This window comes from Oryx dammah, unplaced genomic scaffold (genome assembly GCF_014754425.2).
Source record: "Oryx dammah isolate SB20612 unplaced genomic scaffold, SCBI_Odam_1.1 HiC_scaffold_26, whole genome shotgun sequence".
Lineage (NCBI taxonomy): Eukaryota > Metazoa > Chordata > Mammalia > Artiodactyla > Bovidae > Oryx > Oryx dammah.
In genome coordinates, this window is record NW_024070210.1 from 95,243,741 (window position 1) to 95,314,819 (window position 71,079).

Genomic DNA, 71,079 nt, shown 5'->3' on the forward strand with positions numbered 1-71,079 from the left:
TGGGTTCTGTCCCTCCAAGCAAGCCATAAGACAGGCCCAGACTAGGAGAAGGAACATAGACTCCACTCTAAATGGGAAGAGCTGTCACACTGCAAAGGAGCAGAGGGCCATATGGTGGCCGACTCTGGAAATCTGTCACAGATAGTAAGTGCTGGAACCAGCTTGACTGAACCTCTAACTCAGCAAGGAAAACCAAGGACCAAGTTGTTATCTGTGACTCCAGAAATCTAAATGGCCTAAATCACATTTATCTCTCAATGACATTATGTGTCTACCACATGGCTTCTGAGACCTCACTCTGGACTCAAAGTAAGGGAGCAACCTCTCCATGGCATATCTCCTGAACAGTCTCACGACAGACAGAAAAGGGAAATGACAAGGACTCACCGGCCCAGAGCCTCTGCATAGAAGTGACACAAATCCCATCCACAGTTCCATCAGTGGCAGTCAGGTCACAGACAGTTCCTCCTCTCCTGGGAGGGACACCGAATGTGAATGGACAATAATCTCATCCACGTGGAGCCCATTTTCCTCTTTGAGTCCTTTAAAAAAAAAAAAATCCTTCAACAGAGCCAAAATCTGTCTCATTTTAATTCTACTGTTGGTCCAAGTGCTGCTGTCTCATCTGCTTCCTCTGCCCACAGAGCAGAGAGACAAAGGTCGTTGGAACCGTCTCTTCTCTGGGAGCCACCCAGTGTGAAAACCTGCCACAGCCCCTCCATGGCTCACAGGATCGAGTCTAAGATCCCGCGGGCATCCTCTTAAGCGCCCCCACATTTTGATTCCTGCCGGCCTGAATGCTCCAGGCTGTTTGACGGCTTGTGCCGTTTCCTCCGCCTCTGTGGCCCTTCTGCTGTTCTCCACCTTGTGAAGCGTTGTTTTCCTTTTAAGATGTGCCTTAAAAACCGTGCCTCTCTATAGACAATTTTTGTTTTCTTTGGCGGGGTCAACCAACTTTTCCATTTTCTAAACCTCTCCATTACGGCATCTGCTCATTCACTCATTCAACCTATACTTTTAAAGTGGGATGATTTGGGAGAATGGCATTGAAACATGTATACTATCATGTAAGAAACGAATCGCCAGTCTATGTCCGATGCAGGATACAGCATGCTTGGGGCTGGTGCACAGGGATGACCCAGAGAGAGGTTATGGAGAGGGAGGTGGGAGAGGGGTTCATGTTTGGGAACGCATGTACACCCGTGGTGGATTCATGTCAATGTATGACAAAACCAATACAGTATTGTAAAGTAAAATAAAGTAAAAGTAAAAATTTAAAAAAATTAAAATTAAAATTAAATAAATAAATAAAGCATTTATCACTGCTCCAGGCTCTGGGGAGGCACAGGGAATGATACAAACAAGTTTCCAGCTCCTTCCCTGGTTACATTCTGGCACGCTAGAGCAGGCAGTAAGCACATAAACAAATGAATAAACAAAATAATTTGACACAGTGATAAATGTTTTCATTACAATAAGAAAGGGGTGATAGAGAAAACTGGTAGCAAGGAAGTGACTGTTCTAAGTAGGATGATCAGGCTTTGTGGTCTCACTGACTTTGGGGCAGCTGCAAAAAATTGTAGGGGAAGTAGAGAGAACAGCCAGTTCAAATGGTCTGTGGTGTGATCCAGCTGGGTTGCTGTGGGCAGAAGGAGGAAGGTGCTGTGGCTGAGGAATAGAGAGAGAGGCAGAGAATGGTGAGACATACGCTCAGAGAGGTGGGTCATGGCCAGATCATGGGGATGGCGATAAGGAGCCTGGATTTTATTCTAACTGCAACACAAAGCCCTGAAAGAGTTTTCTTCAGGGAAGTAGAAAGGCATGATCTGATTTATACTTTTTTTGAGATAACCTATGTTGCTTTGTGAGGCTTCCCAGGAGGTGCCAGTGGTAAAGAACCTGACTGCCACTGCAGGAACCATAAGAGATGTGGGTTCAACCCCTGGGTCGGGAAGATCCCCTGGAGGAGGGCATGGCAACCCACTCCAGTATTCTCGCCTGGAGAATCCCATGGACAGAGGAGCCTGGTGGGCTACGGTCCAGAGTTGCAAAAGAGTCACACATGACTGAAGAGAGTTATCACACACACACACACACACACACACACACACACACGTTACTTTGTGAATTGTTGGTGAGCAGGACTAAAGTCTGTGAGACCAGCTTGGTGGCTTTCGCTGTCATTCCAAGACACTGGTGACAACTGCCTCCCCCAGAAGCTGTGACCTCTGAGCTCCAGGAACTATAACCTTAGTCTCTGCATCTCAGCACACACGTAGCCCTGGGGCGGGGGTGGGGGGTCCACAGTGACAGAATGACTTGGGGTGGTGTGTCAGTCAGCAGCAGCACATACCTGAAACTTAGACGCAGCAGAACCAGCTTTCTTTCCTCCTGCTTTGTCAAGCTTCTGCAGAAACTCCCCTCTACGCATCAGATGGGGCAGCCCATCTGACTGCCTGCCTCGCTTACACTGGGTTAGCAACCCAGGCCTGGCACAACCCTCACCATCCTGCCCACCCAGGCTCCGCTCCACCAAGGTCTGCTGGGTTAGCATAGCAGCTGTGAGACCTGGAGCTGTAAGAGAGGCTTTTCCCCACTGGGCCTCTATGTTTTCATCTGAAAGGTGGGTGTTATTTTCCCTACTCCAAGGGCCCTTTTTCCCCAAGACCCTCCTTCCTACCTTTTCTCTCTCCATCTCTCCCTTCAACTAGAACAAGTCCATTCTGGGGATTTCTGAAACTCCACTGATTTTTTTTTTTTTAATTAATAACCCCTTAACTGATTTCTCTGTGCTCTTAAGCCTCAGGCCCTCTTTGTTTCCAGTCTAGATCGCAGAATTATCCAGACTTTCCCCTTGAAACTAGTTCTTCCTCTCTCTTCTAGTTTGATTCCAGGTGGCTGAGAGCTGGACACCCAAGGGTAGCGGGTGCCACCTGATCCCATGGGTCTAGCCTTCCCAGGGCAGGCCCTCCAGCTGTGGTCAGGAGTCCCCCTCCTCTAAGCCAGGGAAGGCACAGCTGGAGGCTGGGTCCCAGGCCAGACAGTGGGGGGAGCGGGCGGGAGGGAGGGGGGAAAGCGAGGGAAAGAGGGGGGAGCGTGACCAAAAAAAAGACAAAAGGGAAAGTGTCAGAGGCAGAGAGAGAAGGAAAGCAGGTGCAGAAGAAAGCACAAGTCAGTGTGGGAGACCGTGGGAGAGGCAGAAAAGCCAAGGAGGAGAGGACGTGAGTGTGTGCGTGCGCCGTGGGGGAAAGAGACGACAGAGGCAGAGAAGGGGACTGGAGAGGGAAGGAAGGCAAGGAGCGAGCGGGAGCCAGGAGCGGCGAGCTGGGGGCGGAGACGAGGAAGTGGGTGCGAGGCGCAGGGCGCGGGCGGGCGGGGAGCGCCGCCCGCTCCATCCCTGCCCGGAGCGCAGCCGGCGCGGGCGCAGGACGGAGGCGAGCCCGAGCGGAGCCACCTCGGCGGCAGCAGCTCCAGGTAACGCGGCCGCCGTCCCCCCCGCCGGGCCTGGGCGCGGGGTGGGGTCCCCGGGCAGGCCTGGTGAAGAGGAGGGGCGCCCCTGGCGGCTGCTCCCGGTTCCCCGTCGCCGGCTGGACCCTGACCCCGGGTTCGAACCCCGGCCCGTCCGCGTGCGGGCTGTGCCTGACCTTGGACCAGTCCCTTTGCCGGCGAGACTCAGTTTCCTTTTGTGACTCGCGGGGGGTGGCGCCCTGGGAACGTGGCAAGCGCGGGATGCAGCCCCGGTGGGTCTGCGGTGGTGCTCTGGGCGCGGGATCGCGCGGAAGTCCCCGCTGCCCCCGTGGGGATGGATTTGGAAAACCCACTTTCGCAGAAACAGCCCATGTTTTGTCCCTATGTCTGGGCGCTGGCGTTTTCTCAGAGCGTTGTCTGTGGGCGCAAGGCACGACTTTCTGCTTAAGGAAAGCCGATAGAGGGCAGAGGGTGGGCCGGGAGGAGGCTCCCAGCTCCTTAGAGAGCCTTCGCCCTCCTGGACTGTCACCTGAATGCCTCGGAGCGAGGACCTGGAACCAGGAGCTTCTGGAGAGCAAGCCTCTAGGATGGAGCCGGGCAGGTGGCCTCGGCTTGGAGGCTTGGAAACGCAGTTCTGCCGCCTAAGGCGTGCAGCTGACCTTGAGCATGGGAGCCTCAGTTTCCTCCCCCATGAACAGGGCCAGACTCAAGGATAAGAAGGTGGGGCAGGCAGGTACCTGCGGGTCGTGGTATTCCCCAGTGGCAGCTGTCATATCCTAACTCGGGCGCCCAGAGTCCTGGCTCCGGTTGCCTCCTGGAAACTCATTTGTATGTGCCAGATCTGTCCTGGTCTCCTTTGCCAGAGCTGGTTAGTGGTCCAGCTGGGCATGAAGCAGTGCCCAGGGAATGAGGAGGGGGGGTGTTGGGAGCCCAACCCAGATACAACATCCTGGTGGTTATTTTAGACGTGCAGCCTTTGAGATGACAGCTTATATCCAGTAAAGACTCCTGAGGGAAGCTCTCAGAGCCTCAGTTTCCTTATTTGCAATAGAAAGTCATGAATTCCTCCCTGTTTGTGAGATTCCTGTTGCTGGAGGTTATGAAAGGTAATTAGTAAATGATATTTATTGACACCTCTGACCCTGAGTTATGAGAAGAATTGAATAGAATGAAAAAGGAACATTTCTTTGGCACCCGCCAGGCCTGGTAACTCAGCGCATGATAGATACGGTATTGGCTATAGTTATTGCAATAATCAGGGGAGCCAGTGCCGTTAAATCCCAGTTTGCAGAAAACCAGGGCTCACGGGGTCTGTGATTTTCACAGGGTCACACTGGTGGGAAGTGCCTGCTCTGGGGTTGGCCCCAGTCCTGCCTGACTGTAGAGTGCTTCTCAGAGCACCAAACTGCCCCCCAAAGCTGGTGGTGGATGGCATTCCTGGCACCGGGTTCGTTGCGTGCTTGTTGCCCGGTTTCTTGTGACGCCTGTGTTAGGAAGAGGTGCTCATAATCACTGGAGCAAGTGAGCCTGAACTCTGGCTGTGGTGTGTGGTGGGGCTGCCTTTCCAAGGTGGTTTCTCCAGGAGTCTGGAAGGAAGGCAGGTCACGACCCAACTCCACACAGAAAGCAGACACCAGGCTGACTCACTCTATCCCGCCAGCTTCTTTTCCTACTCCTGCCACCTCACCTCCGTTCACCTCAACCTAAGCTGCCTCTCCAGGTCGCAAGAGCAATCTTCCTTCTGCATCCTCTCATGATGACTAGTGGAACTGACCGTCCCGGCTGAGATGTCTGAGGGGAAAACAAATCCAGCTGTGGTCCATCTCCGCGAGGGCCCCAGAGAAGCAGAAACAGGATTGGGTCCCAGTCTCAAGGATTTAGCTCAGCTTAGGGAGAATGTCTGTGAGGATGGGAAAGTGAACACCCTGCTCTGGGAAAATGGGTGTTCCAGCAGGCTGGAGAGGTTCCTTTGCCAAAAATGTTCTAAGAGAAGAGGAGAACATCCAAACAAGATGATGGGAATATAAGCCAAGGCTCAGCTGGAAAGAGATCCAACAGAGAAGACCTAAATGTTCGAAAGTGGGGAAACTATGGAACAGTCAGGGGGCTAATAAAAATGGACAGGCTTTTTTTTATGATAAATTTTATGTTATATGTATTTTACCACTGTACAAAAACACTTGAAACTGAAGTATAGTTGATTTACAACATAGTATTAATTTCTGCTGTTATAGCAAAGTAATCCAGTTATATGTTGGAGAAGACTCGAGAGTCCCTTGGACTGCAAGAGCCAACCAGTCCATTCTGAAGGAGATCAGCCCTGGGATTTCTTTGGAAGGAATGATGCTAAAGCTGAAACTCCAGTACTTTGGCCACCTCATGCAAAGAGTTGACTCGTTGGAAAAGAGTCCGATGCTGGGAGGGATTGGGGGCAGGAGGAGAAGGGGAAGACAGAGGATGAGATGGCTGGATGGCATCACTGACTCGATGGACGTGAGTCTGAGTGAGCTCCAGGAGTTGGTGATGGACAGGGAGGCCTGGGGTGCTGCGATTCATGGGGTCACAAAGAGCTGGACACGACTGAGCAACTGAACTAAACCGAACTGAACTGATATATATATTTAGAGAGAGAGAGACATTCTTTTTTCAAATATTCTTTTCCATTATGGTTTATCATAGCCTGCTGAATACGGTTCCCTGTGCTGTGCAGTAGGACCTTGTTTACCCATTCTACATGTAACAGCTTATACCCGCTAATCCCATCCTCTCACTGCTCCCCGCCTCAGCCCCCTTCCTCTGGGCAACCACCAGCCTGTCCTCTATGAAAAATGGACAGCTCTTCATGGATGGGGACATGCATATGTGTATATGTGGCATCACAAATTGATGGCAAGTACTTAGAAAAAAGACTGGAAGGATATAAGTCAAACGGCATTAACAGTGTTTGCCCGTGGGAGATTTATTCCACCTTTATAATTTATGAACTTTCCAGATTTTATTCAGGGAACATATACTATAATAATTAGTGGACATAGAACTGTCTGACTTTTACGGACCATCTACTTCACCCGCTCCCACCTCTTCCTGGCCAGCACCCAGGACACAGCTGGGGTATGGAGGCCTGTCGGCAATAGGGACATCTCTGTGTTGAGGCCTGGCAGGCACCTTAGAAGGAAAAAGGAACACTAAATTTTTAATACCGCCAACATCTGGCATTAGTTACATTTTTACTGTGTGCTCATGGTAAGTCTGTGAGGCAGGTGTTAGCGATAGCCCCATTTTTCAGAGAAGACACCACACCTTCTGCCACTTCCCCAGTCACACGGGATCTAAACCCAGGCTACCCAAATTCAGAGTCTGCACTCCTAGCTGCAGTCAGGAAGGGTCAACAGATGCCATCGGTTGGCATTTTAGTACTTATCACAGAAACCCTGGGGGAGGCAGTGCTCCTCTGCACTTTCCAGGGGAAGAAATGGCTCAAGAAATTCCCTGGCGGTTCGGTGGTTACGACTCAGCCTCTCACTGTGGGGGCCCAGTCAGTCCCTCTTCGGAGAACAAAGATCCTGCAAGCCGTGGGGCATGACCCCCCAAGTTAAATCAAATTCCTTTTTAAAAGAAAAGAAATGGCTCAGCAGTGACCTCTGAGGTGCCAGGCCTTGTGCTATGGACCCAAAGGTGCATAAGGCGCCATCCCTGCACAGACGTGGGGAGAGTGGGGCGTAAACTGTGTCCGCGAGGCTTTCCTGGCCGGGGTGTGGGATTGTTTTAGGGACTGTGGGGCCTCAGAGGAGGGAGAACGGAGGCTCCCAGACAAGATGGTATATGAAATGGTTCTGGAAGGATAAGCAAGAACCCACCAGGTGAGCAAGAGTTAGAACAGTGGTTCTCACCTGGGCACAGTTTGGCTGCCCAGAGACATTTATCAACATATGGAGATAGTTTTATTATCACAGCTGGGGGTGAGGAGGTGTACTGGCATCTAGTGGATAGGGGGCAAGGATGCTGCCAAACATCCCACAACGCACAGGACGGCCCCCACAACAGAGAATTTATCATAGGCTGCCAAATGTCAGCGGTGCCGAGTTGAGAAACCCTGGAATGGAGGAGAAGGGCCTTCCTGAACAGGGTTGGCCCGTGCAGCGCGTCCACGGACATTCAGCGAGTACCACTTTGGAACCCGTGATGGCCCTCCTGGCCTCCCTGCTGCCACTCTGCCTCCACCACCAGCCAGAATGGTCTCTTTTTTTAAAAAAAAAAAAACATGAAAGCTTTATAGAGATATAATTCACCTGCCATAAAATTCAAAATACAAGCCAGTTGCTTTGAGTATATTCACAGAGCTGTACAACCATGACTGCTATCTGATTCCGGAACATTTTCATCACCCCAAAGAGAAACTTTGTACACATTGGCTGTGACTCCCTATCCCCGCCCCCACCCCCACAAATCACTGATCTACTTCATGTCTCTGTAGATGTGCTGATTCTGGAGACTGTGTGTCAGTGGCATCATGCAACATATGACCTTTTGTGTCTGTCGTATTTCTATGAGCATAGTGTCCTCAAGGCCCATCTATGTTGTAGCGTGTCAGTACTTCACCGCTTTTCATGGCCCAAATAATATTCCATTGCATGGATGGACCAAACTGTGTTTATCCATTCATCAGTTGATGGTTGATGGGTAATTGGGTCGTTTCTACCTTTTTGTCTATTACGAGTAACACTGCTCTGAAGAGTTGTGTACAGGTTTTGTCAGGACATAAATTTTCATTTCTTTGAGGTATATACCTAGAAGTAGAATTATCAGGTTGTACGATAACACTAGGTTTACTCCTTTGAAGAAGCACCAGAATGTTTTCCGAAGCAGTGGCACCATCTTCCCTTCCCACCAGCCCTGTTTGGGGTTTCCAGTTTCTTCCCATGCTCACCAGTGCTTATGATCTGACTTTTGGATCCTAGCCATGCTAGTGGGTGTGAAGTGATATCACTGTGAGTTTGATTTGCATTCCCCTGATGGCTAATGATTTTGAACATCTTTTTGGGTGCTTCTTGGCCATTTGTATATCTTGCTTGCAGCACTGTCTTTTCAAATCAGCTTTAAAAGTTGGTTGCATGCTTCCCTTACTTAGACCGAACCTCAAACCCCACAGCGCAGGACCAGGCCTGCACGACAGGGCCTTGCACCCATCTTTGAGTGCATCTGCCCTCACTCTGCTATGGCCAAGCCGACCTCAAAGCAGCAAGCTCGTAGCTGTGCAAGTCCTTTGCAGGGGGTTTCCTCTACCCCCGACTGCCACCCCATCCGCCTTTGCATAGCAGGTCTGGGGTCAGCCTCAGAAAGAGCTTCCCTGTTCTCTTGGTCTCAAGGGCCTTCCCTGACACCCCCCACCCCAGGCCTTTTCTATCCTCTCTCAAAGTTTCTTTTGCGTATCCTTTTTAGTATCTCATAAAATCCAGAAGAACTGGCCTCCTGTGTGACCCCGGGCAAGTGGCTGCCCCTCTCTGGGTCCCGGCTGCCTCATCTGAAAACAGACACAGGTATATGAGCTGGCTGACCTCACAGGGCCTTTCTAACTCTGCCCTTCATTGATGCCAGCTTCCCTGTGGTAGCTCTGCCAGGAGGCACCGGCCTGGCGCCATGGCAGCGAGAGAAAGGTGGCTAGAGCCAAGTTGGTCACGGATCGTAGCAGGCAGCGTGGCTGATTATCGCCAGCCCCATAGGGACAGTCTCCAGGAGCATGTGGCAGCCAGGAACAGTAGGAAGAATTGTCAACAGCTCTGCCCAGGTCTCTACCTTGGCCACTTTCAGCTCTAGAGTCACCCACTTTCCCCTGGAGAGTAATCTTCTAACCTCCAAACCCTCTCTGAGCATTAGAGCCATCCGGCCCCCTCACTCAGTCACTTAACAAACACTTCCTGGTGGTCTGCTTGTGCCTCATCCTGGGTGCCACCCCGAAGACATAGAGACAGATGAGTGCCACCCCTGCCCAAAGACTCAGGTGTCGTGGGGAGGCAGGCTTGTAGCCAACAGCAGGCAAAAGCAGCCTTGAAGTTGCGAGCAGACCTCAGAGACTGGAATACCCACTGCCCTGGCGGTGAAGCGGGAGGACTCGCAGAGCTGGTGTGGGGTGAACGGGAGAGCAGCAGGCAGGCAGAGTGTCTGGGTAGTCAAGGCATAGAAAGACGTGTGTAGAGACTCGGCTGCAAAGCCTCCAGGTGTGCTCAGGGCCTTCAGAGCAATTAGGTTTTGCCTGAGGCTCCGGGGACAGTGGAAGGAGGTAACAGAGGATTCAATTTGCCGAGATCCTGATCATGGAAAGCCTGCAGTGCCAAGAAGAAGAGTGTGGACTTAGCCCTGGAGGCTGTAAGAGCCGGGAAGAGATTGGAGGCTGAGGATAGAGGCCATCAGGTTGCACTTTTGCAAAGTGCCCTTTCCCCAGACAGCCCAGAGGCCAGGGTGCTAGGGAACGAAGGGGAAACCAGGCACCCCGTCTGGATGCCCTTGCTCTTTCCAGATGAGAAGAGATGAAGGCTGGAGCACTGCCGCTGGAGGGAAGGGGCAGAGCCTAAAGCCGTTTGGCAGACAGAAGCCCCTGAAGAAAGATCCGGGAGTCTAAATAATGAATGACATGGGAAATGCCAAGGCCAGCCTCCCAGGCTGCTGTGATGGGGAGGCACGGGAGCTGTGCGAGCTGGCCCGTGAGGGTGGTGTTTTCCTGGTGGCTGAGACACTACTGCAGAGGCAGAGGTAGAAGTTGTCCAGACTGAGGGATTGGGTTGTGCAAAAGCACAGAGGTGTGAGACTGTCGAGAGTGAAAGGAAGGGTGAAGCCTTCTGGGTGGTTGAAGCACAGGGCGTGATAAGAGGGGAGGGGAAACTGAGGCTGGGGAGGGCAGAAGGGGCAGAGACTCTGGCCTCTGAAGGCTGCAGGAGTCCCGGCTATGGCACCACTGCCTGTCCCTTCCAGAGGCAGAGCACTCACTACCCTGGAGAAAGTCCACTGCTAGACTCAGTCACCCCTCTTCTGGACTCCGTACCACACTCCCAGGGCAGAGGTGGGTAAATGTCAGATGCCCCACCTCCAACCCTGAAAAACTGACCAATGGACTTGGTCTAGGGCAGAATTCGCAAAGCTGTATGGAAGGCGGGAGGGTGGTTAGAAAAGCAACCAGATCCTGGGGGCCGACCTTGCTCTCCAAGAGCACCAGGAATGTGCCAAGGTCCTAGACGCCTGCTGGTGGAGGACTTGCGCAAAAAACTGTAAGATCTTTTTTTTAAGCCATTATTTTAAAATGAGATTTCATTGAAAAGTTTGGGCTTTTATTTATTTTTTTCAAAGACTGTATATATTTTCAGATCTTCCTTCCTTCCTTCCTTTCTTTTTAAATGTTTATTTATGTATTTGTCTACTCCAGATCTTAGTTGAAGTGCTCGGGATCTTCAGTCTTTGCTTCTAGGCCTGCAGGGTCTAGTTCCCTGGCCAAGGACTGAACCCAGCCCCCCTGCGTTTAGTGGTAAAGAACCCGTCTGCCAATGCAGGAAATGTAAGAAGCACAGGTTCAACCCCAGGGTGGGGAAGATCCCCGGGAGGAGGGCATGGCAACCCACTCCAGTATTCTCGCCTGAAGATCCCCATGGACAGAGGAGCCTGGTGGGCTACAGTCCACGGGGCTGCAAAGAGTTGGACGCTGAAGCGACTTAGCATGCACACACGCTTGCCTTAGGAGCACGGAGTCTTAGCATTGACCCACCAGGGAAGTCCCCTAGATGTTTTATTTTAGAGCCGGAAGTACTCACATAAGGGCTTCCCTGGTAGCTCAGCTGGTAAAGAATCCACCTGCAATGGGGGAGACCTGGGTTTGATCCCTGGGTTGGGAAGGTCCCCTGGAGAAGGGAAAGGCTACCCACTCCAGTATTCTGGCCCGGAGAATTGCATGGACTCTATAGTCCATGGGGTCACAGTCGGACACGACTGAGCGGCTCTCACTCACTCACTTAAACATCATATTTCCCGTTTCTCCTGAAGACTGTGGTGATCCCGTGGCACGGGGCCCTTACTGACCACGGTGTCCCTCCCTCTGGCCCAAGTCCCAGTCCCCTCTCTGGGTCACCATGCTTGCACCCCTCACAGTCCCGGAGGATGTACACTGTTCACACACAGCCTGCCTGGGTCAGGAGGCCCTCGGACCTAGGAGGTCTGACCAGCCTCCTGGTTTTCTCTGCCCTAGTACCTTTCCCTTGCCCTGCATTCCCTGAGACATCCTGGGAGCATCATTGGCAGGGGAGGCTCCATGGTAAAAGTAGGGCTGGCGGAAAGAGGGTGGGTCTGGGATCTGATTTGGCTTTTTGGAAAGCCCTGCAATCCACAGGGCCTGTCAGTCACAGCACATGCTGGTGGACTCGTTCCAGTAAGACCCCAGCTGACTTAATTCACCCCCGAGTCATGTCCAGTACAGATTCCTTTGTTTAAGCAGTACCCTGCCCCTATTTGGGGAAATACCGCCTTTTTCTAAAGGTTTATTAGATAGCTAAAGGTTTATTACATAGCTAGGAGAAGGAAATGCAACCCACTCCAGTGTTCTTGCCTGGGGAATCCCAGGGATGGGGGAGCCTGGAGGGCTGCCGTCTATGGGGTTGCACAGAGTCGGACACGACTGAAGTGACTTAGCAGCAGCAGCAGCATTAGATAGCTAAGACTTTTTCTTCTCACTTTTTCATTAAATAAAACACTGATATGGCTCAGAAGTACAATATACAAAGGTGTGTGCGTGCTTAGTCACTCAGTCATGTGCAGCTCTTTGCAACCCCATGGACTGCAGCCTGCCAGGCTCCTCTGTCCACGGGGATTCTCCAGGCAAGAATACTGGAGTGGGTTGCCATGCTCTCCCCTGGGGATGTTCCCAACCCAGGGATTGAACCCAGGTCTCCTGCATTGCAGGCAGATTCTTTACCACCTGAGACACCAGGGAAACCCATACAAAGGTACATGATAATAATATACAAAGGCCCCATCTACCTTGCCCAAAAGAGGGGGTCAATTTTATTTTGTTGCAATGTATCTTTTCAGATTTGCTTCATGCAGAAACATACACACTTCATATATAAACACATGCATGCGTACTAAGTCACCTCAGTCGTGTCTGACTCTTTGCGACGCTATGGACTATAGCCTGCCAGGCTCTTCTGTCCATGGAATTCTCCAGGCAAGAATACTGGAGTGGGTTGTCATGCCCTCCTCCAGGGGATCTTCCCGACCCAGGGGTTGAACCCATGTCTCTTCCATCTCTTGCATTGGCTGGTGGGTTCTTTACCGCTATTACCACCTGGGAAGCACCATATATAAACACATGTTTACATATATATGGTGTATTCTCACCTTTGATATAAGGAGAATATATTAGACACACTTCTGCATCTTCTTGTTGCTTTTTAGTCCCAGTACGATTAATTCTCAAATGTAGAAGATTTTGAATAAGGAGATACAGAAGAAAACAGTAACAAATCATTGTATCACCATCCAAAGAAAGCCACTATTACCATCCAGCCTGCCCGTCTAGATATGAACTTTATTTGTTGTGTTTCTCCCCAGCCGGTTAACAGGGTAGTTCACAGTTACAGTCATCCTCTGTATACAATCTGAATCCTGCTGTTTTACTGCTTAAATATAAGCATTTCCCCTTATTTCATAGTTTCCAAAATGTGATAGCAACAGCTCTAGTAATTCCATTAGGACATAATTTACGCCACTGTTCTTCCAGTTTTGAACATATAAAAGTCATTTGCAGCATCACCTGTCATAAATAATACAGTTAAGCCTACAGTTTTGTGTGTATTTGGAATTGTGTTGAGTGAGCAACTTCAGAAAGCCTGCATCTGGAGTAGAAGCCAGGCAGCAGTGATTTGGTCCCCCAGGGCTGGGGACTGGGCGCGTGTAGCTGAGGGAGGGGGTGTGGGCGGCGCCTCGGGGGTTGAAGGGACCTGGAGGCCAGCGGGCTCTGGTCCCCGGATTGTGCCGAGTGTTTGGGCATCTGTAGACCACTCACTTGAGCTCAGCACTTAGTGGTCTCTGGAGCTTCACACACATTTGCCCAGCTACTCCTCGCAACAGTCAGATAACGGGAAGATTCCTGTTATTTCCATTGGGCCAGGTGAGGAATCTGAGGTGGGAGAATCCAAGTCCCTGCTCCCTATGGCCGCATAAAGAAGCGGTGGGGCCAGAACGTAGCCCAGGTCACAGGTCCTGGAGGCACCTTGCTCTTAACCCCCCACCAGCCACTCTACACCCTTGTGTGTTTGGGACTAGTATCCCCATTTTGAAGAAAGGGAAACTGAGGCTCAAGGCAGAGCTGCCTGGCTAACAGTGCCTCCCTGGCAAGTAGCAGAGCTGGGATTCGAACCTGTGGCAGCTGCTGGGAAAGACCTTATTTTCATCAGGGCTGAGCTGGGGAGAGGTGAGAGGCAGGCTGGGAGGAGAAGCCCTCTGACCCGCACACGGTCCCAGCCAGCTGTGGAGACTGTGCAAGGCTGCCCAGGAGCTGCCCCTGTGCCCAGACCTTCCAGACGAAGACGTGTTTACCTGGGTACCTTCTCTTGCAGGAGGGCGGGCAAGAAGACCAGAGAATGGCCAGGGGCAGGGAGAGACATTTACCAAGGGGCCAGCACGTCTCTAGCATCCCGTTGCCTTCACATTTCATCTTGCCAGCATCGCATGCTGTGGTTTTATGCTCATTTACAGATGGGAAAACTGAGCCTCCAACAGGTTCCTGGTTCCTCTCCACTACACAGTGTTAGCTTCCTGGGTTGAGCGAAATACTCCAGTGTGGCAGGTGGCCCTGAGTATCCTGGGGTGGACCTGGATGGTCAGTTGTCTCAGATAACAACAACCATACCATCACACGGTGAATAGATTGGCTCTTTAGTTCTCCTTCAGACTTTCTTCTTTATGCAAAGAAAGTCATCAGTTAGGTGCTAATGTGTCTTTAACACCTTTGCAGCACAGCCTTTCTAACTAGGAGAGCGTTAGGCTGGCTTTTCAGGCAGCAGCAGCTACATGGAATTTAATAACATCAGCTCTGTTTCCACTGCCTTTGTTTTCAGGGTAGCTTATTTGAGGGAAAGTGATCCTGGTGGTTATTGTAATAATAAGACAAAATTCTTTTTGCAAATCATTCCATCACTTTAAAGAAAAATGTTAAGTACAAAATAGAACTGGTATATTTTCTGGGTTTGGCAAAATCATGGAGTTGGTCCATGAATGCATGAGGTTTGGAAACACAGGAGGCTTCAGACAGGGTATGCTGTTTGCAACTGGAAACCGAGAGGGCTCTTCCCTCCTCTGGCCAGCTGTGTGACCTCAGCCCAGGCATTCAGCATGTCCGAGCCATCTTTGCAAAGTGTAGTAATAGTGACTGCCCTGGTAATTCCACAGGGAGTTCTCCTGCAGGACTGGAGGGTGTGGAAAGTGGGGTAGGGCAGAGAGGATTACCTAAGATAACCAGTGTATGAATTTTCCTGGCAAGCCTTCGCTGTTTGCTGTGGATATCTTTAAGGTGACCCAGTGAGCTGCAGGACTTTTGCCTTGTAAGAGCAAGCTACATGCCCGGCTGGGAGGGCAACGCCTCCCTGAAGTGAGGCTGCAGGGAAGAACAGAGAGGAGTGAACATGCGTATTCGGGGGTGGTTCTGGTGCCCAGCTCTACTGCCACCACTGATGGTGGTGCCCGTCATGGTGATATGATGGTGGTGGTGGTGATTCTGGTGAGGGCAATACTGGCAGTGACAAGGGCCATGAGGAGTTCAGTTGGAGGGCCTGAGGACTTTCGTATCACCGAGAAGCAGCAACTCAGGAGCTCTGTGAGGCTGTCCAGAAAAAGGGACTTAGGTTTGTCCTCTGGGGCTTCATAGCCTTTCAGGAGCCTACAAAAATGTCTGCAAACACACACACGCACACACACACATACACACACACACATACACACACACACACACATACCCACACACACAAATACCAGATCTAAAATGCAAAAAAAACCCCACCAAATTACAAATAATATTTGTTTAATTGACAATTTACGACAGCTAGTCAGTGGCAGCTCCTTATACTAAACAGCTAAATATAAATCCTATTTTCTATGGAATGTGTTCTAGGAATATTGTAATGCATTCGGTATGCAATATAGGGATATGCTTCCAAATGAAAGGGTAGGTAGGATTCTATAAGGTTTTTTAAATGGCCACGATTGGCAAATAATTTATAAGCTAGTAAGCCGCCATCACTGGAGGTATGCAAGGCCATCGGGGATGACCGCCTCTCTGGGATGCTATTGAAGGGGTTCCTGAGCACCAGATGACCACTGAGTGTTGTTTCTACCCAGAACCCTCTTATTTTAATTAGTCTGGGAGTTTGTGATTCTTTCTCTCCCACCCCCTCCAGACACGCACACACATCTAATTGCTACAAGAAACTTTTAAGATATTCTAAGCCCATCTTCTCTCTTTTTCTGCTGAGGAAACTGGCAGTATAAAACCTGTGGGAGGTAACAGAGTTAGTCAGAGTCACACCAGGGACTCAAACTCAGGTTCCAAATTCCTTGCCCAGTGCCCTCTCCACCCAGCTTCTGCACCCCACGGAGTTTTGTCCTGGGTGGCAGAGATTTGGATCCCCCTGCAAAAACTGGCAATCCAGGGTATAATCTCCCCCAGAAGAATCAAGGTAGAATTTTCATTTGGCCCCATCCAATGCCTGTCTTGGAAAGTACCCCCACCCAGATCCTCCCCACACTTGTTACCTCAAGTCTGGTCATGGGCTTTGGTCAGGTTACAAGAACCATAAACCTCAAGTTCCTCATCTATAAAGTGGAGATAAATAATGGTGTCCATGTAGGAAGGCTGTTGCAGAGAGATTAAATGGGATAAAGTATGTAAACATCAGTTCTTAGAGCATTGCATACACTTTCAAAGCACCCCATAAATGGGGTATTATCTTGCAATGATGGTTGTTTTCAGTATGCGTCAGTCAACCCAATAAATATTAATGGAGGCCCCATTAAGTGCCTGTTAGGGAACAAAAAATTGATCCTGGCCTTCATGCTGCCTATGTTCTATTTAGGAGAGGGATACAGTGAACAAAGAGGGAAAAGAAGAAAAAAGTGCCTTAAAAAAATTGGCTGCCTCTGTGGATAGCCAAATGGAAGAGATATGGTGAGGTCCAAGGAGCTGCTCCAGGGGTCAAGAAGGATGCCCTCCACAGAACTGATATTTGAGCCAAGATGCCAATGCCCACATCAGCAGCAGGTCAAGGCAGAGGCCCAAGGAGGAGACTGTGCATGTTCAAGGCTCTGGGGCAAGGTCAGAGTGCCGGGTACCCAATGAGTCCTGAGGCTGGGGAAGGAGGTCAGAGAGATGGGGCCCGGATCCCGGGGAGGGATGTCTTGTGAGCCAAGGAGCATGTGTGAGGCACAGTGCGGATGAGACAGGAGCAGGAGGGCAGTGCTGGAGACCAAAGGGAGCAGCAGAGATGCCTGGTGACAAGTGTCATGAAAGTCCACACAAGAGTCCAGACAAGGGATGGCAGCAACCACAGGAAGTAGCCTCATCCAAGAGGCACGTGTTTCAGAGGGAAAAGCCATCAACTTTGTTGATGGGTTGAATGTTGGGGATGAAGGAAAGACAGTGGTCCAAGATGATGCTTGAATATGTAGCCTGAGCCCCGAGGTGGATGAAGGAGAAACAGAGGCTAGAAGAGAGACTCAGAGATCTTCCTTCCCTTTGTGTCCCCAGTGTCCAGAACAGGCAAACTCTATGGAGCCCGAAAGCATGTCGGTGGTTGCCGAGAACCAGAGTCAGGGAGTGATTGTTTAACGGGTATCGGCTTCCTTCAGGGTGATGACCATGTTTGAAAACCAAGTAGAGCTGGTAGTTACACAACATGGGCTGAGTGCCACTGAACTGTGCAGTTTGATCTTATGTGCCCTTCACCTACATGGAAAGAAAGGAAGAAATAGAGATGCTCCTGAACAACAATGACCAGGGGAATTTGTTGTCACCCGATGTGACTTCAGCTGCCCACATCAACCGTTGGCAAGGCCAGGCAGATGGCCTGGGGTCTCTCACTGAAAAGAAAACACCTCAGCAAAAACTGGTCACACAAATAGTCAGCAAATGAACTGAATTATATGTAGGTCTTAGTTGGCGGAGGGCGGCATGGCGGTTGGCTGTGGACACTCAGAGACAGCGGAGTTAGATCTGGTTCAAAGCCCCGCCTGCCTCTTTACCAGCTGTGCACCTTCGGACAAGTGACTTAACATCTGAACCTGAGTTTCACCATCTGTCAAATGGGACTCCGCCTCACAGAGATATTTGGCGCTTCCCAGGTGCTGCAGTGGTAAAGAGTCTGCCTGCCAAGGCAGGAGACGCTAGAGATGCGGGTTCACTCCCTGGGCTGGGGAGGCCCCTGGGAGGAGGAAATGGCAACCCACTCCAGAGTTCTTGCCTGGAGAACCCCATGGACAGAGGAGCCTGGCGGGCTGCAGTCCACAGTCCAGGGAGTTGCAAAGAATCGAACACGACTGAGCACCACAGAGCAGCCTAGAGATACTAAGCCACCTGTGGGTGCTCAGCAGATGGAAGAGGTCAGTGTCCTGGCTTCCAGCCCAGGTCACCTTCCTGGCACTGTGATGCCTGAGTGATGACAGTCATCACAGGAAAAGGTCCGCTTTGCTGCACCCTGCCTTTCTGGGCTGGTAGACACACATGGCGGAGAAGGCGATGGCACCCCACTCCAGTACTCTTGCCTGGAAAATTCCATGGACAGAGGAGCCTAGTGGGCTGCAGCCCATGGGGTCGCTGAGAGTTGGACACGACTCAGTGACTTCCCTTTCACTTTTCACTTTCATGCATTGGAGAAGGAAATGGCAACCCACTCCAGTGTTCTTGCCTGGAGAATCCCAGGGACTGCGGAGCCTGGTGGGCTGCCGTCTATGGGGTCGCACAGAGTCAGACACGACTGAAGCGACTTAGCAGCAGCAGCAGCAGACACACATGTGTGGGGCTCTTCTTTTGGTTGTGCCAACAGCAGCGGTTACAGAACCTGCCCCAAATTCCAGACAATATTTGGGTCCATTCACCTCTCAGCCTGTGCAGAGGGGGACACTCTCCCCCATCAAGTAGGCTGCAGTGTTTGGGACAACTTGGACTTGAAAGCAGAAGTGAAAACAATCCCAGCTTCAGATCCCTGTCAGCTCAGAAGACATGGAAGGGTGGAAGAAAAACTCAGACCACCAGGAGCCCAAGGCCTTTCTCTCTAATGAACAACCAGAAATTGTATACTGCCATAAGAGGCTTTTACCGAACATCAAGCCCATTGTGGGGAAGGAGTTAGAAATCTACAACCACAAAGATCAAAGACAGCAAAAGAGGAAGCATCTTCAGCTGCGGATGCCCAGGGAACTCACACCATGTCTTTGGAAAGCCTGAGGGCGTAGTTTTTTTCTCTGTAGGAAAGCTGAAATAACAGCAACTGAGAACCAGGATTATGGAGTCAGACAGACGGGGGTTCAAATTCTGATTTTCGACTTGGTGATATTGAGACTTTGGGCAACCTCACTTTCCTGAACCTGGGTTTCTGCATTTTTAAAATGAGGAAAGACCTCTTGCCACAGGATGTTGTGGTAAAGTGTGAGTGAGAGGATGTTCAGAGAGCAGATAGCCCTAGGCGTGTTGTGAAGCAAGCATCTGATGTATGTTCGTCGGTCAGAAGTGCCTCATTGATTGACAGCTGACTGGGATCAAGAGGGTGGTGTCCCACATGCCACCAGTTTCCTAGGCAATCTCGGACCTGTTGATGGAAACTCCAGGGCTGGCCTGCTGCCCTTAGAACTAAATGCAAACTCCTCAGCACTGCCCCCACAGCTACATTTCCCTCTCCACCCTGAGAATTGGCTGAAAAGGTTGGCAGAGGCCAGATCATGCAGGGCTAGGGCTTGGCAGCCATTGTCATCTTTATGCAAAGGACAGGAGAAGCAACTGGGGGTCCGGGCCTGACCAGTCCTATGCAGTGACTGCGGGAAGACGGGTCCCTCAGGGTGAGCTTGGAGCAGAGGCTCTTGACTGAGTAGTCAGTTCAGTCGCTCAGTCATGTCTGACTCTTTGTGACCCCATGGACTGCAGCACACCAGGCTTCCCTGTCCATCACCAACTCCCAGAGCTTACTCAAACTCATGTCCATAGAGTCGGTGATGCCATCCAACCATCTCATCCTCTGTCATCCCCTTCTCCTCCTGCCTTCAATCTTTCCCAGCATCAGGGTCTTTTCTAATGAGTCAGTTCTTTGCATTAGGTGGCCAAAGTATTGGAGTTTCAGCTTCAGTATCAGTCCTTTCGATGAATATTCAGGAGTGGTTTCCTTTAGGATGGGCTTGTTGGATCTCCTTGCTGTCCAAGGGGCTCTCAAGAGTCTTCTCCAGCACCACAGATCAGAAGCATCGATTCTTCTACTCTTGACTGAGTAGGCTGAGTGCCAGCCCTGGCCTGGAGCCCCGACGCACCAGGTCCGGCTCTTAAGCAGCACCTGAGCACACAGCCGCCTTTCCTTTGCTGTTGTTCCTTCCACCTGTGTGCCCTCCGTCTGCCCTTCTCTGCTGGTCGAGCCCTGTGGCCTGGCTGTTACTTTGGCCATAGGTGATGTCTACCCATGGCTGTCATTGTTCAGTCTCTCAGTTGTGTCCAACTCTTTACAACACCATGGACTGCAGCATGCCAGGCTTCCCTGTCCTTCACAATCTCCCAGAGTTTGCTCAAACTCATGTCCATTGAGTCAGCGATGCCATCCAACCATCTCATTCTCTGTCACCCCCTTCTTGTCCTTCCCTTGATCCTTCCCAGCATCAGAGTCTTGTCCAGTGAGCTGGCTCTTTGTATTAGGTGGCCAAAGTATTGGAGCTTCAGCTTCAGCATGAATACCCATGAATATCCCAGGTTGATTTCCTTTAAGATTGACTGGTTTGATTTTCTTGCTGTCCAAGGGATTCTCAAGAATCTTCTTCAGCACCACAATTTGAAATCATCAGTTCTTCGGTGCTCAGCCTTCTTCATGGTCCAACTCTCACATCTGTACATAACTCCTGGAAAAACCGTGGCATTGGCTATAGGTAAAAAGATTCCCAAGGTCCCAAGGGACGTGCCTTGGCTCAGCCCTCATCAACCTCCACGGAAGCAGTCAGTCCCTTTTCACATGTGCCCTCCTGGACCAGCTGCATGTCAGTGCAAGAACACGGAAACACACACACGTTCCCCCTTTAGTACGTCACACCCCCCACATGCAGAAAACATTCCACATCAGCCCCAAAGCCTGAGACAGCCCTTTATTTAATTTTTTTATTGAAGTACAGCTGATACATGGTATTATGTAAGTTACAGGCAAACAATATAGTGAATCACTACATTTACAATATATCCTTGTAGCTTATTTCTCCATAGTAGTTTGTACTTCTTAGTCTACCACCTTTATATTGCCCCTCCCTCCCATCCTTCTCCCTACTAGTAACCACTGGTTTGTTCTCTGTATCTGTGAGTCTGCTTCTTTTTTGGAAAACAGCAAGGAAGTTTCTCAAAAAACTAAAATTAGAGCTACCATATGACCTAGCAATTTCACTCTTGAATATATATCTGGAAAAAAACCCACTAATTTGAAAGAAACATGCACCCCAATGTTTGTAGCAGCGTAATTTACAGTCTCCAAGGTATGGAAGCAAGCTAAGTGTCCATCAACAGATGAATGGAGAAGGAAGCTGTGGTACATATATACCATGGAATAGTGTTCAACCATAACAAAGAAGGAAATATTGCCATTTATAGCAACATGGATGAACTTGGAGGATATTATGCTTACGTGAAATAAATCAGACACTGACAAACAAATACTCTATGATATCACGTATATGTGGAATCTAAGAAATATGAGAAGCTGGTGCAGTTGTCCTTTTGATGATTGCATTGCATGCTGTTACAGGGACTTGAACAACATTTCCAGGTCATATGATGAATTCCTCAAAATGCAACTGCTGGGTCAGTTTGTTTTTTTAGCATTCATGGGGTTTTCCAGGCCCCGTAAGATGTTGCCTTCTGCACACACACACAGCTGTCACCTGCCACCACCCACAGCATCACCACAGCATCCTCCCAGTTCCCATAGCCCCTTGCTACTCCCCACACCCTCCATGGCCCCCGCCCCCATTGCTAGGCGATGCCTGAACTGCTGGGGGCTGGACCCACCTCACCCTTTGGGTGCACCCCCGGGCCCTGCCCCGCATCCCGGGCTCCCGGTGATGGAGTCCCAGAGCGCCGCCAGCCTTTCTGAAGTGGCGTGGCCCCCGCCACCTGGCCACCAGTCACGCTGCTCAGCACCTTTGTCTGCAGCCGCAGCAGGGCTTAGAAGGCCCGTCTTCCCTCCTTCAAGTATAAGAGTCATCCTGCTGACATAGCTTCCACTTCTCAGGCCCCTCTGGGACTCCAGAGCGGGCAGCGCTCCTGGGGGAGCTGACCCTGGGGCCACCCTCTGATGCCCGCAGCACCCGGTACCCAGAACATGCGAACGACGAAGTGACGGGGCGATGTTCTGGGACATTATGACTTATAAAGACGAGGAACTGCCCGTCAGGGACCCAGGGACCCCTGCATCTCATTACTGGCAGTGATAGCTGGGAGCAGCCAGCAGGGCCAAGTGAGGCCCCCTGCCACCCTGCAGCCACCCCCGCCCACCGCCCCCTGAAGTCCCCGCAGGACTGCTGGACGTAAAGCCACCTCTGGCCTTCCAGTTGCGTCAGTCTCCACTCAGCCCCCTACCCCCAAGGGTTCCTATGGGTCTGCGGACATCCCCAACTCTCTGCCTCCCAGAGTTTGGAGCAGCTGTCCTCTATTTGGAGCCCGCCCATCCCCTGTTTTCACTGAGTGACCCTTTTCCTTTCTGCTCAGATCTCAGATCACATACCCTCCAGACCAGGACGGGTCCCCCCACGGTATATCACTGTGGCTCCTGTGCCTAGTCACTCAGTCATGTCCAACTCTCTGCGACCCCATGGGCTGGAGCCACCAGACTCCACTGTCCATGGAGATTCTCCAGGCAAGAATACTGGAGTGGGTTGCCATGCCCTCCTCCAGGGGATCTTCCCAACCCAGGAATCGAACCCAGGTCTCCTGCATTGCAGGTGTCTAAGCCACCAGGGAAGCCCAAGAATACTGGAGTGGGTAGCCTATTCCTTCTCCGGCAGATCTTCCCAACCCAGGAATCGAACCAGGGTCTCCTGCACTGCAGGCGGATTTTTTACCAGCTGAGCTACCAGAGAAGCCAGTGGCTCCTTACACTCCCCCTTTATAGAACTGTCAACATACTGCAGTTGAATCAGCAGCTCTGCTGTGAGTTACTTCATGTTTGCCGCCCCACCCCCACCACGCTGTCATAGAAGCTCCAAGATTTGTCTTCCATGCTCACCGCTGTCCCCGGGCACCCAGCACAGGGTCTGCCCTCGGATCCACTCCCTACACATATACAGCATGTGTGAATACAAGTTTCCTGGCCGTGGGGCTTTGGACAATAATAAAAGGTAACATTTCTGTTATTATGAAATATTATTCTTATACTATTATTATATTTAATGTAACATGCCATATGCCAGGCACAAAGTGTTTTACACACCTTTGCTCTCTGCATTTTCACAACCACCAAGTGAGGAAGGACATATAACCCCTGTTTTACAAAAGAGAAAACTAAGGCGCAGAGAGGTTGCAGTCATATGCCCAGGGTCACCAAGCTCTTAAATGACAGTTCTGAGATTAAAATCCAGATTCCTCCAATGTCAAAGTCCTTGTCTTTCAGACCCTGGATGTCCTTTCACTTGTAGGCATGTCAATTTTTGCACAATAAGGGTCAGATGACCTACTCCACAGACTTGCCCACTGGCTCCCCCAGAAGCCATTGTGTGTTCCCCTAGCACACAATGGTTGCCTGCTGAATATCGTTTTCTTTTCCTATTGTAAATGATTGCTTGGAGAATTGGATTCATCTTCCAGGTTGAGTGAGAAACCCAGAGGAGCTTTAACTGATTCCCCCAAATTGCTAGTTACTCCCCCAGTGGCTTTGCCTGGGGGTTTAGGTACTTAAACTGCAAAAGGGGAGCCTCATTTCACCTCTCAGTGAAAAGGGAAAGAAAAGTGTTGGGCTCAGCTTGATAAAATTTGATGGGAGAAGACCCCAACCCCCAGACTAGTTAATCTTCTAAATGGCTTCTCTCCTCTGTTGGCAAATAGAATAGACTGTCAGTGGCATCTCTTGCAGGATTTTGTGGGTGGGCAGCAGTGAGAGGGGAGTTGAGGCATTAGGCAGACCTGGTGGGCCTTTGGGCTGTACCTCTGCTGGGGGGTGACCTTCAACACTTCAAGGCCCTGTTTTCTTTGCAGTCACAGGAGAGGATTGAGCAGGGTCATGGTGTTCCAGATTCCACCCACCACAGCGCATTCCACACACACACTTTGATGAGGAGACACACTTTGATGAGGAATCACCAAGGACCACATCCAGGAGGAGAATTTTCCAAGGGCCCTGGAAACTCAGATTTCTACCCAGTGGAAAGTTAAAGAACCTCTCTCTCCTGTGCACCCCAGAAATCACAAGCCTCTACCAGAGGTGGGTATAAGTGGGAAGCAGAAGTGAGAGAAGATGAAGCAAGTGCCGCTGGAAGACTATGAAAGACTTCCTGGAGGAGGTGACAGAGACAGCCAGGTCTTCAGGGAAGAGTGCGAGTTCCCCAGGCATGGAAGGGAAGAAGGGCATTCCAGGCAGTGGGAATAGCATGTGCAAAGGCACAGAGTCATAATGGGCCTAGGACTCTTAAAATCAGGAGGAATCAAATGCCACCAGAGCTATTTCTCCAAGTGTTGTCCAACTAAAGGGCACCAGGCAGGCAGGAGCTGAAGCTAAAGAGAAAAGACAAAACCAGGACACACAGAACCTTGAAAGTCACGTCAAATCTGTACTTAGAGATGACCGAGGCTGGTCATCAGAGGTGATCCAAGCAGACTTCCCCATGCAGAGCCCAGCACAGTGGGTTTAATACACATCTGTGAGCTCACTGAGTGCCTCTAACACACTCAGCTGTGGCGGCTCTTGAGGCTGCTTGACCACCATGGCCTCCCAGAGGTTCTTGAAGTGATGAATCAGACTCTGAGCAGGCCACTGCTTTTTGTTATGGCTGAATTTGCCAGGTGAGGACTGTAGATGAAGGTCAGAAACCTCCCCGGGGGCAGTAAGGGGCACAGCAACCCATGAGCAAATTCTTCAGAAAGTGCTTTTCTCAGAGGCTCTTAGGGCGAAAACGGAGACGACATCAGAGGAGGCGGGGTGAGACACACAACTGCAATGTCTGTGGTCAGCCTGCAAGACCGGGACAGGAAGTGGCTGAAGCTGGTTTCAGTGAAAATTCCATATCATTTTCACACTCACTCTGTGTACCCTGGGCCTCTCCCTTAGACAACAAGAAATGCTTGCTTGCTGGCTGGCTGGCTGGCTGGCTGGCTGGCTGGATGGATGGATGGATGGATGGATGGAAGGACAGACGGATAGGTGGATGGAAGCTGGAGACAGGTGGTCTAGATCCAGGCCCTGCTTGCAGACAGACACTGAGCCGTATTAACAAAGCCAGGTGCCAACGGTATGAAGTGAAAGTAAAAGTGTTAGTTGCTCAGTTGAGTCCAACACTTTGCAACCCCATGGACTCTAGCCCTCCAGGCTCTGTCTGTGGAATTCTCCAGGCAAGAATCCTGGAGTGGGGTGCCAGTCCCTTCTCCAAGAAATCTTCCCCACCCAGGGATCAAACTGGGTCTCCTGCATTGCAGGCAGATTCTTTACGGTCTGAACCACTATAACTCAGCACAAAGTACAGGAGAGGGTGCCCCCGCCTGCAGGCTTCAGGAAGACAGAGGTACAGGGATCCCTCTGCTTTTTGAAAGTTTGCTTTACCTCACTTCTCTTTCACAAAAGACCTACATTAGTACCTGTTTTGTACCAAAAGAAATCTAAGGAGGATTTTTGCTTTTACGAAAAAAAAAAAAAAGATGAAAAGCAAAAATAGTGTTCAGGTTTGTTTGGCGGTGAGCTGTTATAGAGGCAGCCTGCATGCACGCCCCCCCAAGCTCCTTTCCTGGGAGCCACTTTCAGCATCTCAGCATCAAGCTGTGAACTGTATCTGAGCATCTGTGCTTTATCTTGATTTATTTTGTGCGTCCGTTAGCAAGATGGGTCCTAAGATAATGTCTTCTTCACTTTATACCATGTTGGCTTTCAAAAGGTTTCAAAACAACACCATGCTTTCAGATGGTGGGGGAGGGTGTGGGGACCCGTGTTTGAGCTAGGCCTTGAAAAGGGCATCATTGACTGAAGATAAGGAAGGACAGGACTCCAAGTGAAGAAGACAGCAAAGGCAAAATCAGGAGGGAAGAGACTGGGTGCATTGGGGCCAAAGTCAGGGTGCCTGAATGGCAGAGTGAGGGAGACAACTACAGGACTATCTGCTGAGATCCACTTAGAAGGACAAGTTGAAGTCTGTGCAAGACTGGGCCTGAAGGCAGCTGAAGGGACGTGAGCTGAGTCTGAATCCAGGCTCTCCGGCCACTTACTAGGGATGTGACTTCACTGGGCCTCTCTGAGCCTTGCTCTCCTCAACTGTTAAATAGCAACAGATTCCCCTTATGAGCAGTCATTGTGAGGCCGAGATCTTTCATTTAATATGTGTGAAATCGCCTTGCCCAGGACTCTGCTGTAGTGCAGATGCTTCATCTTGGGGCAAACCATTCCCCTGCTGATGGACACTCATATCATCTCCCATCGTTTGCCACTTGCAAGCCTGCTAACGCAGACCTCCTTGCTCATGGCTCTTCTCATGATGGTGGTGGTTTATTGCCACAGCCTAGGTTCCCAACAGAAGGCATTAGATCTAAGTGATCGAGAAGGGTGTCCACTATATAGGAGAGATTTTGAAAGAAATGAGGAAAGGAAGTGTCAGAACAGTGTCCTACATGTGTCTGGTGTGGGCAAAGCCTCGGAGAAAGAATGGATGGTCCCCGTAACACCAAACGGTCAGCAAAGGTCACCTTCCCAGTGTGAGGGCTTGGGTATGCAATGATCCAAACAGTTGGCCCCTTCTGTATACCTCAGCGCCCTTGGTTTACTGCAATAAGCAATGTCATTGCTTTTAAAGTTTGAAAGGAAGGTTCAAGAAAGTGTTTTTTATATTAGCTGTGATGGTAACAACGATGGTGATCGTGAAGACAGTGATCTTGGGGTTGTGACCCCAAGGGCCATGACCCTCTAGGGCCATCATTCTACCCACAAAGCTCCACACGAAAGCTCCTGCCTTCACAAAGGTCACTGGAAACGTCTGGGACTTGGACTGTAAAATAGAAACACAACCGAGGTGGTTGTTCTTTGAAACTCCAGGAACTCCATGAAGAAAGGAACCAGCGCTTTCTTTGTGGTGGTTGTGGCCGTGGCCCCAGCACCTCAAACAACACTGGGCACGTGGTCAGTTCTGAAAGAAATATTTGCTGAAAAGAGCAGGGAGAGGGAGGTGACAGAAGGAAGGAGGGAGGGAGCGAAAGAAGAATTAATTTTTAATTATATGAGAGGTCGGTTTATTCAGATTTGAAAGTCTTCAAATGTTAACTAAAACATCTGTTCAAAATAACTAAACCTGGCTATTAAGGAAACTCAGAGGAAATTTTGATCAGAAATAGGGGTTCTCAAAAAAAAAAAAAAATCCAAACCAAACAGTCTTGCTACCCCCTCCAAAGTTAGTTAAGTGTGGCAGTAACAGCCGTACTGTTTGGGCTATTTATGTAATGAAAAATCTTCTAAAAATAATACTTGGAGGCCCAGCCTGCTAGGCTAGGTGGCTGAGCCAGCTGGAGTGGCAGAAGGTGACCAGGAGCCGTGATCCCTGTGCCGACATAGCGGTTGCGATTAAACGATGCCTCTCTTATTCAGACTGCAAAACCACTCCCGGCCAAGAGCCAGAGAGAGACTTCGTCTGTGTCAAATGGCGTTGAGCTCCTTCCTGAGAGGAGGTCCTCTGTCAGCTTGATTTTCTGCACACTCCCAGACCCCAGGAGACTGCTGCTGGCTGTTCTCTGGAAAACCAGGGTCCGCTTGAAAGAAAGCATCCAGGAATCAAGCAGGGCCTCAGCTTGTTTTGCATGGATCAGAATCATAGAATATCACCACTAAGAAGGAATTTAACCAGATACTTAACCAAAAGAAGCATGGCATCTGCAGGTATTCCATTGGAGTGATGTTTGATGTGGGACCAGAGGCAGAAAGGAAGAAGGGATGGAGGGAGGAAGGAAGAAACTAGAAACCACCAAAATACCTATGTTAGAGTGGTGATAAACCACAGCCAGCCACCCCACAGACTGTTACGCAGCCGTTTGAAAGACTGACTGAGGTCTGCACCCACCCACTGACCTGGAAAGTGAGGTTTAGAGAGATGTCCAGAGCCGGGCTGGGGCTGCAGTTGGCAGACTGGGACAGCAGGCTAGATCTGGTCCTCTCTGGTTTTGTGCATCATGTGAACTAAGAATAACAATTTTACGTTTTTTGCCCAGAAATTGCTTTAAAGAGTTTGAGAAAAATTCAAGAGAAGAAGATGTTGCCACCCATGAAACCGATGTGACATTCACACTTCAGTGTCCATAGTAACGTCCAGGGTCACTCATCTGCACATTGTCTGTGGAGGTGCCTTCACACGAAACAGAGTTAAGTGAATTGCAGCAGAGAGCTTGCAGGATACAAAACAGAACATGTTCACTAGCTGGCCCTCTCCTGAAAAAGCTGGTTGGCTTCTTGTGCAGAATATGTTGACGTCTGATAAAGCGAGAGTGTAGAACACTGTTCTCAGCACTTGGCAGAGTCAGTGCATTAATGTTGGCTATTTTTTTCATTCATTTTATCATTTATCCATCATAGGCGTAATGCCTACCGGTGGAGCCAGGCCCTGGGAACCAGCAGTGGCCAAGCAGATGCAGCGCCCGTTTTCTCCGAGCGTAGCGTCTGTGTCTAGAATCTCTAATATAAACAGTATAAACATGAGCCCGTCCTGCTGTACCTCCTGTGATGACTTGGTGGCCAGCCCCTCGCATCCCGTCTCCCTTCCTCCTCTCACTGTGCATCCCGATTGCCCTGGTCCCTTCTAAGGAGAGATGCCGGACTGGCCTCCTGGCGTCTTGAAGTGAGGTCAAGGTCTAGAAGTGTTTATTTTGAATTCTCTCGGTCTGGTTTCAACATGCTGAAAACCCCATCTTTGTGTTTCTAGCTCACGCTCTCCAGTGGACCCTAGAGGGCAAGGCGGCCGTGCCGGAACCCCATCACGTGGATGGGGGCAGCTATCCGTCATGGAGAAGGCTGCAGCCATAGCTCCACATGAAACCTCCCCGATAAAACCAAAGCCACCTCCAGACTCACGCCCCAGTGCCTCAGTTTCCATGCAAAAGCTGGCGAGTGGAGATGCGTTCAGTCCTGGGAGGAAGCCTGCTCTGTTGGAGGCGATTTGAAGACTGCGGTTTGAACCAGGAAACTCGCTTCGAGAACTAGATGTCCTTCATCTTCCTTCCTACTCATGCCCCCCACCTTCTTGGAGATCATTTTATTTATTCTAGAAAAAACAGCACTAGCTCGGTCCCTGGAGCCTCCCCACATTTGGATACTTCTCTCAGCTCTGGTGGACAGCCTGGAGCCCAGCGGTGGACATAACTGATCTGCTGGGGAGCTGAAAGAGGAGCAACCGTGGGCCCGGGGTGGGGGCGGGGGGGGTGGTGCACAGGGGAAGGAGCTGTAGGGACCCAGGATGGCGTCCAATGGCACAGCCTCTTCCTCTTGTCTGGACCCCGCTGCATTCAAGGTCACCGTCACCGTAGTCCTCACCCTCCTCATCCTCATCACCATCGCGGGCAACGTGGTCGTCTGCCTGGCGGTGGGCTTGAACCGCCGGCTCCGCAGCCTGACCAACTGCTTCATTGTGTCCCTGGCCATCACTGACCTGCTCCTCGGCCTCCTGGTGCTGCCCTTCTCTGCCTTCTACCAGCTGTCCTGCCAGTGGAGCTTCGGCAAGGTCTTCTGCAACATCTATACCAGCCTGGATGTCATGCTCTGCACGGCCTCCATCCTCAACCTGTTCATGATCAGCCTTGACAGGTACTGCGCCGTCACAGACCCCCTGCGCTACCCCGTGCTGGTCACCCCGGCCCGGGTCGCCATCTCCCTGGTCTTAATCTGGGTCATTTCCATCACCCTGTCCTTCCTGTCCATCCACCTGGAATGGAACAGCAGGCCTGAGAACCACAGTGACAGCCACACCATCCCCAAGTGCAAAGTCCAGGTAAACCTGGTGTACGGCCTGGTGGATGGGCTGGTCACCTTCTACCTGCCGCTGCTCGTCATGTGCATCACCTACTACCGTATCTTCAGGATCGCCCGGGAACAGGCCAGGAGGATCCACAACGTCGGCCCGTGGAGGGCAGCCACGCTCAGGGAGCACAAAGCCACGGTGACGCTGGCGGCCGTCATGGGGGCCTTCATCGTCTGCTGGCTCCCCTACTTCACCGTGTTCGTCTACCGGGGGCTGCAAGGGGACGGCGCTGTCGACAAGACCGTGGAAGACGTGGTCCTGTGGCTGGGCTATGCCAACTCGGCCCTGAACCCCGTGCTGTACGCCGCGCTCAACAGAGACTTCCGCACGGCCTACCAGCAGCTCTTCCGCTGCAGCCCCGCTGGCCACGACGCCCGCAGGACTTCGCTGGGGTCCAACAGCTCTCAGCTGGTGAGGCATCCGGGCCGGGGACCCAGGTGGCCGGAAGAGAGGCCCCTGAGGCTCCAGGTGTGGAGTGGGACTGAGGTCACGGCCCCCCAGGGAGCCGCAGACAGGTAACTCCCCCGGCAGTTTGCGTGCGGGAAGGAGCGTGGTGGAGGGGAGGGTCTCCTTCAGGGTGACAGCCATATTCCTCAGGTGCTGCCTCGGATACTGCGTGCTGGGAAGCCTTCACGAGCACTTTGCAAACCCTGAGGTACTTCATCCTCCTGAATGCCCCCTCAGGTAGAACTTTTGACCTCCGTTTTCAAACGGAGCGAGTCAGATCTCAGAGAACTTTGCCAGGGCCCCACACACAAAGCTGGCATCTGCACAGAGTGCCCCTGACTCAGAACTGGTGGGCCCTCTCTACTAGCTACCTCGTCCTTACAATCAGGGGGCCTGAGTGTGAGGCTCAACTCTGCCCACTTAGTTAGTGGTCATAGGTGTTCACTTAAATCCGCCAACACCCCTCAAACAGCCATGCACTAGTGCTGCTGCCGGGGGCTTGAATCAGAGACCCCATTCAGCCCACAGTCTTGAGCACCTGTTATGCACCAGCTCTTACTTTGTGGAGTGCTCAAGTGGGAGAAGAAAGAGGTTTGGATGCATCGGGAAGACGCAGCCTTGAAAGCCAGGCTTGGGCTTTGTAATTTAGGTCTTAGGGGAAGATAGAAGGATTAGAAGTTAGGATGGGTGCAACCCAATCACTGGTGTGCTTTGGAGAGAGGATTCTGGTTGTCCCCTCAGACGCGGACCTGAAAAATGAGATGGGGACATCGGTGAAGAGGGATGCGGGACTGCTCCGTAAGAGGGAAGAGAATAGAGCAAGATCTAGGAGGCTAGTAAAAAAGTGGGCTTGGAGACCACTGCATGTCTGAGACACAGGGCATGCAGGAGAGAGGAGGCCCCAAGACTCCACCCTCGAGAGGTACCCTGGCTGGAAAGATAAGGTCAGAATGAGGTTGAGATAAACTCACTTGTGACAAAGCCCCTGAGAGGTATTAAGGGAAACCTCCCCAAAGACTTGAGTGGCTCGAGAAAGCTCGCGCTTGGAGAGAAGTTTCACAGGGCTTAGTGAGCCCCATCTAGCTGTTGAGGGGAGTGAAGGATGCCGGTAGAATCCCTGACACATACAAATGCTCAGAAAAAGTCACCCTCCTTTCTCTTCCCACAGACCATACCTTTGCCCCCCAGAATGCTGGTCTGTGTGAGTGATCCATCCATCCATCCATCCATCCATCCATCCACCACCCACCCATCCATCCATCCATCCATCCATCCATCCACCCACCCACCCATCCATTCATTCATTTGCAAACATGTGTCAACTTCCCATCCCATGCCAGGAACTGTGCTGGGCAGCAGGGATGCAGAAGTGACATTTTGGCATCTGTTTTGACAGACAGATTTGGAAAGTCTGCTGCACAGCCTCGTCTCGGCTCTGTGGCTTGAGCACACCTCTGCCCCTCTTGGGCCTCAGCGTCATCCTCTCATGGATTATGGGGTTTGTCCTCAAGCAGCCTGCCCTGCTCGCCTCCCAGAATCACCCGAAGCACATGGGGGCCGAGGGATGCGAACAAGCTCTGTGAGCGCCCTGGCAGGATACTTGTCTGCTCTCGAGCACTGAGCACTGAGCACTGGACTCGAGAAAAAAGCTTGGATGACCACTGCCCAACAGGCCTCCTTGGCCTTGTGTCCCTCTGGCCCTTGCAGCAGCTGGGTGTGGAGTGTCCCCCCTTCGATGTGGATCCCAGGCCCTGCCCTGTCCCCTGCTCTCCTTCCAGAATGAGCTTCATTGCTCCTGCATCCAGCCTCCTCCAGGCCTCCCAGCCTCTAGATTCTCCCTGTCCAATCCATCCTCCAAGCCACCCAAAGACATCTCTCCAAAGTGCAGATCAAGAGGTCTGACACTGGGTGAAATGACCCTGTCCTGCACACTGCTTCGTTCAGGAAAAGCAGTCTTAAGTACAAAGCTAGTTTAGTTCACAGAGCAAAGGACAAGGCATGGAGTGTACACTCGGGAGAAAGCCGCCGACACAGTTCAGTCTGGCCATCATTCCACTTGCTCTTGCGCTAACCAGTGGGACCCGGGTTAACAGGCTGCCTTTACCCCCAGATCCTCAGGGAGACACCCAGTAAGCACTGCCCTGGCAGTGACCAGCCCTCATCCAACACCCGTTAGGTGCCAGTTTTACCTTGGCTGTTATTTCTGTATATTGATCTTTCTGTGACAGCGTCTTATCCCCACCCCTCCCAGGTGCTGGGGTGCAAAGGGAGATAGAGCCGGTCCCCCACGCATGCTACCACCCTCGCCACCTGTAACTGTTCACGGTCTGGTTGAGGAACAGATGGCATGGTTCAGCGCTGCATGTGCTAAGCCTTGACATCCAGCGTGCAGCACACCCAGAGGAGGCAGTGACGGCCCAGGGAGCCCGGGAGCAGCCCTCCCAGCTGAGCCCTACGTGCAGGTGGGAGCGGCCCTCCAGGCGGGGGTGCCGGGGCCCCGTGAGACTCAGGGCCGCAGCAGTTCCCCGTACCGTCCTGTGAAGTAGGTGTTTAGCTTTCACGTTACAGGTGGGGGGAACGAGGCTCAGAGGAGTGACTTGTTCAAGGAACTCAAGCTAGTGGCGCAGCCAGAGCCAAGATCTGAGCAGAAGCAGAAGTAGCAGCCCCGCCACTGACGGTCCCCCCGGTGCCCGGCACGTGGCGGGCAGTGAGTGTCCACCTCCTCTTCCGATCGTCAGCACCACCCTGGCCACCAAGGCCAACTGGGAGGCTGGGCCTGCCCGGGTCACACGCAGCAGCCTCGGAACACAGGCTTCCGGCGGAGGAGGTGGTGAACCGGCTGGAGGGCCTCGTCTATGGTTCTGGGAATGGGAGCTCAGGAAGCCAGGGAGAGCCAGAGGTTGCGTTTCCAGTGGAGGCTGCCAGGGTGATTGGGGACTTGTGTGACCTTTCGTAAGGTTGGCTCCCAGCTTCCTTGATGACCGATAGTATGTCCTTTCTGCTCCCCATTTGGGCGCAAAACCCAGCATTGACCTGGCAGAAAACCCTTATCACTGCCAAAGGGCTGGGTGCCCTTGGTTGGTGGTGGGGGAGGTTGGAATGGGGGGCGGGGCAGGGGCGTCGCACAGTCAGCCAAGGGGAGACTCCAGGAGAGAGTGGCTGAGCTGGACAGTCCTCTCCTCCCTGAGGCCGACCTGCAGCCTCCTCCCCAGCAGGATGCTCTGTCTGCCCTTTCTTGACCCGAGGTGGTCTTCTTCAGCTCGCCCCTCATCACCTCTCCCCATCTTTGACCCCAGGTCCCCAGCCTCATCCCCTCTGCTCCAATGACCCTGCTCAGTAAAGTCCACTGCTTTTACTGGAAACAGGCCTGGGTTAGCTCCCAAGAGAGGGCTGCTGTAACAAATGACTGTGAACTTGGTGACTGGAAGCAACACAGATTTCTTCTCTGCTAGTTCAGGAGACCAGGAGACTGAGACCAAGGTGCGCGTAGGGCGGGTTTCTTCTGGAGGCTTCAGGGGAGAAGCCCTTTTCTTGCCCTTTTCTGGCTTCTGGGGGCCGCTGAGCTCATTGACTTGTGGCCCCTTCTTCATATCACTCTGACCTCTTGCCTCTGTGGCCAAGTCTCCTCCTCCTCTTCTCCGTCTGCCTCCTTCCTTTATTAACAGAACTTGTGATTACCTTTAGGGCCCACTGCGGTAACCCAGGATAACTAGCCCATCCTAACATCCTTAACTTAATCACATATGCAGTCTTTTTTGCCACATAATGTTCTCAAGTTCCACCATGAGGATGTAGACCTCTGGGGGCCCATGTGCAGCTGTCAGAAGCCCCAGCTCCCTGACTTAGCATGAGGATTAGGGGTCCTTCATGGTTTACCCCTGACCACCTCCTGACCCCATCCCCAGGCCCACAGTCACCCTCCAGCCCCTTCTACCCTCACCAGAACAAACCACCCTATGAGTTCATTCGCGCGCACTTGCTGAGAATTTGCTATATGCCAGCACTGTTTGAGGGTGTCGCGCTGAGCCAGGCAGAGGCCCTTGTCCCAGGGGGATGTTATTCTAGGGCAGTGGTTCTCTGAATGTGGGCCCTCAGCTAGGAGCAATGTAGCTGACATTGGCCGCACTGCCTCATCTGTCCAGAGCTAGGATTCCAGCCCAAACCCATCTGATCTCAAAGCCAGGCTCTTTCCATGATGAAACGCTGAATGGACTTGAGTTCAGCCCAGACTCAGTGCTAGTCCCATAGAGAGCAGATGGGAAGCAAGCAACCTGAGGCCCAGAGCAGCTTAGGGGAGGGGCTAGAAGTAGACCCTGTTTCTCTGAATCCCTGCCCAGGGCTCTTGAGTCCTTCCCCATATACTCAGCCACCCTATGCTGTCTCCCAAGGCAGGGAGATAAGCTTTCTGAGCAACAGAGTATCTGCGTCTCTCTAGAGACGGAGTCTTCCACCTCCTTGCAGGGTCGCTGTGCCCACTGCCCTTCTCCCTGAGGCCCAGAGGTGGGAGTCAGAACTCAGGAAGGAGAAGAGGTGCGGAGGGAGGCAGGAAGCCACAGGTGCCCCCCTGCAGCCAGCCCTCTCCCCTCACGGGCCTCTGCCTCCCATCCGCCCTCCTTCCTTCAGCTGCTGGCGAGAATGTTTCCTCCGACAGGACGACCTTCAGCTCTGCCCCTGGGTGCTCTTGGAAGCGACCCCGAGTTCTTATCCTGACCCACGAGGCCCTGCCCTCCAGCTCGCCCTGCTCCCTGCCTCCTCTTCTGTACCCCTCAGTTCTGTCCCCAGGCCACGCCTCCCCCCAGCCCAGGACAGCTTCTCACCCCTCTTGGCACATCTTATCTGTGCAGTGTCTGCTCCCCTAGACTGTAAGCCCCCTGAGGGCAGGCCCACATCTGTGCTGGTTCCTGCCTAACACCTAGCACGGGGCTTGGCAGTGTGCTCAGTAGTGCTTGTTGAATGAATAAGTGAATGGCTGAATGCGTAAATGTCTTGTCCTAGGTCCATAGGAGCCCAGAGAGGTGACTAACACCACCCTGCTTAAGAGATCAGGGAACCCAGCCTCAGAGGGAAGTTGCTGGAACCTGGTGGAAGCTAAGAAATTCCTGGTTCCTTTTTCTAACTCTGACGTCACTAAAGGGCTTGCCTCCAACTAGCAGCATCAGCAACAGGTCTGACCGGGGGAATCCACAGCCTGCTGTGAATCACAGAGTCACCCCACATGCCCCCCAGGAGTGGTGAAAGGATCCTGGAATTGGGATGGGGATCCAGAGTTCGGACAACCTGGATGTGGTCCATTGTGTCTCCATGCTGCCGTGACCCAGTTTGACCTGAGGTTGGGAGCTGGGGGAGGGCAGAGCTGGCTTTATCTTCTGCTCCAAGTCCAGTCTGGTCTGGCAGAGGAGGCTGGGATCCCATTAGCAGTAAAAAGTTTGCATGACTAATGTATACACGCTTCTTCTTAAGAAGTGGCTTTGCTCAGAAAGGAAGCATTGCATAATTTACCCCAAACTTGTCCACTCATATCATTTGGGTTCTGAAATAGACTAACCTCTGGCATGTTGATTCCAGTATTTCTTTAGGGGCCTTCCCGAACACTCTTGGCACAAGTGCCCAGAGCAGCTGGTATCCTGCACCCTGCTCCCCATCCGCTCCCCACCCCCACCCCACCATACCAAGGGGCCTCCCTGCCCCCTGCACTGGAGCCTTGCTGCCAGCTGCCTTGTCCCCCGCCCTCTGCGCCTGATAGTCACACTGCAAGGCTAATGGGGTGTCTTCCTGCCTCAGGGTGGAACTTAGGGAAACTGATAGGAGCCCTGGTCTTCCCCTAGTTAGGGGTTGGGTGATGTTAGACAAGTCACAGACAGTCTGAGCTGCAGTTTCCTCACCTGTAAAATGATGACTGTTATCAGACCTACTCTGCAGAATTGTGAGAGTAAAATGGAATCAAGGATACCAGCGTTTAGGACAGTTCCTGGCACGTGGCAGGTGCTTTAACAGACATGAGCTTTCCTTCTTTGCCATCCATCACTTTTCCTTTCTTCTCATTTTGTCTATTTTCTGTCATTTTCTAGCTTTCTTTTGTATAGCGCTTTTGTTGAGACATGCTTCACATACGGTAGGACTCACTCATTTCAAGCACACTTCCCTGGCTTGGAGTCTGTTCCACCGAGTTACGCCACCATCACCACAGTCAATTTCAGCACGTGTTCATGACCCCAGAGAAACTCTGTAGCCTTTAGCCATCACCCTCCCAATCCCTGCGTTTCCCAGCCCACCACGAATGTACTTCCTGTCTCCATGGACATGCCTGGGCATTTCAGATGACCCATGGTCTCCCATGCCTGGCTGTTGCACTTAGCATGTGCTGCTCTGGTGCTTCCTGCGTTTTCTGTCTTTCCTCACTTCCTTTCCTTTTCCCATTTTGCTCTGTGCTGTCTTTCCCTCCGGTTCCCCACGCCCTCCATGTCCAGGGCCCCTTCTCTCTTTTACCAAGTGCTCGGGCTTCCTGGCCGCTCCGGGTCGTTCATGGCCCTGGGGGTGGGGGTCCAGGTGTGAGGCTGCCTCCTGGACTGCACGGAGGCCTGCGTCCCCTCTCCTGCCTGGGTGAGCTGGGAAGGCCCTGCTCGGGCCTGGGGAGGGGGTCTGTCCTGCTACACAGCAGAGCACGTGGGCTGCACCAAGGCGTTAATCCTTTTCATCTTCTGTCTCTTCAGAGAGTTTGGGGAGTGAGACCCCCTCCCAGCCCTGGAGTCAGGGGAAGGAGAGCAGAGGGAAAGGAGGTGGGAAGCCTTTTACAGCCTCACAAGTCGAGGAGAATAAACCGTGGCCCCCCAGGAGTCACTTGAAAGGTAGAGAACCGCTCATTTCCCGCCCTCTGGGGACGGTGCCTTTGAAGCAGGCTGGAGGCCCCAGCGGTGCCGGCCACCCTCCCTCCCTCCTGCCTGCTTGGCACAGACCCTGGCGCCTACCCTTTCCTGACCCTCCCTTCTGGCGCCTTCTGTCACAGGTCTGACAGGACTGCTATGGGACTTCCTTCTTGGGGGCTGCAATGCGGAGGGAGGGGGGCCCGCCGCTAGCAGCTTTGCACCAACAAGAAAAGGGTAAACACACTAGGTGAACAAATTAGGAGAAGGCCTTTTCTCCAGGGCACCCAGCCCCAAAGTACATGGCTTGGCGAGCAGAAGGAGGTCTGGATTTCAGCCCTGATACCCTCGTGCAGAGAACAGAGTCACAGAGAGGTCCTGCACGCCTTCCAGACCCCTGGGAAAAGGCAGGGTGGAGGGCAGGGCTCCTCAAGCCTCTTCTTCAAAGGGCCAGACAGGATAAGTGCGTTAGCTCTTCGATGCCTATGTTCCAAGGTAACCACTACTCAACCCTGCTGGCATAGCAGGGAGGCAGCCCCTGACAATACAGAAATGAACGGTGCTGGCTGCCTTCCAATAAAACTTCATTTATGGGCACCAAAATAGGAATTTCATATCATTTTCACTAGTCACAGAATATAATTCTTCGATTCACTTTTGTCAACCATTTCAGGCTAGTGTCTGCCAACCCCTGTGTACTGTGCTATTTAGTACCTGTCATGTCCGACTCTTTGCAACCCCATGGATTGTAGCCCGCCAGACTCCTCTGTCCAGGGGGATTCTCCAGGGAAGAATACTAGAGTGGGTTGCCATGCCCTCCTCTAGGGGATCTTCCCAACCCAGAGATTGAACCCAGGTCTCCTGCATTGCAGGTGGGTTCTTTACCATCTGAGCCACGAGGGAAGCCCAAGAATACTGGAGTGGGTAGCCTGTCCCTTCTCCAGGGGATCTTCCTGACCTGGGAATCAACCTGGGGTCTCCTGCATTGCAGGCGGATTCTGTACTTAGCTGAACCACCAGGGAAGCCCCCAACCCCTGAGGTGGGGGAAAGAAAAGGGTGCTAGCATTTACTGGCTTTGTGACTTTGGGCAGGTGGCTTGCCCTCTCTGAGCTTCAACTTGCTCATCTGCAAAATGGGGATTAAAATATCTCCCTGTGAGGATTTTGATGAGGCTCAGCACCAGCTGATGCAAAGTGCCGGCACAGGGTAGATGCTTGTAAATGCCGGTTTTTCCTTCTTTCCGGTTCTTTCTCCCTTCCTCCTCTCTTCCTTCCCCCCACCCTGCCTCTCCTCCCTTCCCTCCTGCGGCCCCCCTGTAAATGAGCAGCTGGAAAGTCCAAGACAGGCTCCGTGGACTTGTATCTCAGCTGCGCCACTGAAGCACTCAATTTGGACCCTGATCCTGAGCTTCGTGTCCCTTCTCTGAAAATGGGGGGCTTGGATCCATCTCAAGGGACCATTCCAACACTAATTATATATAAATACTAACAAGAGAGAGAAATTATGCCAAACCCCCAACAGTGTTTATGTCAGGAATCTTCTGGCAAGGGTGGGGAGGAACCTGTTTTTCATGCTAATGAATTGCTCTGAGGATGAAGAGGCAAATTCAGTAAAACGTGTCTTTGCTGCAGCCTGAGCTTTGCGGGCAGGGGCACGCGCCGGTAGGGGTGCAGACGGGGTGCAGGATGGGGCTGCCAGGAGGGACTCAGCCAGGCAGACAGGGGGCCTGGCTTTCTCACTGCCTCTGGCATGGACGGCTGTGTGGTCTTGACAAGATCGCACCTCTCTCTGGGCCTCTATGTGCTCAACTGCGAAAGAGGGCTACAGCTCCTAGCAGCTGTCCCTGCTCCTGACGAGACAGCAGTGGGTCACAGGCAATGCTGTATTCCTTAAGCCCACAGCAGCTGTTTGTGGTAGCATCGAGGGACTGGGGCAAGGTGTGTCTGAGACCCGCTGGGCATTTTAGGGAGTCCAGAGTCCCCGAGGCTCCCGTGGAATGTGAGGACCATTCCTTTCCTGCCCATTTTTGTGCAGAAAGATGGGGGCGGGGGTTGTCCTAGCTCCCCAGACGGGCAAGTGGCTCTGCTTGCCTACATCTCATGTGGAAGGCTGCAGCTTGCAGTGAGGACTGCAGGCACTGGGACTTGTGGGCGGGTGGGTGAGGCCCGGGCCTTCCTCATTCTGGGACTGAGCGCGTGCCATCGTCCTCTGGAGATGGGTGCTCTGCGTGCACAGCGGGACATTTCCCAGCACCCAGAGGTCTTGAGGAACTTCCCCTTTCCACATTGACTCGGGAGGCACAGAATATTTATAAATACTTCATTATCATTGAAATGGAACATGAAAGTTAAAAGTCAGAGAGAAACCCCCTTCATGGGGCCATCTTCCACAAGCCCTGAAGTCACGCTCTGTGCTCCCTTTCTGTCTCTATGAGCAGACGTGGTCCTAGGGTCACAGCGACGAGAGGACCCATGCATGGAGTTCTCTAAGATAGGTCTCTGTCTCAGGGGCTGCTGAGTCTTCCTGATTCACTCGTTCACTTGCTCTTTAGAGCCCCTGCCCTGTACGGTGGGGCGCGGCGGCGGGGGGGGGGGGGGGGGGGGGGGGGGGGGGCGTGGTTAGAGGGGGTGCAACTAATGGAGCTCTCAGATGAGCTGTCAGGGTGCAAACACGTTGGGTAAGTGCGGGTGGGGGCCAAGAGGGCCCCGGGGGGGCCAGCAATTGGGCAAAGCCTCCTGGAAGGGGTGATGGCTCAGCGGACTCCTGAAGGACAGGCAGGAATTGTCTAAGCTGAAGGGAGGAGGTTGGACGTGCCATTCTAGGCAACAGAGGCTGGAAGTTGGGGAGGAGAGGAGGGAAGGACTGGGATTCATGGGGTCTGGGAAGCCAACCAATGCACTGGAATAGAAAATGTACTTCCTTTTCTAAAATTTGCCCCCATTTGAAAAGCAGGACTGATCACCCCAACCCCTCCCTCCTTTCCAGGGCTGGAAGAAAGACCAAAGGCATTAATGGCTGGCCTAGGACAGAAGCCTAGAGCACAGTGCTGAAGTGTAAGAGTGTTTCATTCTGCTCTGCGTGCCCATAGGCCACCACTTAACAGATGGTGGGGAAACGTACATTTTCCAGGTCAGGGGATCTCAGTCACTTCCAGTTGTAGCCATGGTGACTTTGGAAGTGGAACCCCACCAACGCAAGAGTCCCTTCCCTGCCCGCTCCTTCCCTGCAGGGTAAGCTAAGCTCCCGGGGGCTGTCTGGCCCCCGCAGCGTCCATCTTCATCTGTGGCGCCCACGCCATGCCTGCTCCAGGCCCTCCCGCATTGCTGAGGACCAGCCACATCCTCCCACAGGCCTTGGCCTCTACCACAGACCCCCACACCACCTGGCAGGAAGGCCCCAAGGCCCAGCTGCACACTGAGACTCACTGTAGGTCTGGGGGATTTTAAGGGCCTTCTGCACCCCCTTGGGAGCAGAGGAACTGGGGTGCAGAGCTCCATGAAGCCTCCTCTCTGCCATGTCTGCAGGGGATCCCCCCTCACCTCACCTCCAATGAGCATTCTGACCCCAAAGGAGGGGCTGGGTGCAGGGCCCACTGTAGCAGGGAACTGACGCCCAACCTCCTCTATGGGTTGGGGGAGCTGCTCTCAACAAGGCTCCTGAAGGCTGGATGCCCTCGGACACTCCCACATGGCTCTGTTTCCCTTCTGGATCGTGGCCTGAATGGCGGGACAACCAGCCCAGGTGAGAACCCAAGCAAGCCCAGTGCGTCTCCAAACAGCGTGCCCCCTGCCCTGCCAGAGACACAGCGCCCAGCCGACACACCGGCCCGCAGTCAGCAACGGGCTGCCGGTGGTGGTGACCAGTACCCCCGCTGCCCTGCCAGGGGCTGAGGCTGATAGCGCCTGACAGCGCCTGACTGCCTGGGAGCTGGCTGACCTCAGGCAGGCTACCTCTCCATGCCTCCATTTCTTCAAGTGTCAAATGGGCACGGGGCAGGTGCCCACTTCAAATGGGAGTTGCAGGCGATCGCGGAGAGAACAGACCCACAGGCCCGGAGAACAGAGTCGCTCAAGGCCGTCCTGGTGGGGGAGGGGTTGCCCGCAGAGCCTGAGACAGGCTGAAATGCTTCCCCGTGTTTGCATTTTGCCCTTGTCTAGGCATTATTTTTGCTATTATAAGCAACCCTGTGATGAACATCTCCATGAAAAGAACATTTTGTTTCTTTCAGATTATTTCCCTAGAAACTGAATTTCTGGAACCAGAATTACTGGTGAAAGGGGAGGGATATTTTCGGCCTTGTTACACTTTGCTTAATTGTTTTCTAGCTTGGCTGTGCAGTGCGGGGGCGGGGGTCGCTGTCAGCCACTTCTGACCATGCAGCGGGGAGGGCCCTGGAGCCGCTGTGAGGGGGGCTGACGAAGACAGAGGGCATCCTCAGCAAGGAGGAGAGGGCTCTGCCATTTAGCCTGGACAGGGGCGAGAGAAGAGGGGAGCAGAACGGGCTGAGGAGGAGCCATCAGGGTGCCCACATCCAGGGCTTGAGCCCTTCAGAGACTAGAGATTGTACGATGTGTGAGTTGAGAGTTACGTTTTATTCGGGCAAAATGAAGACTGTAGCCGGCAGGACAGCATTTCAGAAGCTCTGAGAAGCTTCTCCAAAGAGGCAGATTTTGGTGAAGGGAGTATACCTGCAGAAGGTTTCTGCTAGTCATGAGGAGCACTCATCACCATGAAGGATTTCAGGGCTTTCTAGATATGAGGAGATGCAAGAATTAGGCTCACAGAATTGGCTCCTGAGAGTGTCTATCTGAAGACCTGTTCTGCCAGTTTTTCCCAGGGCAGAGTGCCTCAGTGGTGCTCTCCACCCTGGACTCCTTCAGGGGCTGTTGAAAGTCAGCAGCTGCAGCTGCCCATGGTTTAATCCTTGTAGGTTCATGGCAAGTGCCGATTTGTCATTGACAGGAGCAGATAAGTCTCACATCTAAAGGACTGACATGATGGTGCCAGGAGCCAAGCCTGGGATATAATGCCCAACTGGCCTGGAGCAAATGGCAGCCTGTCTGGGCCTCAGTTTCACATCTGCGAAATGGGTGTGACCCTTCACCTGCCTCCCAGCGGGGGCGGTGGAGGGTGATGGTGGGTGTTGGGGTGTGGGGTGGGGTGGGTGGGGTGGGAACGGAATGAATGGTAAGAAATGACTTTGAGAGTTGCCTCGGGTACCATGGGTTCTTTGTCCATGGCATCCATTGGCATGAGTTGGGGGGAAGGCGGGGGAGAGGGTTACTTCAGTTTTTTTAAAAAACAGCAGTTTCAGGCTAAGGATTGAGCAAGCCAGGCAGTCTCACGTGGAGGTTACTGGAGGGCTGGAGCACCTGGGCCGGGTGAACACCAGCTCCCCCCAGGACTGGGGAGATCTGAGCAGGGCCCATTGGACTGGGAGGAGCCAGGGCAGGGAACTCCAGCGGGCGGCCAAGCTGCGCTCTCTCAACCCGCCTACACTTACTTGCTGTGCGAGTGACTCAGGGGTTTTGGGAGCTCCCTCCACTGCTGGAGGTAAGAGTGCCATAGTATCATAGCATCAAGCATAGCACATGGATACTATGAGAGTTGGGTTAAGGCTGACCTACAATCACTCCTGTCCTTTATTATTCTGCCGCCTCATTTATCAGCAGAGGCAGAGGAAGGGCTGAGCGGAAGTAGGGCTTGCCACGCCTTTACATGTCCTTGAAGCAGCAAAACCAGTGTGCTGTGACATGCCCAGCACTCCTTACCAGCTGTGTGACCTCAGATGAGTTTCCTAACCTCTCTGTGCCTTTGTTTCCCCCTCCATCAAATAGCGGTGGATATGTGAATTAAGCTGAGGTGGATGTGTGAATTAAACTGAGCCACTGTTGACAAAATGCCCAGAGTCGGGCCTCGCCGTCAGCCGGCTGCTTCTCAGGGCCCAGAGCATGGGCTTCGGACCTCACCACTGTGGCACAGAGCCCTGTTCCTCCACCCACTGGCTGTGTGACCTTGGTTAGGTCGATTGCTTAACCCTACAAAGAGCCAGTCCCCTCCTCTGTAAAGATGTGGGTTGTGGGGCCCCCGTGGCATGCCAGACTGACAGTAAGCGCTTAGTGTGACTGTTGGCCGAGGGCCTTAAAGAGGACCCCAGGAAACCAGCAGAGCCTGGCCCTGGAGCCACGCCTCCCCCAGTCGGGGTGCACGCTCCCTACCAGAGGGGAGCACTCCCCCCCACCCCCAGGGCTCCTACACCCACGGGCAAGTACAGTCACACTAACACATGCAGTCAGCAACTCCTGGAGACCAGCCAGGCCACGCTATAGCTGAGACCGTACCTTGGTCAGTTCAAAACGCTCCCCAGGCAGAAAGCCTTCAGCAGTGCTCAGGTGCCTGTCAGCTCCAGCAAGGCCAAGCTGTTCTGGCCATGGAAAACCTTTCCACTCCCCTCCACTGCAACCTCAAGTTCCTTTTTCTCCAGCTGACCTAGACCACTCCAAGTTCTCAGAGTACGACGCACGGCTCGTGCTGCCTCCCTGGGCCTCGAGAAACTGCCCACCTTTCTAGCCATCTGTTCAATTTCCGCTCATTGCCCCAGACCCGATTCCAATGATGTCTGCTCCACGACACCTCCCCAGATCCCCAGGGCCAGAAATGGCTGCTGTTACAGACCGCCTGCCCACACACACTTACTCACTGATGCATACACTGCCATGCACACTCAGGCACTGTCATACACGCTCTTGGGTGCACACATGTGTGTGTTCACACACACATACCCACTCACATCCTTGAGCACCTCGAGACCAGTGACCTTGCCCTGACCATCTCTGCATCTCTCATATTAGCTCTCCATCGTACTGATGTGGTCTGGCCCTCAGAAAGGGAGTGGGAAGGGATCAGAGTTGGGAGTCCACAGCTGTTGGTTCACATTTGAGCTTTGCTCCTGAGTAATCTGGAGGCACCACTTACTCGCCTGGAGCCCCAGTTTCCTAGTCTGTGAAATGGAACACCTGCCCTTACCTTGGAGTGCCACTAACTAGAAAAAGGATGCCAAGCATCCCGCTCAGGACCCAGCACGTGAGCACTCGTAAAGGCTCGCTTGTCAGTCACTTACTTACTAGTCATTCACCAGTACAGCTCATGGATGCTGGCTGTGTTACCAGGCCGCGGGGGTTGCCGCCGGTGGTGAGTCACCACCAGCCCTTCCCTTGAGCTCTTAGTCTGGTCCCAGGCTGTGGCCTACCAGCATTTAGGGGTGTATGTTCTGGGAGGTCTCTAATCAAGATCACTTTCAGGATCCTAAAGTACCCTGACCCTCACCATCCTTTCCCTTGTCACAGGAAAAAAACTAAAAAGGGATAATAGTTTGTGACTGTTACTTATTATCTCAACTTAGTCTCGGGGAGTTCTGTGGGTGTCTTATCTGTAATGAAAATGAACGCTGTGTTTGCAAAGCTCCTGCAGGAAGCCTTTGCCTAGCTTGCTCTTGATACTTGAAGGACAGACAGAAAGCTCCATCTGTGGGCTCAGTCTTGAGTGCCCACTACCCTGGCCTGGCCCTCCACTCTTCAAAGCAGACTGTGTTTACTTCCAGAAAATTATGAGAATGCACTGAAAAAAAAAATCAGTTCTTTCATGAGCGAAGGGCGGAAGTTTGGTCATTTCAGCCAAATATTGGGTAATACTGGTTTGTGATAGTAAATAGTTCAAGGAAGATAACACTCATGCGAGTAGGCTCTGATAACTTGGCATCTGGGAATTTCTGCCTCAAAGCTTATTTTAGGACAACCAGAAATTAAGTCTCCTTGGAGAAGAGGGGCACCTCTGATTTTCGTAAAAGCACAAGGCAAGGAGTCAGACACATGGTTTGTAGCTGCCTCCCAGGGTACTAGAGGGTCACTTCCCCTTTGTAAGTGCCTCCACTTCCCTCTTCTCAAGAACGAGATAGGACTTCCCAGGGAGCCGGCTCCCAGGATGGAGGTGACACTGCCCGCCTGGGTGTGCCAGCTCTGCCAGGCGCTTGCGTGTGGGGTAAGCAAGGGTCTGGGTTCAGGGGCCAGCCCAGCCTTCAGCACACAGTCCCTCAGTCACCAGTCCTTGCTGACCCTCAGGGCAAAGCAGCTAACGGCTGTACCCATCGCAGGAAAGAGAGGAAGAGGGAGAGGAGAAGAACCTTCTAGAATTCCTCAGCCTTTCCCTTCTCGCACCCCTTCTCCTGGCTTCCACAGCCTTCCACTGGGATCATGCCCATTTCACAGATGATGAGATGAGTTTCAGCAGGAGGTGGAATTGTCTGAGACCGACAGCAGGAGAGTGAGGCAGCCTCAGCCAGAATGCAGGACTCCAGCTTCCAGATCTCACATTTGACCCCAGTCAGCCCAGCACAGGGCTGGCGTTCAGCAGGGATTGGCTGAAAGGCTGCCTCTCGGTCCCGAGGTCCCGGTTCAGAGTGCTCTTCTGGGCTGGTAGCAGTGGGAAGGTAGAAACGAGACCAGCAGGAGACACCACCCAGAGGGCTGCAGGCTGCCGCGCAGCCAGCAGCAGTGCTGCGGCCCCTCTGTGAATCGGAAAGTCGGAAGGCAGGAGCACCACCGTCCAGACTGAGGGTGACTGGGCCTTTCATTCATTAACTCACACACACGACTGAACCCTGCTATAAACTTGAACAGTGGGGCAGACGATGACAGGTCCTACACCTGTCTGTAGTCTGGGAGACAGGTAAACTGATCGTTAGCCCAAGAAGGTTAGTGTCTTGGCAAAGGGGCTCTAGGAGGCAGGAGGGAATCAGTAACCTTGGGAGACCTCAGAGACAACTCCGCAGAGGAGGCTATGCCTGAACAGAACCTTGAACCACTCCAAAGGGCACAGCAGGGAAGATACAGGAATTTCAAACGATGGGGATGACACATATAAAGGGGCAAGTATTTATAAGAAATAGTGGATTCTCATATGGGTATGGTGGTTCTGCGTGATAACTTGTACTCTAAGAGGCAGAGGGTAACGGGAAAGGGCAATGACCCTCATTGTCTGCAGTCTTCACAGTAGTCCTGTGAGCTTGCTACTATTAACGTATTTCACAGATGAGGAAACTGAGGCTCAGAGCAGGCCAGAGCAAAGCTTCTCACTGAAACTGAGTTCTGACCACTGGTGGCTAAACATATTATAGTGCCTTCATGAGAAAAGATGGAGATTCCAAGGACTTTCCTTAGGAATGCCATTAGGACACTTAAATGCCATTGGCAGAAACCCAGTTATAAGAGGCTGGGATTGGTGGAGGTTGGGAACTGGCTTAGAACTGAAGAGATCAAGAGTAGCTTCAAGCTGGACTCAGCCACTCAAATGTCATCATAAATTTGTCTTTCTCCAGCTGGCAACTACTTTCATCCTAGGCTGCTTCCTTTTCAGTTAAAGTCTCCCTGGGGTGCCACCAGAGGCTCCAACTTTACATCTTGCCACCTTAGTACCCACCCTCCATGCAAAATATGCCCCTTTCCTCCTGTTCCAATGGAAAGTTTTAGGCTTAAGTTGTATTGGCTGGTTTGGGTTATATCTCTACCGCTGTACCCAGATCTGGAGCCAGGGCAATGAATAAGAGGTAAATCTCACCTCACCCACATGGATAGAGTAAGGGAAGTTTGGATCCCAATAAAGAATCCAGGTACCATTACCAAAAGAAGGGGAATTGATGAGGGAAGGTTAAAATGAGATGTTTCCATAAGCCGTTACTTTACTGAATGGCAGATACTTTGTTACGGGCTCTGCTAAAACCCCATTAATGTCTTCTAGCTTCAACTGTCAGGGCAAAAATGGGCCATGAAGGAATATTAACCCTACTAGGATCTCTAGACATGTTTAATGTAAGAAAGTCTACATAGGATGGTAATCCAACTTCTCTGGCATGGGTGGCAAGCTAAGTAAAGGCGGAAGGGCTGCATACCACCGGACCTTGTGAAGTTAAATATGCATGGTAACAATCTTTTATAAGAGGATAGAAATTCTATATGGTGAGGAGCAAACAGAAGGAGGAAAAAAGGCTGTTTCAAACAGGCCAAACAAAAATAAAAATACAGGAAATTTTAGAAAGGGTGGGACAAATATAAAACACAAAATCCATCAGTAATCATAGGTAATATAAGTGGAATAAGTTGTGCCAACTTTTAAAAAGTGAAGGTTGTCAGATATGATTTTTTAAATCCAAACAAATATTTTTACAAGAGATAGACTTAAAGGAAACAAGAATGTAGAACGTATAAGGAAGGAAATATAAGATATACTAGGCAAATAGTAACCAAAAGAAATCTGGGTAGCTGTATTAATATCAAAGTGAACTGTAAGCAAAAAGGATTACTAAACATAAAGATGGTCACCACCTTTTGAAAAAAGATTCAGTTTACTAGAAGGATAAGAATTCCAGACCTGTATATACCAAATAAATTTGCTTCAAAAGGTAAAATTGACAGAACTATAGAGATTAATCATTAACATGAACAACATTAAGAATGAAAGGGAGATACTATTATAGATTTTACAAAGATTAAGAAAGATAATAAGAACTCCTGATTAATTTTATGCCCCAAACAAGGGAAAACTCAGATGCAGTGAACAAATTCCTAGCAAAACAGAATCTGCCAGAACTGACTTGGGAAGAAATAGAAAAGAAATAGATCCTACAACCTCTAAAAATAAAGTAAATGAAAGATGAGTAGTACTTGGCTTTGCTAAGGAGTTCCGCCAGACACTCGAGGGAGAGATCATTCCAGGGCTGCTCAGACTCTTCAGAGGGGAGAAAGGAGGAAACGCTCCTGTTCATTTAATGAGACCAGCAGAGTGTAAACTGAAAAAGAAGTCTGCGAGAGAAGATCATAAAAATGAGAAACAACTCAGATGTCCATCAAAAGGGGAATGGATAAATAAATTAGAGTATCTTCCCATGCTGGGATACCTTATGACAGTGAAAATGATCTACAGGTCCACGTGTCAACACAGCTCAGTCCCAAAAAGATAATGTTAAACAATCACTTTAAAAAAAGGTAGTACATTAAAAACAAAAAAAAAACCCCGTAAACCACGATTCCATTTATATAAAAGTAAAATGCTGGCGGAACAACACCAAGTATTATTTACCAATACATACATATTTGCTGAAACAAGTCAGAGGTTGGTAAATTCTGCTACCTAGCCTGAGAGGTGGTTACGCTGGCATGCATTTTAATATTTTAAGCCACACATATGTGTTTTTTATATAATCTCTTTGATGTATTTTATTTAAAAATATTTAAGGGCAGAATCACCATGTAGCAAAAAAGATCTGAGTAGAGGAGTTATTTGAGATGTGTGTTTTCTTCTTCTTGTTAGTCTCTATGTTCTGAATCTTTTACTATGAACATGTGATACTTCACAATCACATTATTTTAAGGGATTTTTAAGCCTTTTAGGAGAAGGGAGGTAGTTTCATAGCCTAGAGCTGTCCTGTCTTCCATAATTTCACTAATCTCAGTGAAAGTCATTTTATCACACTTCAGGCTCTATCTGGTATGTTAATCCAAGGTTAGATCCCTGCCTGCTTGGTCAAATATGTACCCTGCTGGCATGGAGAACTGGAGCCTCTGAAATGCCAGGGATGTGACCTTGACGTGCAGGTGACAGTGGGCCTGGCCAGACCCATGGCGAGAGGCTGGGCCACGTGAGGCCTCCAGCACTGGCTGAGCCAGGACACGTCAGGCGCTGAGGGAGGCTCGGGTGTCGGCTGTGTCCCTGTCCACAACGTCTTACAGAGTCACAGCCGTATCACAGCGCCACTCTGAAGGACTCTAAGAGGAGCAATGGTGCTCTTCTTTCTCTCTCTGGGGAAGGCAGTGAGTTTGCTTCCTCTGGTGGCCAGAATCCCTTAACAGATCATGGCTAGAGCTGAGGCCAGGCACGAGCTTCTGTAAGACATTCAGAGAGGACCTGATCTCAGGACCAAGCGAAGGCTAGCTCCCAGCTTGACACTGGACGCGGAAAGCCACTGCTCCAGCAGCCTAGGCAGGGAAGTATGAAGCTAGGCGGCAGCCGCTGCCTTAGACAGAGCTGAAGCCAGATTTTGCCTGCCCTGGAGCTGCAGAGACCTAGGCAGAGTCTCCAGGGGCCACGGGTGAGCCAGGGTGGGCCAGGACTTGCAAGGACACCCCCAGAACCACAGCTAGTGGCAGGTCCCCTTCCCTGTGCAGCCCACGGTCCTCTCCCAACTGTATATGTGCACCTAAGATCTCCACACCCCTGGCTGTTTTCACCAGAATGGATTGATAGGACTTTTTATCATCACCATAAACGGAAATCCAGTATCACTTGCGGAAAATGGAGGTGCTTGTGCATGCATAAACAATGACACAAGAAAACGCCCCCCAACTCTGTCCAGATTCCACTGCCTGATTAAAGCGCTGAGCCTGCCCTCGCTCCGGGCTATGAAGGGAGACCTGCATGCTGGGTGCTGAAAAACAGGCCCACCATGTGGAGCCATTCTCTCTTGACCTCAGAAGTCTCAAGATAAAAACGATCAAGGAATTCTTACTCACTGAACATAGTGGAAGGAAAAAGCAGGTCAGCCGTCCACACTAGCATGCAACAGGCAAAGGACTTTTGTATACCTGGATGTGGGGGACATCCTTTCTGAAAATGTACATCAAACACTTTGTTACAACCTTTCCTCCCGAGTGTTTGGCTAACTTTCCTTCAGGGACCTTCAATCAGCTTGACTCAGCAGATATCAACTGAGGGCCTACTATGTGCTGGCTGCTCAGTAGGAGTTTGAAAGGCAAGCGCCTTTCCTTCAGGGACCACACGTTCTAATGGGGAGGCAGACGTATTCACAACCGGTTTTAATGCAAGGCTGAAAAGTCTTTGTGTTCTCTCCCAGCCTTCCCCCCGACTCATGCAAAGCAGGATGTAGGTGTCCAGGAATCATTTTATTCAGACACAGAAATAGCAAACATTCATTGGGTTCAAACTATGAGCCAGGCAATGAATGGGATACTTATACACATATTTTATAACACTAACTTGACCAAGGGTACACAGCATCTTAGAAGCCAAGTTGGGAGTTGAAAGCCAGTCTCCTGAATGTTCCTCTGTGTTGGAAGCCCTGTTGACGTGGGAGGTCCCACCAATCCCCCACTCCCCCACTCCCCCACTCCAAATTCTGTCCCATCTCACCCCACCCTCCCCAGGCCCCAGCTGAGAAGAAGCAAAGGCCAGAGGCCAGGTCTGGCCCACTGGCCTTGCTGTGGAGCTCACCTCAGCCCGCCCTGTGCTTGTATCCCCCCAGGAATCCAGCACAGTCCCGCACTGCGTGCTCCAGCAACCTTCTCAGCTGCTGCAAGAGCCTTTGGGCGCTTAGGTTCCTCCAGAGACACGGGGGAGGCCCCTGGGAGGAGCAGCCAGGGGCGCCACTGTCAGAGGAGCCGCCAACAACAGCCGCCCAGGAATCGGTGAGGACACTGCCCTCCGAGACGGTTAGACCCGGCCCCAGGACGCTGAAGATAACTGCTCCCCAGCACCATGATTTGACTTCCGGAGCCATTAAGGACCCCAAAGCCCCACAAACCACAGAGAAGACACCCTGGCTCCAGTCTGGGGACTCCCAGAGCACACAGTAGGTGGGTGCTGGGGTCCTCGGCTGAAATGGAGCTGGCCCGCCCTGCTCTGGGACTCCCCTGGGTCCAGGTCTGCCGAATCCCACGGGTTCAAAGCTCACGTTGGTGCTGGCCCTGAGTCACCAGCAGAGACGGCGGGACTTCTGAGGACCTGTGTGTGTGCGGAAACACGGGTGCCGTCTGGGCACCGCAGAGGGTGTTGCCATCCCAGCGCTCTGTGGGATGCAGGGAGGGAAGGGTAGGGAAGGGAAGGACGCCCGTCTTTAGTGAACACCTTCTGTGTGCCCGGCACTTCGCCGGAGTCGGCTCACGTTGTCTTTAGTACGCGCACCAGGGATCAGGGGTGGAGACAGGCTCAGAGAAGTGTGGGGCCGCTCAGCTAGAAGGTGCGTCTCGCGCAGGACCTTGAGAATCACTGTGGAAGGAGGGGACAAACAGACGAACAGGAGGATGGGTAGAAATCCAGGCCTCCAGCCCATGCTCTTCGATGGGACCCTGCCCTGCCTCTGCAGAGAGGCCTCGGTAGTTCTTTGACTCAGTCGACCCTCCTGGAAGCCAGGCTCAGATCTAGAGCCTGGGGGGGGCGGCCTTCATGCTGCAGTTCTGACTCTCTCTGGTGCTTTCATCAAGAAGGAGAGGCGTGGAGCAGATTTGCTGGGGAAAACGTGAGGGGCAACAAGGAGGGTCAGGCTGGGGGAGGGGGACCCAACAGGCTCGAGTCAGGAAGTTGGCCCCGGCGCGCGCTCTGCTGGAGGCGGGGAGACCTGCGGCGGCCTCCTCCTTGGAGCAGCCCCTTACTCACTCTGTCCTGGGGGCACCGCTCCCCTTTCCTACTTTCAGGGTTGTTGAAGAAGGTGGAAGAGATGAGGGTGTCCATGGGCTCCCCGCATGACCACTGCCCCTCCCTGAGCCCCCTCTTCCCCTGGTTGCAAGACGCCCTCCTGGGGTCCCCCTCCCCACCCACTCATGCCTTTTCAGCCCCCTCCCCAGTCTTCACACGTGGCCATTGCCCAAGGCTCAATCCTGAGCCTTTACCTCTCACTGCCATTCCTCACTCTCTGTGGCCTCATCAGCACTGCCGAAGCTACCGGGAGGCTTAGCTCGAAAATTCCTCACAGATGTGTACCTTCCAGGTTCCTGCTGGAAGCTCTCGCTGTTTCTCAGCCTCACCTGGAGCATGTCGGCCTCTGCACCTTGATCTTTGCCCTGCATCTGCTTCTGCCCCAGGATCCCCCTCCTCAGATAGAAACCCTACCATTGGCCTCAAAGGTCCATCTTGGCCCCACCCTCCTCCTGGCTCCTCAGGCTCCACGCTCTGGATGGACGTAGCTCCCACGTGTGTTCTCTCACCTGCCCGGCCCTCACTTGGTCCCGCTGCCATCCCCTCCATCAGGAAAACGGGAAAGCTTCCTGCATTCCCCACTGGCCCACTCCTCCCCGTCCACTCTCTATCCTCCAGCCAGAGTGGGCTGTGCAAAACGCTACCACACGGAGAAAGCCAGCCCACAGGCCCCGCGTGGTGGGCCGTGGTGTGCCCTCCAGCCTCCTCCTCCCCCCGACCCTCTTTTCTACCTCTTCACCCCAGCCCCACCAGCCTTCTCCTTTGGGTTTATTAATCTCACTGCTCCTTCCAGCTACGCCTGGCACAGAGCTGTTTCCATCACTTGAAAAGCTGCTCTTGTCCTTTCAGCCACGGGATCTCAGCTGAAGTATCACTTTTCAGGGAGTCTTCTGGAGTCTTCCTTGACTGTCCCTATTGGGTCTGGCCTCCCACCCACACCCCTGGAACTGTCCTCGGAAGCCATGGGCATGCCTGTCATGCCTGTGTGGGCCCCTGACCCTTGTCAGTCAGTGAGTCCTGCCTATTTCTGTTGACCATTGTGTGTCTAGCTCCTCGGAGACTGTTTGGCCCACGTAGTGGGAGCTTTAAGCAATTTATCTGCCAATACACCTGAAGGCACGATTTGCCCCAGGGTTCTCCAGAGATGCTCAATCTGTTGGCTGGATTCCTCTGGAAATCTCAGAATCCCTCTCTTGGAAGTTTTCCCAGGAACCTGAGACAGGTGGGTTTCTATGTCATGGCCCAGGTAGATGGAGCATAAGACGGGTCTGGCTGATTACAGACTCAGCTGGTCGGGGCTGACATCAGGGTGCCTACGTGCCGCCTGCCACTGCAGATCTTTCTCTGAGCTGCCCTGCCCTCCTGGAGAACCCCTGCATCCCCTGCTGGCTGCAGAAGCGGGGCGTGCGCTGCCCAGAGAAGAAGCATCTGCACTGCGCCCCCAAATCCACATTTCATGTTATCAGGATGTTCCAATAAAGCTATCAAAACAGATGCTGCCTTGTGGTTTTATTTTTTAACTTCCTGGTGAGGAAATACTCCCCAAACTTCATCATACAGTGTGTCTTGATTTAGAAAAAGGATTATGATAAAATGTTGGGGTAGAAGCCAACTGAGAAATTGCCTTGAAAGGTAAAAGAATCCTCAGCAAAGGAGGTCTTATCTTGAAACATCGTGTTGGAAATGAAGGACAGGCTGGTCAGAAGTTCAGATCTTCATCTGTCTCACCTGGTGAGCCAGGTACGTGGTAGGCACTCGATCAGTGTTTGCAGAAGGGAGTATTTCTGAAATTGTCAGATTCGGCAATGCCTTTTGTTAGGTGGGAGAGAAAGACATCTTTAAAATGGAAAACCTGTCAATCAAAGAAGTCTTCTGCAGTGGAGAGTAAGTGAAGTGCAAGTGAAAAACCAGGTCAAGGATTCTATGCAAGAAATGATTCCCAAAGGCACTCATGAAAGGGCTTGGAAAAGGGAGGGAGGGAGCTGACCAGAGTCCAGGTCACTGTTGGAAAAGCGGTGTCAGCAGTGAGTAGTGTTTCCTGAGGTGGAAGGAGGAGGCTGTGGAATCCTGAACCTCGGGGACCTCGCAGAAAGACACACCAAGACATACCTTGATGAATTCCCACAGGAAACAGAGAAGAAATCATTTGAGTCATCACAATCAAAGCTTACAGGAGCTGATCTGCCTGAAATGGATTTTCATATATTTCAGAGCAGAGAAGACAAAGTGTGTTAAGGGGTCCTTGGGGAAGATGAAAGTAGCAGAACAAGGCAGTCTCTAGATAATGTCAAATAGTTCTATGTAGGCGGTGTAAAAAGAGTGAGGAGGTGTCTGCTGAAGGAAAACTCTGTGTGTGCTGAATATTGGGGCACTTTATAGAAGCCCAGCCAGGGCCAGAAGCCTGGGGACCACAGTTTCCAGAATCTCATCCCAACAGGTTCAGGTTCCACCAATGGGAAGTGGAGGAGAAGCAAAACCACTGTTGCTAAGTAGGCCAAGGAGGGAGGGACAAGAGGAGAGGAAGGAGGCGCTGGGAGGCTTGAACACAGCTGTGGGTCATGGAGCAGAGCGGTTCCAGACGGAGCTGCATCCAGGAACATTGCCTCCTGCTGTGAGTAGTGGGAAGGCTTCGAAAGGCCTGCATTGAGAGGGAGCTGATGAGGTCTGTGTTACAAAAGAGATCTTTCAGAGTCCAGCTTGGGAAGAGGTGAAGGCAGAGTGAGCAAGGACAACCCCACTTTGGGGGTGGGGGAGGAGGTGTCGATAGTCACATCAGATCTACCCCAGACCCTACAGCAGACTTCAGGCTCCAGGACGAGTACCCGAAGGAATCAGACCCTTCCCGCCCTCCAGAGAGATGGGCTGATGCCTAAACATTGCCAGGAAGCAGAGAAGGAATGGGACATGAAGGCCAGTGTTGGGGTCACCCAGAGAGGAAAATGTGTGTGTGTATAGTGTGGAAAGATGTGGACCAAGGCAGCTGTGAACTTCTAAGGGGAAACATTCATGGTGCACATTCGACTGCCTTTAAACTCAGGTTAGACACGTGGTAGGCAGTAGGCTGCTCAGAGCCCTTGCCTGTGTGCTTAGCCGTGGCCGACTCTTTGTGATCTTTTGCACTACGCCCGCCAGGCTCCTCAGTCCATGGCATTTTCCAGGCAGGAATACCGGAGTGGGTTTCCATTTCCTTCTGCAGGGGATCTTTCCAACCCAGGGATCGAACCCGCCTCTCCTGTGTCTCCTTCATTGCAAGCAGATTCTTTCCCTGCTGAGCTATCAGGGAAGGCCAGACGCAGGGCATCCGTTTGGCACCCCACGTCAGCTAGGCCGCTAGCAGATGACACTCGGCTGTTCAGGCTCCAGCTGGAGTTTGGGGGAGAGTTTATCATCTTCACTGTCCATTTTAGGGGGTTCTTTCCAGGTCCCTCAAGCAGGGAACGACAGCCTAGGACATCCTTCTCCCACCACAGTTCCCAAATCCCACCAGAATTCTAAGAATTCCAGTGATAATTTAAGAGCCCTTAACAGTCACCAGTAGCCCTCAGGGCAACTGGGGAAAGGCCCTCTCTGTGCGCCAGCAGCCCTCCAGGGTTCATAATTTTGTTATTGTGAAGAGCATTTTGTGAAGTGATCTGGTCCCATCACTTCATGGGAAATAGAGGGGGAAACAGTGGAAACAGTGTCAGGCTTTATTTTTTGGGCTCCAAAATCACTGCAGAAGGTGACTGCAGCCATGAAATTAAAAGACGCTTACTCCTTGGAAGAAAAGTTATGACCAACCTAGATAGCATATTCAAAAGCAGAGACATTACTTTGCCAACAAAGGTCCGTCTAGTCAGGGCTATGGTTTTTCCAGTGGTCATGTATGGATGTGAGAGTTGGACTGTGAAGAAGGCTGAGCGCTGAAGAATTGATGCTTTTGAACTGTGGTGTTGGAGAAGACTCTTGAGAGTCCCTTGGACTGCAAGGAGATCCAACCAGTCCATTCTGAAGGAGATCAGCCCTGGGATTTCTTTGGAAGGCCTGATGCTAAAGCTGAAACTCCAGTACTTTGGCCACTTGATGCGAAGAGTTAACTCATTGGAAAAGTCTCTGATACTGGGAGGGATTGGGGGCAGGAGGAGAAGGGGACGACAGGATGAGATGGCTGGATGGCATCACTGACTCCATGGACGTGAGTCTGAGTGAACTCCAGGAGATGGTGATGGACAGGGAGGCCTGGCGTGCTGCAATTCATGGGGTCGCAAAGAGTCGGACACGACTGAGCGACTGAACTGAACTGAACTGGAGAGCATTTTGCAGATGTTGATGCCAGGGCCCCAGCCTCTCTACTCAGGGTCGTGGAGAACAGCATGTTTCTCAGGCCCCAAGATGCCACTGTGTGAGCCAGGCCCTTACTCCCTGGGGCTTTGCCAAGACTCTCATGTGCCTGGTGGGCCTGGCAGGATTCCCAAGGAAATAGGGCCCCAAAGGACACAATTCCCAGATCAACTGAACTTTTAGAAGCCTTGTCATGCACCCAGACATTAGGTCAGCCCCTCTACAGAGCCGGTTTTTCCACTGGACACAGGCAGAGGGTAGCATCCCCACCACCTGGGACCTGAAGAGAGACAGGGTGCACCCCAAGTTAAAAATCCGAGTGAAATAGCTGGGTTTCCAACCCAGATCACCTTGTCTCCCGAGTCCAGACCTTTTTTTTTTTAACCATTCATATTATGAAATTTATGTGTAAGGATTAAGTGATAACCAGATATAGCCTCTTTTCAAAATTGTGACATTCCAGGAAAGGCCAGAGTTCCTTGGACCTCCTCTCCCCAGCCCTGAGCAATTTCCAAGGCAACAGCTGCTACGAAGTTTGCCGTATGGTGTTTGGTTCAATTTTGTTTGGTTTTCAACATAAAAGTTATATTGCACCTCAGGGACTGAACTCAATAATCTGTCTTCAAGGTTCAACTACATTAGCACATAAAGGGCCTCCTTACTTATTTTGTCTCATGGTATTGGTACATATGGTTCATTTAGCTGTTCCCACTAGCCATGGACATCTGAATCATTTCTAGTTTCTGTTTACATAATAACACGCTTTTCCATTAAAGGTTATTATAGGATATTGAATATAGCTCCCTGTGCTATACAGTAGACCCTTGTTGTTTATCTATCCTATATGTGGTAGCTTGAATCTGTTCATCTCAAACTCCTAATTCATCCCTCCCCTGACCCCTTTGGTAATCATACATTTGTTTCCTATGTCTGTGAGCCTGTTTCTGTCTTGTAAATAAGCTCTTCTGAATCATTTTGTATATACCTGAAACTAACACAATATTGTAAGTCAACTACACTTCAATTTAAAAAATAACAATATGCCGATCATCTGAAACAATGTTTCCTCGTGTACACCTGCAAGCAGGTTTGTTGTCATTGGTGTCTGTCTGTCTGTCTGTCTGTCTGTCTGTGTCCATGTCTATGTGTGTCTGTGCACGTGTGTTTAGCATACCTACAAGTATAACTGTGGATATGGAGCGTTATGTGTTGTTAAGTAGTCCTCCAGAGAGGCACGGCTCATTCAAGCTCCGCCAAAAGCACTAGGCAGGGCTTGACTCCTCACAGCTCCATCATCCACTCGTGCCTTTTCCACCATACCCTGTGGGGATCCTTCCCCCCCGAGAAGTCACAGTAGTCCTCCTAGAGATGCCTCACCTCCAGTCAGGGCAAGCAGAGGCTCCCTTGGCTCACCCTGGGTTTCCCACAAGCCTTCCCAAGCCTCATGTCCCTCCTTGGGCTCTCTGTGGAGGACAGCAGACTTGCCCAAGTCACACCACTGGAGAAAGACGGTATCATTTCAGTACAGCCACAGTAGTGCTGCATAACAAATGTCCACAAACACTCCCAGCATACGACAGTAACATTTCTGTGGCTCAGAAATCTGTGGGCTGGCTAACGGAGGACAGGCTTTGCTGCGGGGGCTCATCTTAGCTGCGTAAGTCTCTTATCCTCTCCGAATGCCCATCCAGGTGTTCTCTTCTTGCAGAAATGGAAGGGACCTGAGAGAGCAAGCCCAGCAGCACAAGTGCATTTCAGGTTCCTGAGCATCTTGCCTGCAAACACACTGTTAGCCAAAGTCAGTCACATGGCCCAGGCAAAGATGGAGTGAGTGTATCTACCCCTTCCATGGAATTGAGGTGGAGGGAGGGATGAATGTTACAGGAGGACAATCTAATCCACTACAGTGGCCAAGCCTGGATAGGAACCAAAGGCTGCCTGACTCTAGAGCTCGGCATCCTCAGGATGGAGGAGTCTCCCAAGCTCCTGGAAATTCCCTAGAGCTCTCTGCACCTCCCACACCACAGTATTGTAGTTGCTTCCATTTCCAGTACCCCACACACCTTTTGCTCGTTCTCTATCCTGGCCTACAGTGAGGTCTCCAAGACTCAAATCTGGGCGCTAGCTGAAGGCCCATGCGTGCTCCCCCACCACCATTTCACTGCCCCCTGAACTCATCATCACTTGGGCAGGGCATTCAGGGTCACATTATGGTCTGGCTCTGCCTAAAGTTCCAGGCTCACCTCATACCTCTCTCCCTTTGCTCATCCTGCCCACCCAGCCCAAGGGCCTAGCCTCTTATACAGTCTCACACTATGGCTATGTTCCCCTACAGAATGTCCTTCCCAATCTTCAGAATTCCCCTTAGCCACTCTTGAAATCTCAGCTTGGGCCTCAACTCCATTTCAAAACTATCCCTGCCCCTTCCTAGAAGAGCTAATCACTTTATTCTAGGTGCTCACTCTGTCAGAGGACACATCTTGCTTATCCCAGGGAGTCCCAGACTCAGATGCCCTCAGGGACCATCAGAGTTCACTAGTTGAAAAAAAACAGAAAAGGACACACTGGTGGTTTTTGAATAATATCCCTGCAATTGGTTTATGCCCCTGCCATACTAATTTTGTGTGCATATATGTTCAGATTACCAAGCAACTCCGTGAACAGTGATGTCCCTTGATGGGGATGTGGAGCCAGAGCCTATTTTTTTAGGAGAAGCCATAGTCTGGATTTCTATTAGTAATTTTTATTCATTTTAATGAATTAATTCATTTTAATGAATTCATTTTTAATTCATTTTAATGAATTAACATGTTAAAGATCTCAGAAAAGTGGTGGGCACAGGATAAGTTCTGTAGAAGTATTAGAATAAATGGGTGAAGAGACAGATCATAATAGAAAGACAGATAAATTAATAATGATAATAGAAAATAAATTAGATAGAAGGCAATGGCAACCCACTCCAGTGCTCTTGCCTGGAAAATCCCATGGATGGAGGAGCCTGGTGGGCTGCAGTCCATGGGCTCGTGAAGAGTCGGACACAACTGAGTGACTTCACTTTCCCTTTTCACTTTCATGCATTGGAGAAGGAAATGGCAACCCACTCCAGTCTTCTTGCCTGGAGAATCCCAGGGACGGGGGAGCCCGGTGGGCTGACGTCTATGGGGTCTCACAGAGTTGGACACGACTGAAGCGACTTAGCAGCAGCAGCAGCAGCAGCATATAGATCTTTGAAAAGATGGCAAAAAAAAAAAAAACACGGTACAGACAAAATCAAGCCTTTTCACAGGCCACATTTGACCAGAGGACCAGTTCTTGGTCTCAGATACAGAAATGCCCTGTTTCTCTGTTGGAACCTTTAGAGGACAGAGTGGGGACATGGCATGTACCTTCCCATTCAGAGCAGACCCCCCTGAGAGTGCTCCCCACTGCCCACACTCCCAGCCCTCCCTGCTACCCTTCTCCCTGTGGGTGAGGTGGACAGAGCGGGAGAGAGCAGAGGAGAAGACTCTTGGCAAGAATGTGAATTGCTTCTGTCTTGAAAAAAGCTTTCTCTTCAGTGCTCAAAAGATCCAAAGAGCCTCCTGGTCCTCCGAAAGGGTCTTTGCGGTGTCCTCTCCTTGCATCTCCATGGTCAGCACCGTGGATCAGGCCTTGCTGAAGCTTTCTTGGGCTCCTAACTAGCTTTCTATTTCCCATTCTCCCTTCCTCTGATATGTCTGGCCACCTCACTACACCCTCAAAGGGGGAGTAGCTCATGGTCTCAGTCTGGCTTTGAAATCTGATTCTGTGTGAACACTTTACCTCCTTGCACACTAGTTTCTTCCCCATAAAATGAGGGTAATTGCAGTATCTCCCAGGGTTGTTGGAGATCAGGCTCGCAAGGTGCTTCGAACCATGTAATAAAAGAACTTAGATATGAGTACATGCTTGATAAATGTCAAACATCATTATTGCTGAAAGGCAAATCATTCTAAGCACTCTTGTACTTAAATGTCTTTGGGGCTTTCATCACCTGTGGATGCAGACCAGGCTCCCTGGCTCGGCTCTCACAGCCTTGCCTGATCTCAGCTACGTTGTCCCTTGGCACTCCCACGTGGACAGAGGTTCCAGTCTTGAGATACACTCACACCCTACCCTGAATGGCTGTCCGTTCTTGCTTTGTCAGTTCTGAGTCTTCTAAATACTGAGACCTGGCAAACAATCCCTTCCCCAAAGTTGGGGAAATCTACCACCACCCTTGGAGCTTAGCCCAGGATGTGAGACCAAGTCAGGGCTGCCCTAGGCATCCAATATCTCACAGAGATTTAGGGGTGGAGAACATGCTGCGCTTACTCTGAACCCTTGTCCCAGGGACCCAGCGTGCATCTGGCCTGGTGGGCTGAGCCAGGCAGGGCTGAAAGTGATACATGCAGTCCTCTCTGACCATCACTTTCTCACCTGTGAGACAACAGTGCTGTGGACCTTTCCTCTATGCTCTCTCTAACCTGCACGGCCTTTCCAAGAGAAGGTCATTATTGTTCACTGAGTCCCCTTGTTTTTCTTGAGCACCTGGATGAGTCTGAAAACTTTTATTTGAAAAATGATAGGAGAAGGATCTGGAGTCCCTGAGGCATGGTCTGGGGTAGCAAATGGTGTCGGGAAGGGATAGGAAAAGAGGAAAGAGACGAGAGGCACCAAGGTGGAGACCACACACATTTCCAAAACGACACTTCAGTGAAAAGGGAATGCCCAGCGTGCAGGTTACTTTCGTGAGCACTGATGTGAGGCAACTCCTTCTGCACAGTTCCTCTGATAACAAGATCTCCAGAAGGGTCCACTGTTCTCATGCATATCTCAGTACATATGGCTCTCAGGGGGCATCTAGGAAGGGGGTAGCCAGGTCCACGTAGAACATAACAGAAGGGACCGCAGAGGGTGTAGGTACCCAGAGGAAGAGAACACCATGAGGACCTGAGAACCGGAGCCCTTTGGGAAGTCACCAGAGTCCGGGGAAGACTGTGGACTTCCTAGAGGGTAAGGAATGAGTGGGGTCAAACCAACCTTGTCCCGATCTCAAGGCACTGGGGAGTCTCAGATGTCATTTTGGTTATAGAGTATTCATAAAACCTACCTTGTAGATTTAAGAGATATGATTAATAAAAGTATCTAATGGATACATGAAGACACAAGTGTTTGAAGCGCTCTTTCCTCACGGTTACATCCTGCAGAAAATGGGTGGCCTCACAGCACCAGAAACAATGTAACGGGAATTTCCAATGTGAAGAGCAGGCCTCATACAGCATAAAATACTAAAGCACCAGATGGATCTACGAAGATGTTTCAAGTAGTCTGAAAAAGTTCAGATTCATATTACATGTGAGTAGAGGAGAGGGGACAGTCCCCTCAGTTCTTGGAGTCTGTCTCCCCAGAAACAGGTCACTAAAGACAGGCTCAGACCAAGTTGAACTCTGGTTTGAACCAGGCAGGCAGGGTAGGGAGCTCTGAAATATCATGGAAACAAGCCACAAATATGTTCCCTCAGATATCCAGACACTCTTTCCTCTTAAATGGCAAAATATGCATTGACTCCTATACTTGCAAATGATTTTTGGAATTTAAAAAAAAAAAAAAAAAAAAAACTCTTTCTGTGCTAATTCTTCTCCAGGTCTTTAATTTTTTAAATTGAGATATACCTCATATACCATAAAATTCACCCTTTAAAAATAAATAATTCAGTTGAGAGAGTACCATTGACATATAAACACTGCCATGTGTAAAATAGATACTTAGTGCTAAGCTACTATATCACGCAGGAAGACCAGCCCAGCCCTCTGGGACGACCTAGAGGGGTGGAATGGGGGTTTGAGAAGGAGGCTTAAGAGGAAGGGGAGATGATAGATAGACAGATACTTATGGCTGGGCTTCCCCAGTGGCTCAGTGGTAAAGAATCCGTCTGCAATGGAGAAGACCTGGGTTAGATCCATGGGTTGAGAAGATCTCCTGGAGGAGGGCATGGCAACCCACTCTAGTATTCTTGCCTGGAGAATCTCCATGGACAGAGGAGCCTGGTGGGCTACAGTCCCAGAAGTTGCAAAGACTTGGACATGACTGAGCACGCATGCACACACTTAGGGCTGATTCAGTACTGTTGTACAACAGAAGCTAACACAGTATTGGAAAGCAATTATCCTCCAATTAAAAATTTTAAAATATGTATACAATTCAGTACTTTGTAATATATTCACAGCGTTGTGCAGCCATCACCACTGTCTAAAGAAATCCCATGCCCACTGGTGGTCACCCGCCTAGCTCTGACAGCCACTAACCTTTCTCTTTTCCATGGATTTTCTCTTCTGTACATTTTGCCACACATACATTACAGTCAGAGAGTAGTGGAATCCACAATGATATCTGCTGAAATTCAGAAACTCAGTCATTTCTGTTGCTTACCAATAAAAATCATGCTGCTTGCCAATAAAATATATATGATGTAAAATTAAAACTCTTTGCTATACGTCCCACTAAGCTATCTGATTTGGATACTCTCCAAAGGAACTTAAGGAAGTTAAGTTCCTGACCACACACACACACACAAAAGGAACTGTTTTGCTGAATATTTTCAGAACTGACTCCACTGGGATCATGGACATTAACGAGTAATTGATTTTCTTTCTGTATGTAGTTTTTACTAACAGAAAAATCACTTTTCCGCTAATCCATCTGTATAAATATGGAACAGAGATTGAAAGACATGGATTTAAAGGAGTGCCACACTACTTCTCTGCCTGGGGTGGATCATTACAAACTGTGAAAAATTCTTAAAGAGATGGGAATACCAGACCACCTGACCTGCCTCCTGAGAAATCTGTATGAAGGTCAAGAAGCAACAGTTAGAACTGGACATGGAACAGCAGACTGGTTCAAAGTTGGAAAAGGAATACGTCAAGGTGGTATATTGTCACCCTGCTTATTTAACTTATATGCAGAGTACATCGTGTGAAATGTCAGACTGGATGAAGCACAAGCTGGAATCAAGATTGCTGGGAGAAATATCAATAACCTCAGATACGCAGATGACATCATCTTTATGGCAAAAAGGGAAGAGGAACTAAAGAGCCTCTTGATGAAAGTGAAAGAGGAGAGTGAAAAAGTTGGCTTAAAACTCAACATTCAAAAAACGAAGATCATAGCATCTGGTCCCATCACTTCATGGCAAATAGATGGGGAAACAGTGGAAACGGTGACAGACTTTATTTTGGGGGGGCTCCAAAATCACTGCAGATGGTGACTGCAGCCATGAAATTGAGAGATGCTTGCTCCTAGGAAGAAAAGCTATGACTAACCTGACAGCATATTAAAAAGCAGAGACATCACCTTGCCAACAAAGTCCGTCTAGTCAAAGCTAGTCACGCACGGATGTGAGAGCTGGACCGTAAAGAAAAGTGAGTGCCAAAGAATTGATGCTTTTGAACTGTGGTGTTGGAGAAGGCTCTTGAGTCCCTTGGACTGCAAGGAGATCCAACCTGTCCATCCTAGAGGAAACCAGTCCTGAATATTCATTGGAAGGACTGATGCTGAAGCTGAAACTCCAATACTCTGGCTACGTGATGTGAAGAACTGACTCTTTGGAAAAAACCCTGATGCTGGGAAAGATTGAAGGCGGGAGGAGAAGGGGACGACAGAGGATGAGATGGCTGGATGGCATCACTAACTTCGTGGACGTGCGTTTGAGCAAGCTCTGGGAGTTGGTGATGGACAGGGAGGCCTGGCGTGCTGCTCTCCATGGGGTCACAGAGTCAGACATGACTGTGCGACTGAGCTGAACTGACCTGCACCTAGGTCCAGACCTGCCCATGGCAAGAATTGCTCAGAAAACCCCTTTTCTATTGTTAGAAAAATTCATCAAAACTTGGGAATAAGGCTAATGAATGACAACACGTCTTTGAATGTCATACGTGAGTATACCTAGCAGGCCTGACCATGATTAATTAGCTGATTCTCTTGGGACATATCCCTTTATTTACTATTTACTGTTGATTAGGGACCAGACTCTCCAAAGTTACAGGTTAACTTGTATAAGAGTATATGCATGCCTGCTAAGTTGCGTCAGTCGTGTCTGACTCTGTGAACCGGTGGACTCTAGCCCTCCAGGCTTGTCTGTCCATGGGATTCTTCAGGGAAGAATACTGGAGTGGGTTGCCATGCCCTCCTCCAGAGAATCTTTCCCACCCAGGAATTGAACTCAGCTTGTATAAGAGTTATTTAAGCTGCAGATAATTTTCTTCTGGCCCAGTAGAAACGCAGAGGATTTCTGTCCCATAGAAAAGACAAAGCTAAAAGTTATGGTTTATTGTTCTATGGAACACCAACCAGTTTGGGATCTAACTTAACAATCTTATTTCAAGATTCTTCCTTTCCAGATATCTAGCTGTCTCTCACACACTTGTCTGAGCTGGTTCTACCTTCCTGCTTATTCCCTTACTAATGGGATAAATTAATCTGTCACATGTTGACTATACATTTGTATGAGTCATGTTTTTAATCTTTCAAAAATTATGCTTTAACAGAACATTAGGTTTCTCACGACAGCTAGTGAGCAGCAATGCTGCTGGTGGGGTTGTTGTATCCTTCAGACACTATGAAAAAGAAAGTGAGAGAGAAGGTCACTCAGTTGTGTCCAACTGTTTGCAACCTCATGGACTATACACAGTCCATGGAATTCTCCAGGCCAGAATACTGGAGAGGATAGCTGTTCCCTTCTCCAGGGGGTCTTCCCAACCTAGAGTTCGAACCCAGGTCCCCCACATTGCATGCAGATTCTTTACCAGCTGAGCCACCAGGGAATCCCAAGAATACTGGAGTAGGTAGCCTATCCCTTCCCCAGTGAATCTTCCTGAGCTAGAATCAAACCGGGGTCTCCTGCATTGCAGGTAGATTTTTCACCAGCTGAACTACTAGGGAAGCTCCATTGAGCACAAGCTTTTCCAAGATGTACAAAGATATTTGCAGCCTGAAAAAATTCAGAGCCTCTAAAATATGAAAAGCAACATGTAAATCAAGGAATCAACCAATTCTTAGTTAAATATCGACAAAATACACTATTTTAAATGTCAGTGTAAAGTATAGCTTGTTAACCATAGATCACTTCCACTCAGGATTATATAGAAACTACTTTTAATGTGAGATCTTCTCTGTGGTCATAACTTCTGATGTCAGGAATCCCTCAAGACCGAAGGGGAAGGCATGTTCTATGTGTCAGTTTTACCAGCAGTAAGATGGAATAAAAATAGCTCTGTACTTGGAGACAATCTCTTAGAGGGACAGCTGGTCCCACCTGCCCTGCTTCCGAGATGAGACTGACTCTAGCCTACAGAACCCCACGTCCACACACCAAACCTGCCTGGGCTCCCGGGATCCGGCAGGAGAGGGTGGGCACAGTTCATGCCTTCCCCTGACTTCCTGCACCTCCAGGACGCTCTGTCCTCTCTCTTTCTCTGGTCAGTTGCCATGCTTCAGAGCCTCTGGCATAGGCTCGGGTCAAGACGCACGTCAGCTGTCCATCCTGGCAACAAGATCCAAGGCCCGTCAGACTCCACGTGAAAGCATCCTAATAGGAGGCTCCTTCTTCTATGTGGTGATGACACCCATCCAACTGATTTGGCTTCATGGGATCTTTGCTGCAGGCTCTGAGGACCTGGCAATAAGAAATGCTGAGAGTATTCTGGTCTTGAGCTGTCTTCTGGGGAATCCATTCACCACTAGTAACCACGGTAACGCTTAGGGGCAAAGAAGAGGTCTCAACAGGGATTTCACGTCCTCATGTCCACAAGATTAAGGCTAATTTCTTTTTTAAGATCCTCATTTCAATCTTTGATCATCTAGAAGAATCAATTTTGATTCACCATGGATCCACCATTCGCATTACCATCTCTTTCAAGCACAAGAAACTGAATTGCTCTAAAGTCACTCTTAGAACTGTGGGGTGGGGGTTGAGGCTCCCTTTCTCACTTCTCTGAAACTACAGTCAAACCCACCATATCATTGTTGACAAAGCCAAATTCTCTTCTGACCCAGGATAGGAGGAAAAAGCAAACACACAAGTTGTAGGTCTCAAGGTTTTTACTAAGAAGGATACACTCCTCTCTAAGCCTCAAAACCATAAGAGCTGAATTCCTATTCCAGTTCAAGTTCTAAGGGAACTTTAGAGTGTATAATTTATTCATTTGTACCTTGGCTTTCCCCATCTGTAAAATGGGAGTGGCCATTCGTCTAAGGATCAGGTCATGTTTGAAGGAGATAATGTTTACCAGTACCCAGCACCTATTTCAGAGAAGGCAATGGCACCCCACTCCAGTACTCTTGCCTGGAAAATCCCATGGATGGAGGAGCCTTGTAGGCTGCAGTCCATGGGGTCGCTAAGAGTTGGACACGACTGAGCGACTTCACTTTCACTTTTCACTTTCATGCACTGGAGAAGGAAATGGCAACCCCACTCCAGTATTCTTGCCTGAAGAATCCCAGGGACGGGGGAGCCTGGTAGGCTGCTGTCTATGGGGTCGCACAGAGTCGGACACAACTGAAGTGACTTAGCAGCAGCCGCACCTATTTGGTACCTCGTAAATATTTGCTCTTAAAGTCCCACAATTTTAAAGTGAATAACTTTCACATGTCACCAGCTGAAACTAGTAAAGTTTTCTGGGTTTAAAATAATCCTGTAGTTTGATGAGTGCTGAAGATATACTAATCTGGGGGATTTTCTCTACATCTGATCGACATATGAGGATGTTTTCAGACCCTACCTTAAATGACTTTATTAGTGTTAAATTCAATTACAGTTCACCAGCTGGCTTAATATTACTGCTTGCAGAATATGTTTAAATATAAACATTGATTGGCTTTGATTTTGCAGTCTTATTTTTACATTCTGGCATAAAATGAAGCAGAAGCTAGACAGGGGGAGGGTGACGAACCAGTGAGAAGGGCAGGAAGTGCTGATCTGGAGGTTATAAACGGCAGCAACTGCCATAGGAGCACTCATGAGGTTGTTTAAATATTTACTCAACATTTAAATAGAATGTGACTTGCAAAGAATTGGGAAGGATTGAAATCTTTTATTTGGCAAGATCAGATCCATCCTTCTTCTTCCAACCAGTGGTCTCCAAAAACAAAAGTGACATGCTATTAGGAGAAAACGTAAATGCTTCACTTTTGTGGATTGCTGAGTTAAGGCTGCTGGGTTTACCGCTGCTCAGCTTGTTCTTCGGTCTATTTAGTCTGTTTCTTGCCCTGGCAGGCAGCTGTCAATCATGGCTGCCCAAATCTGTAAGCATCCTCTCCCTTTTTCTGTAGTTTTCTCTGTTGTGAATCTCTCCTGCCCACTGGAGAATGCACACATCTGCCTTTGCGAGCCTCCTTCACTCCTTGAATGCAGACATATGACTTAGAATCTCCCGATCAAAGGCAGGGAGCACCTTTGATTTAAAAAGAAGCTCTGTGTAGAAAGTAGTAGACTCAGGCTGCAGTGCATCAGGCTGGAGGGTGGGACGCAGTCACAGCTCCAGCCAGCCGGTTCTGCCACAAACCTGTGAGCTTTCTAATAACCCCTGTGCTGATAAATCCCTCTCTGCTTGATACCCAGCTCCTGGCATGTATTAGGTATTCAGTGAATTCTCACTGAATGAGGGTCTGTCGAACCGAAACCTCTGCTGGGCACAGCTTTTCAAGAACCCGCGTGCACGCTTGGGGGAAGCACTGGATCTGCTTCAGGTGTGTCTTCCCCGCTTCACTGAGAAGGTGGCTGCCTGGTCGCCTGGGCCTGGACCCCAGGCAAGGTCCGCTGCTGTGTTTCCTGTGCTTTGGGAAATCCTTCCCTGGCCCTCCAGCTGTACCTCCCAGAGCCAGGGTCTGTGGGGCCAAGAAGATGTGCCCACAATAGCCCCCCTGCTCCTCCTTGTCAAGCACACTTGGAGGAATTAGACCCCTGGACTTCCTCAACCGAACTCGATAAAGCCCCACTGTAGAGTCTGTGCAGGCTCTACGCCAGAAACCCGCCCCACGGGACAGACTTAGGTATGTACTCACGCCTGGGCCCCGGGTGGCTAATTTTTTTTTGGCTGCACTGGGTCTTCACTGCTGCTCAGGCTTTGCTCCAGCTGCTGTGAGCAAGCAGTGGCGGGTTGCGGGTTCCTCCCTGTGCCGGCTTCTCTTGCTGCAGAGCACCAGCTCTAGGGTGTGTGGGCGTCAGGGGCTGTGGCACACAAGCTTAGCTGCTTTACACCATGTAGAATCTTCCTGGACCAGGGATCGGACCCTTGTCCCCTGCATCGGCAGGCGGATTCTTAACCACCAGACCCTACCAGGAAGTCCCCAGGTGACTGTTTGCAGGGGGGATATGCGGGGTTTTAACCCTTGAGCGTGTGCAAGACTGGGGGTATAGTGGGCAGAGCCAGGCTAGGAAGAGAGGAGGGATGGCTTCATGCCAAGGTCCAGCCCTCCCCTCCTGTCATGCTCTGGTGCCCAGCTCCAAGGAGCCCAAAGATTCCAGATTTGAGCATGACCTTCCAGGTAGTTTTTACAGTATACTTGGTCAAGGTCAAAGGGTAGAACATACTTCATTTTAATAGTTTGTCTGTGTACTGGTTACCTATTGCTGTGTAACAAATTGCCCCCCCATTAGCAGCTTAAAACAGCACACATTTATCATCTCACAGTGTCTCATGTCAGGGAGCTGGGACCTTCTAGGCTGACTTTTCTGCTTCAGTCTCAGAAGGCTGCAGTTATGGTATATGTTGGCCCAGGGGCTATGGTCTCATCTGAAGGCCCGACTGGGCTTATTCAGGGCTTGTGGGCAGCATTCTGTCTCTTGCAGGCCCTGGACCAGTTCCTTGCCATGTGGGCCTCCCCGACATGGCAGCTGACATCATCAAAGCACGCAAGCCAGAGGCAGGAAAGAATCTGCCAGCAAGCCAGAGGCAGGAAAGAATCTGCCAGCAAGCCAGAGGCAGGAAAGAATCTGCCAGCAAGCCAGGAGTCACAATCTTCTGTACACTCTGATGGAAGGGGCACCATCACCTTTGTCATTACTATTGGTAAGAAGCAAGTCACTAAGCCAGTCCACACTCAAGGGAACCAGGCCCCAAATGCCCCTCCCCAGGGGCTCCAGCAGAACCCAAACCTTGGCTTTACTTTGAGCCAAGCCCTGGACTGAGTGTGTGCAGCTTCCTCCACAGAGCCCAGGGCTCCCGGAGTTCCACCCTGCCCCCTGGATGGATCAGTAAAGCCCCATTCAGAGGCAGCTTCCATGAAGGACAGAAATTACCACCTCCAGTTCCTATTACCAGCTGAGCTAATTGTAAAAGTAATTGCAATTGAAGGATCTAATTACCAGGCTGGGCCAGAGTAGTGCCTCCTCCAACCTCTGGGGAGACTCCTGCTGCCTCCTAGGGGCTACAGACGTGGTGGGAATCCCATTCTTGAGGAAACAAGAGGTCTGGCTTGTATCCCAGAGACCAGAAGACAACCCCAGATCAGGCTTCCTGGCGGAGAGTGGCTTCTCCCCTTGGGTTTCTGCCCAAGGACTCCTGAGCCGCTAGACCTACTCTTGTGCTGCAGTCCATCACCAACTGTGAGCAGAGGTTGCTGTGTGCTGGCATCCGGTCCTGGCCCTCGCCCTGCACTGCCCTCCTCCACGGGTCGGCACAGCAGGCACGGTCAGCCCCGAGGCCCTCTCTCCCCTGTCTGGCCTGGAGCTTGTCTGCAGCCCGACTCCTCTCGGAATAAGCCTCCCCACCCCGCCCCACCCCACCCCCACCGCTTCCACAACCCACCCGCAGGGCCCATTCTGAGTGTTTCCTGCCAGTAGCACCCAGGCCTGCAGAGCACGTCCAACCCAGCACAGGGCCCCGCGTCAGCCCAGCACAGGGCACAGTGCAGGAGCTCAGAAGTTACCAGAGAGGGGATGACGGTCCGTGCATGGAGGCCAGAGAGTGGCCTCTCCCCCACCTAACAGTGGCTCCAGCCGCCTGCTGGCCTGCGTTAGCCCTCCTCCCACTCCCGCACTACGTCCCCTAAATAGCCATCCTTGGGCCTAAGCCGCACACAAACTGTCAATATGGCCCACCTTTGAGAGACTGCAGCTGGGGCAAGGCCTGAACGGATTCTGGAATCGGGTCCCAGTTCCCCAGGGTGTGATCGGGAAGAGGGGAAGGCAGTGGGCTCCAGGTAGGCACATCCTCTGGGCCCACAGACTCCTCACCTGTGGGGAGCGGCCCAGCTGGAATACCGAGACAGGGTCTTTCAAAGCTTGGGAACCATGGCCCGGGTGCCTCTTGCCTGGGACTGGGCATTGCACTGGGAGAGCTCCTTGTTCTGTAGAAAACTTTCCAACTCAGGAGTGGCCTGACCTGTTCCAAGCTTTTAATAGGCCCCCATTGCCCAAGCTTTTAATAGGCCCCCACTGCCCTTGAAAGGGCTTCCCTGATAGCTCAGTTGGTAAAGAATCTGCCTGCAATGCAGGAGACCCCGGTTCAATTCCTGGGTCGGGAAGATCCACTGGAGAAGGGATAGGCTCCCAATCCAGTATTCTTGGGCTTCCCTTGTGGCTCAGCTGGTAAAGAACCCACCCGCAATGCAGGAGACCTGGGTTTGATCCCTGAGTTGGGAAGATCCCCTGGAGAAGGAAAAGGCTACCCACTCCAATATTCTAGCCTAGAGAATTCCATGGACTGTATAGCCTATGGAGTCGCAAAGAGTCGGACACGACTGAGCAACTTTCACTTCCATTGTCCGTAGGACAGGGCTTCCTCGGTGGTGCTAGTGGTAAAGAAGCAGCCTGCCAATGCAGGAGACGTAAGAGATGGGGGTTCAGCCTCTGGGTCGGGAAGATCCCTCGGAGGAGGGCATGGCAACCCACTCCAGTATTCTTGCCCGGAGAGTCCCATGGACCGAGGAGCCTGGTGGGCTACAGTCTGTAGGGTCACACAGAGTCAGACATGACTGAAGTGCCTTAGTGCACACACACACACATGCATGCATGCACGCCCTTACAGAGACACCCAGGCCGAAAGGCTGATGACCCAGCCC

At 51.1% G+C, this 71,079-nt stretch overlaps 1 protein-coding gene across 1 annotated transcript; it reads left to right on the forward strand.

Moving 5' to 3' along the window:
- The first annotated feature begins 23,621 nt into the window (after window positions 1-23,621).
- Window positions 23,622-53,193, forward strand: LOC120853594 (histamine H2 receptor-like). The gene is made up of 3 exons (XM_040227553.1): window positions 23,622-24,143; window positions 28,822-30,428; window positions 50,531-53,193. The coding sequence occupies exons 2-3, from the start codon at window positions 29,353-29,355 to the stop codon at window positions 50,859-50,861; spliced, it is 1,407 nt and encodes a 468-aa protein (XP_040083487.1). The 5' UTR covers window positions 23,622-24,143; window positions 28,822-29,352; the 3' UTR covers window positions 50,862-53,193.
- Window positions 53,194-71,079: the final 17,886 nt, after the last annotated feature.

Excerpts from the sequence above, each read along its gene's own strand:
- LOC120853594 (XM_040227553.1), top strand. The coding sequence starts at position 29,353 with ATGGCGTCCAATGGCACAGCCTCTTCCTCTTGTCTGGACCCCGCTGCA. Across the intron at positions 30,429-50,530 it reads CCCCAGGGAGCCGCAGACAG|GAATCCAGCACAGTCCCGCA; the intron begins GTAACTCCCCCG and ends GTATCCCCCCAG.